This window comes from Panicum virgatum, chromosome 8K (assembly GCF_016808335.1).
Source record: "Panicum virgatum strain AP13 chromosome 8K, P.virgatum_v5, whole genome shotgun sequence".
NCBI classification, from domain to species: domain Eukaryota; kingdom Viridiplantae; phylum Streptophyta; class Magnoliopsida; order Poales; family Poaceae; genus Panicum; species Panicum virgatum.
In genome coordinates this window covers 40,960,752-41,031,909 of record NC_053143.1, presented here as the reverse complement: position 1 = coordinate 41,031,909, position 71,158 = coordinate 40,960,752, and the positions used below count along the sequence as shown (strand labels likewise).

At 44.4% G+C, this 71,158-nt stretch overlaps 6 protein-coding genes, 1 long non-coding RNA gene and 1 pseudogene across 7 annotated transcripts; 4 read left to right on the top strand and 4 right to left on the bottom strand.

Moving 5' to 3' along the window:
• Positions 1–10,223: 10,223 nt before the first annotated feature.
• LOC120644688 (long chain acyl-CoA synthetase 2-like) lies at positions 10,224–15,176 on the top strand. Its single transcript, XM_039921367.1, has 19 exons — positions 10,224–10,478; positions 10,634–10,697; positions 10,782–10,871; positions 10,979–11,035; positions 11,101–11,149; positions 11,434–11,510; positions 11,764–11,803; positions 11,891–11,985; positions 12,082–12,246; positions 12,468–12,578; positions 12,684–12,771; positions 12,861–12,927; positions 13,022–13,097; positions 13,207–13,324; positions 13,527–13,772; positions 13,862–14,001; positions 14,102–14,284; positions 14,402–14,521; positions 14,638–15,176. Exons 1-19 carry the CDS (start codon positions 10,330–10,332, stop codon positions 14,689–14,691), a joined length of 1,989 nt encoding a protein of 662 aa, XP_039777301.1. The 5' UTR covers positions 10,224–10,329; the 3' UTR covers positions 14,692–15,176.
• A 15,873-nt stretch (positions 15,177–31,049) lies between these two features.
• LOC120644687 (LRR receptor-like serine/threonine-protein kinase GSO1) lies at positions 31,050–33,679 on the top strand. The gene has a single exon (XM_039921366.1). It carries the CDS (start codon positions 31,087–31,089, stop codon positions 32,677–32,679), a length of 1,593 nt encoding a protein of 530 aa, XP_039777300.1. The 5' UTR covers positions 31,050–31,086; the 3' UTR covers positions 32,680–33,679.
• On the top strand, positions 31,105–33,679 carry LOC120644686 (receptor-like protein EIX2). The gene has a single exon (XM_039921365.1). It carries the CDS (start codon positions 32,779–32,781, stop codon positions 33,622–33,624), a length of 846 nt encoding a protein of 281 aa, XP_039777299.1. The 5' UTR covers positions 31,105–32,778; the 3' UTR covers positions 33,625–33,679.
• A 157-nt stretch (positions 33,680–33,836) lies between these two features.
• LOC120644685 (UDP-glycosyltransferase 72B1-like) lies at positions 33,837–35,469 on the bottom strand. The gene has a single exon (XM_039921363.1). It carries the CDS (start codon positions 35,421–35,423, stop codon positions 33,981–33,983), a length of 1,443 nt encoding a protein of 480 aa, XP_039777297.1. The 5' UTR covers positions 35,424–35,469; the 3' UTR covers positions 33,837–33,980.
• A 14,815-nt stretch (positions 35,470–50,284) lies between these two features.
• On the bottom strand, positions 50,285–51,246 carry LOC120645734 (annotated as a pseudogene).
• Positions 51,247–55,453: 4,207 nt separating this feature from the next.
• On the top strand, positions 55,454–58,139 carry LOC120645733 (receptor-like protein EIX2). The gene has a single exon (XM_039922485.1). The coding sequence runs from the start codon at positions 55,454–55,456 to the stop codon at positions 57,899–57,901; it is 2,448 nt and encodes an 815-aa protein (XP_039778419.1). The 3' UTR covers positions 57,902–58,139.
• Positions 58,140–61,984: 3,845 nt separating this feature from the next.
• LOC120644684 lies at positions 61,985–62,482 on the bottom strand. Its single transcript, XR_005663917.1, has 3 exons — positions 62,405–62,482; positions 62,277–62,336; positions 61,985–62,045 (listed from the first exon to the last, which is right to left on the bottom strand). It is a non-coding gene; the product is annotated as an uncharacterized LOC120644684 (long non-coding RNA).
• A 5,893-nt stretch (positions 62,483–68,375) lies between these two features.
• LOC120645732 (acanthoscurrin-2-like) lies at positions 68,376–68,834 on the bottom strand. The gene has a single exon (XM_039922484.1). The coding sequence runs from the start codon at positions 68,832–68,834 to the stop codon at positions 68,376–68,378; it is 459 nt and encodes a 152-aa protein (XP_039778418.1).
• Positions 68,835–71,158: the final 2,324 nt, after the last annotated feature.

Genomic DNA, 71,158 nt, shown 5'->3' with positions numbered 1-71,158 from the left:
GTGTTAACTTTTACTCTTGCTTTTCTGCGTTGGTTCTTTGCATGTTTAATTAACTTGTTTTGATTAGATCTTGTAGCTAGTCATTGCATGCTTAGTTTAAGATGTCTCTTTGGTAGTGATTAGTTCTTTTTAGTGAGACTCTTGTTCGGACTTTTGGACAAATTTTGCTCGCGCTTGTTTTGAGCTTTGCTATTTTTTGTTGAATCATTGCATGCTTAATGAATAAAACTCTTTTGTAAGTATTCTTGAAAAAGTTTTTCCAGCTCTTTGATAAATCATTGCTTCCGCTTTGTGTTTAGCTTTGCTCGAGTAATTTGCTTTGAGTTTGATTCTGCTTCGCGTCGAGCTTTGCGAATCGTTCCTAGGATGAACTTGTCACTAGTTGGCTTGTGCCACCTTGACGGTTAGAAGAGAAACGTGTCGAGATGAATTCGGGACATAGGCCTTATTCTTACCGAGAAGAATTTTTTTAAGGGCTTCCATTCACTCCTCCCTGCTCTACCATCCCAGTCCTTCATCTGTTCGTCAGTTTTGCAAGTAAACTGCTAAAACAATCGCTCTGATTTTTCTATGAAGAAATGGTGCAGGGTGCGTGTTGAAGCTGTTGTTCTAAAAAAACAGAAGGCAGCGTGCGGCTGTTTATTCTGAAGGTAGAGCGCGTCAGCTCCGGAATTGGATGGATCATGAACTTATCATGATGGATCATTGGATACCCATGTTCATGAAGTGCTGCTGAGGGGGCATCCTGAATGCTGTTCACTTCCGTTAACCTGAAACGCCGTAGATTTAGACTCACCCATCAGTTAATTTGTGAAAGGAATCACTGCTCGTGCCATAAGAGGGGAGGGGGTTAATTAGGCAACTTAAAACCTTAACCAATTGCTTCAACTAAATTGTACGAAACATAATAGAACATGCTATCTTGTTGTGCAACTATGGTTAATCCAATGTGAAACCCTCACCCCGAAATAAATTTTCCAACCTGGACCCAATTCTAGCAAGATATTACACTAAGAAAGTAAAAGGTACACAAATTACAAGTGTGAAATGTGAAAACGTAAAGGAGGAGATGAGGGAAAGCAAACTCTTGACACGATGATTTATCCTATGGTATTGGTAGGCACTAAATCACCACTAGTCCACGTTGTTGAATCACTCACATAAGAATATTGTTTTTTGGTCACCAAGTCTCTTCCAGTACACCCCTTGACTTGGTACAAAGGCTTGGCCACTAAGGTGCACATCAAGTGCCCCAGCTACCTTGATGTCGTCTCCGCTAAGAAGCTTCTTCACAATAGGAGGGGATCTCTGCACACGGTCATCGACGCCGCTCCACACAAATCCGGAGGGTTAAAGACTTGCCGGCGAGTGACCAAGACTCCAAGAGATCGGCACACCGAGATTACAACTGTGGTTCACTCAAGAACCAAAAAATAAGGCAGCAGCACCTTGCTCTCTCACTTTTTCTTGCCCTAATGTAGGACTAATCACTCACTAAGCATGTGCTAAAACCTTTGGATATGATCACTTAGCACTATGGTGGCTTGAATGTTTTTTTCAATGTGTATGAGCTTTCTCTAGACTTCAGCAAATTCAAATGGACGAGTGAAGGGGGTATTTATAGCCCAACAACTCCAAAGAGTCATTGCTCCAACGGTAAGAAAAAATACAATAGTGTCCGATGAACTGGCACTCTGTTTAGGTGGATGTCAGCCCATCCGGGCCCCCCTAAGCTTGCATGCTAACGGTTGGCTCCTTTCTGCCCAAAGTCTGCTTTTACTTGCAATCATTGCACCGATGCTTTGTCTGACGCTTCATCCGACGCCCGTCAATTTATCGGATGTTCTATGCAAATAGTCAAAGCAATTTGGAATTGCACCGATGCAGTCTTCCATCGTGTCGGATCATCCGGTGCTACTGGGCTTTTCTTCACTTATTCAATGAAGCAGCAGAGAGAACAAAGGGGAAGGAGCATACCGACTTAGTCAGGTTTTTTCGACGATCTGTGGCAACAGGCAGATAGCGTCGATGGCTTCCAAATTTGAGGTGGCGAGGTTTGATGGCACCGGAAACTTCGGGTTGTGGCACACGAGAGTGAAGGACCTGTTGGCTCAGCAGGGTATCTCAAGGGCCCTCAACGAGAAGAAGCCGACGAAGGTGGATGATGATAAGTGGGAGGAGATGTAGGTGCAAGCATGTGCTACTATAAGGCCGTGTCTCACAGATCAGATCATGTACCATGTCATGGATGAAATATCGCCGAAGAAAATTGGGGACAAGTTGGAAGAGCAGTTTATGTCCAAGACATTGACCCGGAAGCTGTACTTGAAGTACAAATTATATGGGCTGAAGATGCAGGAGGGGTCAGATCTTGCAGAGCATATTAATGTCTTCAATCAATTAATTGCTGATCTTGGGAAGGTCGACGTGAAGATTGATGAGGAAGACAGGGCTATTATTCTTCTGTGTTCGTTGCCGGGGTCTTATGAGCATTTAGTTACTACACTTACATATGGCAAGGAGGATGTTAAAGGTGGATGAAATTGTTACTACTTTACTCGGTCATGAGCAAAGGAGAAAGAATAATTTATCTAAAGATTCCTCTGGAGGTGCTTTTGTAGTCAGGGGTGATGATAGTGGTGAAGATAAGAAGGGCAACAGGAAGAAGAAGGGGCCGCAGTGCTATAAGTACAAGGGATGGGGACATAAAAAGGCTGAGTGTCCGGAACTGAAGAAGGGTGGAGAAACCGCAAGTGTGATGATTGCCAAGAAGCAGGATGACTCGGATAGCGATGGTGATGTTCTCACAGTATCGAGTGAAAAGTCTTGTGAAGCGTGGTTGTTGGATTCAACTAGCTCGTTTCATGCAACACCAAAGAAGGAGTGGTTCTCGTCATACATTGAGGAGGATGGTGGTCTTGCTCACTTGGGAGATGATTCGGGTTATCGTATCATAGGAGTGGGCGATATCAAATTCAAAATGTGTGATGGACGTGAGATGCTACTTAAGGGTGTGAAGCATGTGCCGTGGCTACGGAGGAATCTAGTTTCGCTTGGATTATTGCATGATGAAGGATGGCTGTATCAGGCAGTGCTTGATGAGAAGACCTTGAGAGTCATGCAGAAGGCAAGACAGTCATGGTTGGTGAGAAGTCAAGTGCACACCAATACAAGCTGATGGGAGGCGTTGTTGAAGGTGGAGTTATGGATGGCAATGCAACAGTGGCGGTGTTCTGTCTGAAGGTCGACAAGGCGGCGGGATCGGCCTCGTCGGGCTGTTCCATATGAGCAGCAAATGGAGACGACTCGAGTCCAGTACACGGATATTCGAGCATGGATGGCTTCAAGGTGGCGTGCATATTCGCCAAGGTGGATTTTGTTAGATATGTGTTGAATATGTGTACAGTTTGGTTACAATTGGACTTGAGCTGTAATTTGGTAGGTTAGGGATAGAGTTCGGGTTGCACTTTGTATCCCTAGGGCCCATAAATATGAGGGCACTACTGTGTAACCGTGAGACGACTTTGGCGGCTGGCGTGGGCGGCGGCGTGGCCGCGGTGGTGCCCGGATGCAGGTGTAGCTGTTGTTTATGGGGAGGAGCGCCCGTAGTCATGCCCCGAGGATGTAGGCACATCGCCGAACCTCGTTAAAAAATATCGTGCCTCGGTGTCGTTCTCGTTTGTGTGATCTTATGATTTGGTTCAGCGTTCTTGGGTTATCGCTTCCGTGCTATTATTCTAACAAATTTGATAACGAGCGAGTGAGCTCGCGAGCTTAACGATCCGCACACACCTACAGGCTTCCAACCCCACCCCTCAGCGGATCGGCTCAATTCCCTAGATCTGCCGCCTCGAAGGCATACACGCCGGCGTGCCCCCAGTCCTCCCGCTGCCTTCTCTCCCTACCAACTCACGTGGCTGTGCAGACTCGCTGGCGCACTGCCGTTCCCCCAGCTGCCCCGCTGCACAATGAAATCGGCTGATCCCGGCCTCCCCCCACCGCCCGACCTCTCTTGTACCTCCAGCCCTACGTTTGTTCATGTTCTTTTAAATTTATTTAAGAAGTAAATAATATTACTCTATTATTATAGACGTCGTGCCTGTCGATAGCGAGATGTGCCTAATGACTTCGTCATCTCAAGATCTGTCGGCCCATAGGAAAACCTATATTCTACATCGAGAGGGCTCTCATTTTAGTGTACCGTGAGAGCCCCTGATCTGGAAAGTGGACAAGGAAGAAGCGTTCGGTCAGAAGACAAAGGAGGAAAAAAAGAGCGAAGTAACAAAAGATTGAAGAAAGTAATAATACCGGCGACGATGAATTCTGGCGGGAGGTTGGTAGAACGGTCGGCGGCAGGGTCACCACCGGCTACGGGTGGCGGTGAGACTGGTAGGGATGAAGGAGGAATTTGGGTTAGGGGTTAGGGTTTCTGGGTTTGGGGGATCCTATGGCCGGAGGGTTTAGAGGGATGGTCGGCGGCGGCGGCAAGTCCGGCGATGGTGGTGGGTTGTGGGTGGAGAGGCCGGCGGCGATGGCGCCGTCGGTTGGGTGATGGGGAGGCCTGTTGGACGGTGCCGCCGCCGGCGGCATTTGGTGGAGGAAGAGGGATAGGGGAGGGATAGGAGATGGCAGTCCTCACCGGCACTGGGGGCGACACTAGTGAGGCGGGGGTTGGCGGCGGGGCGGGGGCGCTGATGCAGATTTGGCTGGAGGGGAGGGAGGAGGGGAAGGGGAAGGGATGGGGGAGAGGCGAGGCCGACGAGGGGGAGAACGGCACGGAGGGGGGCACAGGGCGGAGCAAGGGGGAAGGGGGGAAGAAGGCAAATGTTTTTTTATTTCTATCTGACGGGTACGGTGGATAAGGTTGGAGGGGGGCTCTCACCCAATGCATGTCGGGAGAGGGCTTTCCATGTAGAAGCCTCAAAAAAATATTGGTAAGGCTGCCCTGGCCAGGTCATGAATATTCTCACTTGCACAAATAACAAATTAACAATGATGTTTGTTAATTTCTTTGGTACAAAACATAGATAATCTAATCGTAATAAACACCAAAGTGTATTGTACAATATCTATTGAACCGCTGTCATGGCAACAATGTAGTAGCCCCGCTGCAACCAAGATCAACAAAGATTTCCAGATAGGCCTCTCTGCCTTGGCAACACTAGGGCCCAACCAAATAAAGGTTGCAGAAGGCCTGCAGGCCGCACCACCCTCAGAAGGCGGTTTTTATATTTTTATATTTTTTATTTTCATTTTTTACAAAAATATATTTTTGTTTTCGAAATTTACAAGAATATACCCCGGCCGCCCAGCTGCCGGGCGGCCGGCACCTGGTCGCCCCGCTGCCGGGCGGCAGGGGCTTATCTATAAAAATTTTCATAAAAAAATTGCGTTCCGGTCCCTGAAGGACCGGTCGCCCGGCAGCTGGGCGGCCGGTCCAGTCTAGCTGGTTCTTCAATATTTTCAGAGGACGGAAAGAGCTCGTGTTTCATTTGCCTGCTGGTCTGATCGTGACAGGTTCACTGCTCTCTCTCTCCACCGAGCAAATCAGCACTTGCTCTCCTTTTTCCACGCCAAGCACAGCAGAGCAATCAATTAGCAGCATCTCTCTCTCTTCTCTCTCATGCATGCACACTCACGCACTGGCAAAAGCTCTCTCTTCTCTATCACTCATGCACACTCATGCATGCACACTCATGCACACTCATGCACACTCTCTCTTCTCTCCCGTCCAGGAAGAGCTCGTGTTTCATCTACCTGCTGGTCTGATCGTGACAGTGAGGAACAGAGGTGGCAGCGGCTTGAGAGGAGGCACATGGCGTGAGGAGCAGGAGCCCAGGCTGCTGGCGGTGGTGTGGTTGGGGAAAAAGAAATAACTGGGGGCATTAAAGAGGAGCTCTGGCTGCTGCTTGTGCTATGTGCCAGTGCGTGAGTGTGCATGCATGCATGAGAGAGAAGAGAGAGAGAGAGCTGCTGCTGCTAATTGATTGCTCTGTTGTGCTTGGCGTGGAAAAAGGAGAGCAGGTGCTGATTTGCTCGGTGGAGAGAGAGCAGTGAGCCTGTCACAATCAGACCAGCAGGCAGATGAAACACGAGATCTTCCCGTCCTCTGAAAATATTGAAGAACCAGCTACCATGGACCGGCCGCCCGGCTGCCGGGCGACCGGTCCTTCAGGGACTAGAACGCAATTTTTTTACGAAAATTTTTACAGATAAGTCCCTGCCGCCCGGCAGCGGGGCGACCAGGTGCCAGCCGCCCGGCAGCTGGGCGGCCGGGGTATATTTCTGTAAATTTCGAAAATGAAAATATATTTTTTGTAAAAAACGAAAATGAAAAATATAAAAATATAAAAACCGCCCCTCAGAAGGCCTGAGGGCCCAACCCAGTGTTTTTGTTTTGTGATCAGAAGGCCTGCGCCCGTGTGATTTTCACTTCAATTAGAAAGACCTTTGGGGGTTTGCCACGCAGGGTATGTATTTCATGTCGTTGTATTGTAGTTGATACAGACTTTAGTTCATGCATAGAGTAGTAATTATTGTATGTAGCCAAATGTACAATTCTTTCAAGCTATGTAAGACAAATCTGTCGCTTCGTTATTTTCGCATAGGTGTCATGGTATACAGCCCATTGTAGGATTTGGTACATATTTTGGGCACTCTATTGTCGTGATGCTATTATTTAAGTAATATATTATTTTGGTTATCAATGTAACTGTGACATTTTTTTGCTATATTTATGGTGGTGAAAGAAGGGGTAACATTATTTATTGGGGAGGGCGGAGCATAATTAGTCGGACGCTTAATGTGATTGTGAAATGAGGAGATTTTGACTTTCAATCATGAAATTTGGCAATTAACTGATGTGGTGGTATTTCGTTTAAGAAAGTAGGGGTTATATTAAAATACAGCGCGTTATTGTGGCAGTGTCATGAAAAGCCATAGAAGACGATGTTATGTTTTTAGCAAAATAGGATTTTGTGTTGCTGTGGTTGAAAGTAGTGTTAGTATTAGAAACGACCTATTGCTATAGGGTTCGTACGTTTTTTCTTACAAAAATAAGGTCTCAGATTGTCGTGAGGTGGAGCATGGATTGATTTTATGGGAAAATGAGGTTCCTTTTGTGAAAAAATAGAAAAGACAGACTGCAAATTATTTTGTGAGGAAAAGAGGTTTTATTTTATAATTGACGAAGAGAAGAGTTGGTCCATGGGCTCATTTCGTGGAAAGCCGAGGTTTCTTTTGTGAAATAACCAAAGACGGACTGCGGGTTAATTTCAACATAATCTAAGGGGAGTTTTGCAAAAAAAAACTAAGAGGGCTTCTCGCTGTGGGTTGATTTAAGTGAAGCTCAAGGAGTTTTATGAAACAATTGCGGACTTCCCTAGACTGCAGGTTAATTTTCAATAAATAGAAGTCTTTTGCAAAAACCCAGGGTTCGCACGACTAAGCCATCCGCCCGGCTGATCCGACGGTCGGGAACGGCCCGCGAGGTGGCCATGTTAGCTGGCCGTCTTTTGGCGGGTGAATCATATTAAAGAGATTTAAGTGAAGCTTGATGGGTTTTGTGAAATAATTGCGGACTTTCCTAGACTTTGATTTGATTTTCAATAAATGCAAGGACCTTTTTGTAAAAAGCTCTGGATAGTATTAAAGAGATTCTGCTTTCTGCGGCCTCCTTTTTTTTCCTGTTTACTACGCCGAATAATAATTTGCATACAGTCTCGTGACACGCTCATGTTTCCTCCAACGGTTTCTCAATCGCGGGCATAAATGCCGCCCAAAGCTGTTGGTGAGATGCATCCTAATTTGGAGAACAATGTTGCTGTCTGTCCCTCCAAGCTGCATGCCAGATGGTCCTAAATCCTAATGTTGCTCTGGCAAGTTTTCTTTCCCAGCCCTGTGTCTGTCTGTGCCCCAAGTAGATGCCGATTCATATGCATTTTGGGTTGCAGAGATTTCGAGCAGAATATGTAGTATAGGTTTATGCGTATAGATCATGCATTCATGCATGTGAACACTTGCAACTGAACCTAAATAAGAGCAAGATTTGCAGGACACTATCATGCCACCTAAAACAATTTTGTTTACATGTAAAAGGAGCGGCAAGTTTAGTTTCAGTATCCTACACTTCACCACTGCCAAATCGAATACCACGAACCTATCTAAATCTTAAAGCCACTGTAAGCCACGCCATTAGCTCATTCACGAAGATTAAATTCAGGTGCAGCGCTCCGACTCCATTTCACTTTCTTAAAACCAGCACCAAGCACCGTCCCACAAAACCCTTGTCCCACATGGCCATTCTTGGCTTCTCAGCAGCGCTCAAGAGGCAGCGCCGCCTCCAAGGGAACGTCTGAATGAATCAATAGTCTAAGAAGAAATTAATCCCACCCCAACTACAGTGAAACCCAAGGCGACGCAACAGAAACATTTCGTAGTTGTGCTTGTTTTTTTGTTTTAAGATTACACAGTACAACTCAGATACACACACATTATTTTGCTGCTATGGAATCCTCTTCATATTGAAATGTGAATCATTAAGCACCCTTAAAAGGTGGCTAGTCAGTGGTGGAGCCTGACCAAAGAATAGGACAAATTAATAAAAAAGTAAAATAACTATATTTGATCATATTTATTAACTATATTTGACACTAATTGATTTTTGCATGCACATGCACTTTTTAAATAGGGTAGGATGACTTGTTTTTTGGAATAAATTTTGAATCCTAAAGTGACTTATTTTTTGGACCAGAGGGAGTACTAAGCAATGAACAGTATCAAAATTACTATTCAACTAATTGGAAATTTTGCATGGCAAGGAGGGACTACGTGACCCTCTATGTTCACCACGACGCTCGGCCCGTGGGCTGGGTGATATGATTATGTGAACACTAGGCAATGCACTGCAAGGTTGGTTTGTAATTTCCCTCCTCTTTTCTCAACTTATTTTATGCATTTATAATTTTCTAGTGTTGCCGTGAGTGTAGCTAGTCTAGTGTTTTTCAAATATGTAGATTTCCTATCCCAAAAATAGTACACGAGGAGAAAAAAAAAAGGACAACACGACATGCATAAGGAGCAAGAAAAAAAAAGCGAGAGATGTATTGGAGCAAGGTGAACAACAGGCCTCTGGCATGTCAACACGGCCCAACCAAAGGATGCAGAAGGCCTGAGGGCCCAACCTATTGTTTTTTTATCAGAAGGCCCGTGGGCCTTGTGATTTTGACTTCATTTCTGCTGCTACCTTTTGTTCTTCCGTTTCTAGAGCAAGTATTATAGAAGACGAGAAGCCGACGCAGGTCAATCCGGTGGAGAGAGAAAATAAAAGAGAGAAAAAAGCGGGCATTTGCTGGAACGCCAGCAGAAGTCGGCAAAATGCGCTGTGCTGGTAGTTGTCCCCACTATTCCTTGATTCTAATTGGTTCGGTAAGATGAAGAGCAGTAAAAGATGGCGGGGTTCACCATTACCACTCCTACTTTTTGCATATTGATCAGACAACTCCCACTCGGCAGCCGGCGTTTCTATTAACCATGCTCTTTCGATGGCATTCAGCGACGTGGCACGCTCCTGTTTCCTGCAACGGTTTTTCAGTCCCGGGCATCAATGCCGCCCAAAGCTGTTGGTGAGATGCATCCTAATTTGGGGGGCCTGCATTTCCCGCCTTCAATTGCCGCCATTTCTCGTCGGTCTAACCGCCAACGCTCACTCTTCCCCTGCTCCGTTCTGGAGAACAATGTTGCTGTCTGTCCCTCCCAGCTGCATGCCAGATGGTCCTAAATCCTAATGTTGATCTGGCAAGTTTTCTTTCCCAGCTCTCTGTCTGTCTGTCTGCACCCCAAGTAGATGCAGATTCATATGCATTTTGGGTTGCAGAGATTTCCAGCAGAACATGTATATATAGGTTTATGCGTACAGATCATGCATTCATGAATGGGAACACTTGCAACTGAACCTAAATAAGAGCAAGAATTGCAGGACACTGTCAGTCATGCCACCTAAAAACAATTCTGTTTACATGTAAAAAGAGCAGCAAGTTTAGTTTCAGTATTGGGCTTTTGGCTCATCAGGTTTTAACTAGATGCAATCAGGTTAACTAGGACACTGTCATGCCACCTACATGTACAAGACTTCTACAGTCGCGCCATGAAGTCAGCATTCAGCAGCTCCCTGCACCGGCATAGTAGTAACACGAGCTTTAAATTGCCCAACAACTTTCTCACCGCCATAACTGCCTTCCATCTCACCACCTGCAAGCTAAAAAATCCAGCGGAGCGGGAGCAGGAGATCCACATCGCATTGTTGCCCAGATCCCACCGGTGCAGAGGAGGATGGCGGAGATGTTCACCGTGAAGGTGGGGGAGGCGACGCCGGCCGCCGGCGGCAGGCCGGCGGCCGGGCCCGTCTACCGGAGCGTGTACGCCAAGGACGGCCTCATGGAGCTGCCGCCGGACGTCCAGTCCCCCTGGGACTTCTTCAGGTTTGGTTCCTGGCACTGTGTCCTCTGTGTCCACCATGAGCTCCCCAGCATTTTCACCAGATTCTACGGGAACTCTGGCTTGAGGCTTATCTTAGAGTGGTAAAGTCTTTTCAGATAATGTTGCTCAAAATTTCCTTTTTTTTTTGTTCTTGTAGTGGAGCAGTCAAGAAGTACCCCAAGAACAGGATGCTCGGCCAGCGTCAAGTCACAGATGGCAAGGTAAAATCATAGCCTCTGCTGCTTGTTTTATTTTGATTGCAATCTTCTGGTTTTGTTGTCAGTGACTAAACTCATTTTGATTAGGCCGGTGAGTATGTGTGGCAAACGTATGAGGAAGTGTACCAGAAGGTCATGAGGATTGGAACAGCAATCAGAAGCCTCGATGTGAACCCGGTGAGAGACAAATGCTGACCTGCCTGTGTCTATGTTGAGATTTTCTCTTCATCCTGAAAATGCATGCCTAGCTTGAAAACTAATTCATCAAGTCGATATGTTGACAGGGGGCTCACTGTGGCATATATGGTTCCAACTGTCCAGAATGGGTTATGGCCATGCAGGTGATCTCATTTTGTTTGTTTCTCCCAGAATTCTTCTTTAGAGTTTATTGACTTTTTTTTGCCAGGCATGCAACAGTCAAGGAATATGTTATGTCCCACTGTATGACACCCTCGGTATGTTCTCCATGGTTCATAGCACTCACCAAGATACAAATGGCTTATGACATAAATACCTGAATATATCTGAATGCACAGATATTCAGATTTATGCACATGGTTAAATGTGTTTGCAAAAAAGCTTAGAGTGCACAAAAATGTCTGGGAATAAAGCAATAACTCAGAACAGCTTGATTCTTTTGCCCTTTGTTTTGTGCTTACAGCTTGATTCTTTTGTCGTTTGGTTTGTACTTTATCAAATCCCGTTGTGTTACTGACGTCTAAGGTGTAACATAATGCAGGAGCAAATGCTGTTGAATTCATCATGGACCATGCTGAGATATCCATTGCTTTTGTCCAGGAGAGCAAGATCAAATCAGTAGGCCAAAACATTTGCCCCTTTCAAATGATATTACTACCTTCTTCACCGTACTGATTAACATGTTTGCGATATATGCAACATGCATTTTGAATCTAAATTCAATTACATGATTAGCTAACGCATACCATACAACAGAACCTGTCCTGAACTTGCTAAAATCAATGTAACTGATTTGAAATTAGTGTTGGAGATCAATGCTACACATCATTATCTGTTTACATCTGACAAGTCATTGAATTGCATTCTTCAGATACTAGCCGTAGTCCCTAAGTGCACAGCACACCTTAGAGGTTAGCTTGCTGAACATCAACACTTTAGTATGATTATCTGTAGTTTTATATCATTATATGATCATTAATGACTCGTTGCATCTTCAGCGATTGTTAGTTTTGGATATTTTACAACTGAGATGAAAAAGGAAGCTGAGAAATTTGGTGTATCTTGCTTTTCTTGGGAAGAATTTTCTTCAATGGTTAGTCTGATTTCTTATTACAACTCTTAACTGATACCTAAGGACTATTAGTTCGTTATGAATGTCATGACGTGTCAGAGTGCTTTGTTTGAATAGGAAAAACAAAACTACGAATATCCCAAGAAACAAAAGGATGATATTTGTACAATCATGTATACCAGTGGAACAACTGGAGATCCCAAAGGTGTGATAATCACAAACAGGGCTATCATTGCTGGTGTCATGACCACGGAACACCTACTCAAAGAGACAGATAAAGTGGTAAGCTCTAATAGTCCTTTATGTGTAAATATAATTCTTCAACTGTTGTTTTTGCATCAAAGCCTCAAAGGCATAATGTGATCAACATCTAGTCAAAGGCGTAATGTGATCAACAGCTAGTGTGAAATTTGTCATGGTTTCTTTATCTGTGATTTCTTCAAAAACATATTTGCAAGGAGTTTGCCAAATTGAAAGTAATATTGACCTGATAATATATGCAGATCACTGAAGAGGATTCGTATTTCTCCTACCTTCCATTAGCACACATATTTGATCAAGTAATTGAGAACTACTGTATCTCTAAAGGAGCTTCCATTGGATTCTGGCAAGGGGTACAAACTAAATTTTGCAGTGAAATAATTCTGTGGTTTTCTTCTAAATAAATAATTTTGCAGTGTCTGTTCTCATATACCATTGAGGTGTAATTTTTTAAACAGGACATTAGGTATCTGATGGAGGATGTGCAAGTGATGAAACCGACAATATTTTGTGGTGTTCCTCGTGTTTATGATCGTATATACACAGGTTTAAGACAAATCCAGAATAGCTTTATCGTTCTCAATTCCAACTGGATTTCGGCCATAATCATAATCTGTGGATCTCATTAATTGAAGGTATAAATCTGAAAATTCAGTCTGGAGGGATGTTGGCCAAACACCTTTTTCAGTATGCCTACAACTAGTGAGTAGCACCACAAGATTGAATATGCAAAGAAGCTTAATTCCATGCATGCTTACCTTTGAAATAAAATAAGAAAATGTTCATTTGCCATCAGCAAACTTGCCAATATGAGGAAAGGGCTGAAGCAGCATGAAGCATCACCATTTTTCGACAAGATAGTTTTCAGCAAAGTACGTACAGTCTTGAACTTTTTTATTTTTTCTTTCTGTTTTAAAAAAAATGCGGCCTGGGGGTGAACTGTTTAAAAAGCTCTAAACATTTATATTGTTTCTCGTACAGATAAAGGAGGGGCTTGGAGGACGTATCCGTCTCATGATAGCAGGGGCAGCACCTTTGCCAGGGCAAATCGAAGAGTTCATGCGGGTAACCAGCTGCAGCGTCTTTGTACAAGGATATGGTGAGAGCTTCAGTCTTCAGACAATATTTTTATCATTTAACATGACTCAGTTTAGTTTTTCTGGATGAAAATACACTACCAATCTTTCTTCATCTGTTTAAATCAGTATTGGGGTTTTTAAACCTTTTAACAGAACTCTAGTATATATACAAGTCTGGTCCTGAGAAACATGCAGTCTCACACCTGTCATATTGATATGCAGGGCTCACTGAGAGTTGTGCGGGATGCTTCACATCAATCGCCAATGTTTTCTCAATGATTGGAACAGTTGGCCCTCCTGTAACGACGATCGAAGCGCGACTAGAGTCTGTCCCTGAAATGGGCTATGATGCTCTGTCAGAAACGCCCCGGGGTGAGATCTGCTTGAGGGGTCATACCTTGTTCTCTGGGTACTACAAGCGCCCTAGCCTCACTGAAGAAGTGTTCTCAGATGGCTGGTTCCATACAGGTGAAACTCACTTCTTTCTAGCTAACTATATCATTGATTAGTGAAGATGATTAATTTGTTAGAAACTTGCCATCATCTTGTGTGTGCAGGTGATATTGGAGAGTGGCAACCCAATGGCGCGATGAAGATCATTGACAGGAAGAAGAACATCTTCAAGTTATCCCAGGGAGAGTATGTAGCAGTTGAGGTCGTGGAAAGTGCATACATGCAGTCCCCTCTTGTGGCTTCGGTATGCTGATTGATACTAACATAAACCTAAATCAAAGTACTTGAACATATAATTATGCTCAGATTTAACTGATCTATATGCTGGCTCCTCTGTGAACCAGGTTTGGGTATATGGGAACAGCTTTGAGTCATTTCTTGTTGCTGTGGTTGTCCCTGAGAGGCAAGCTCTTGAGGAATGGGTAGCAACCAACAAGAAGGCTGGTGATTTTGCAGAGCTGTGTAATGATCCAAAAGCAAGGGGTTACATTCAGGATGAGCTGAACAAAACTGGCAAGAAACTCGGGGTAAGACAATACTACTCGATATAGCGAGTGATCATTTGTGGCCATTTATTTTCACGGTTCTTGTATAATTATTCAGAAAAACAATAAGTAAAAACTACAATCATTTCATGCATCCAGTTGAGAGGCTTTGAGATGCTGAAGGCAGTTCACCTGGAGCCGGTACCATTCAGCATAGAGAAGGATCTGATCACTCCAACTTTTAAGCTTAAGAGACCCCAGCTGCTCAAATATTACAAGGTTTGAGGAAATAATCTAAATTTGCACAAAAGTTATACATTATTTTGGTGATCTCTTTAAAAAATATGAAAATTTTCATAGTTTTATTATTCATGTAAAGAACGAATTCTTTGCAGAAATGCATTGATCAGATGTACAAGGATGCCAAGGACGGGAGAACTGCACTGTGACAGTATTTATTACCAACAGTGGCAATATATACTACCAACAGTGGCAATGGCCCTGGCGGTACATTGTGATTTCTTCAGAAGTGTGTACATTCTAATAATCAGGATTTTTGAGTTGAAGGCATCTGGGCTCGGTCTTATGCCAAGATGCAAGGGGTCATGAAGCTGGTGATAGGTCATATGGATAAATTTACATCATTCCCTCGAGACCTTTTTTTAAGAAAAAGGGCAAGTCTCCGGCCTCTGTCAGTTGAAAGGAACCAGTTTGGCGTTGTATGGAATTTGAAATATTATTAATAACATGAGGTGCCTTTCATGTAAATTCAGTTAACATATATAGAATGAGAAATACCTGTAAGATCTGTCAGGAAAGTGGTTAGCCTCCAGGCATCCACGGTTGCACGTTTATATAGCAAGGAAAAGCCCATAGCGTGGCATTGTACAAGATAGAGTTTGTTACAAATAAAACTTGAGTTACAAGATGTAAACTACTCGAACTTTTATCTCTAGATTTTTTTTAGATTATGGAAAAAATTCCGGCCTTAATCATTCACAAGCGAATGACTATAGCCAACAGAGTTACAAGAATTCTTAGACTCTAAATCTCAAATGAGGAAATTCACAAATACAAGAAAGAAGGCTATAAACAAAGACAGAAAACTAGAAGACTAAGCTTCAAATAAATTTCTTCTTCATTCCCGCTTCAATCTTACAATGTATTCACACGGCGACATCAATCCATCACAGCTTTCGTCTGCTTAGAAATTTGATATCCGGATTATCTGTTGCTCGCTGAATCCTTCATAGATCTTCGCCTAGTGCATAGGTGCGAGGAGATATTGACATTGCTTCCAAAGAGGTAGTGGCATAAAGAAACGTCACCAATATCAACACCAGCGTCATGCTGGACAAGATCTTCCTCAAACAATTTCGTAATTTAACCGCCTCGGTTAAGTTTTGTTAACCGAGATTGTTTTTTTAAAGTGATCGCCTCGGTTAAACAATTAACTGAGACAGTTGTACGGCCGGTAGCCGGCCTCGGTTAACCGAGGCGGGCCAGAACCCGCCCATCTCCGAGCCCATTTTTAAGTGCCTCGCAAAATAAAATTCCGTAGTAGTATTAATTGCGGATAGCAAAATTGTTTGTTCCCCTATTTTGTTTATAACTGGGCAATCTCTTATCTCGGGTGATGTCACAGTAATATCATAAATCCGATCAGCTAAGAGTAGATGGCCCATGGAAACATCCACATCCAATTATATGGAGAAATTAAACACTCCTGCACACACAACAGGCTAGGTGCACTCCGATTGAAAAGACTCTAAAACATGCACTAGAGCATGCTACTGGAAAACACACTTTTAATGTCGGTTGGGAACTCTCAATAGTATCAGATTAAGTGAAAATCAGCCATTGCATTATAGTGAGAGCATCTCCAACAGTGACTAAAAAACAAAGTCCCAAAAACTTAGTTTTGGGAGCTGGCTAAAAACTTTTGCAAGTTATAAATACGCTCCCTCCTCCATCAGTTCCTAAAATTAAGATCCAAAACGCTGCCACCTCACCACCTATGGGTCCAAGCTGCAGGGAGCAATGAGGGCAGAGGACGGAGGGATTGAAGTTGTCGTCTCTGCTTGTCTGACGATGTGACTTCGGAACCGCGGAGCGATTGGGCATTGAGATAGGCCACTGTTGGAGCTATATTTTTTCGTTTATTTCCAAAACAAGAATTTTCTTTTTTAGAAGGAAAATATATTGACATTAACGCATTACACCGGTCCTTTCACAAACAAGACCCAAAAAAAGAAAATTACAAAGAAGTCCAAAGCTCCTGTTCATCTTCCTCGAAGCCTTCAGAGATCAGTTCGTCACCACCGCCGAAGCCGCTTTCCAATCGTCGTCGGGCACCAGAGCCAATCTCCACAAGGTGGAGGCCGCAGAGGAGGGCTTACTTCTAGGCGAATCAGCCGAGTACACTGCCTCCCAGGCGCATCGGCCAACTCCCGTACCCACGACGTATCCTTCGATTCCACCGCCGGCAACCCGAGCAAAGTTCAGATTTTCACCAAAGATCATCTTTCTCGAGATTAACAGAGTCAACAACATTATCACCTGAAGAAGACGACGATGCGCCGGCCCTCGACTCCTAGACAGGTCTCCCCAGCCTCTCCGTTGACGTCGGAGTAGATCGCCATCGGAGAACGGAAGAGGCTGGGAGAAATTATTCCGCTGCGCCGCCGTCGCTTCCGCATCGCCGGCGTCGCCAGAAAAAGCAAGCCGCAGAGGAGCCACACTCCTCCGGCAAAACCTAACTCCACCGCCGAATATCGACGGTGAGCAAATCCTAGATCTAGGTGGACTCGACTAAGATCCTACGAAGACAAACGATCTATTGAAAAAACGGACTCCTGCTCCTCGTCACCGCCAGCAGCGAGACCGGAGGCGAGGGAACGGGAGCCGCAAAAGGTTGCGGTGGCGGCGTCGCCCCCTCGGCTCCTTTGTTTCGCGAGAGGAAAGAATAAAGGCCTCCAAAACAAGAATTTTCGGGATGTATTTTTGGGTACTGAGATGCTCTGGGGCGCCCCAAGAGGCACGTGGAGTGATGGGTCAAAAAGCGACGCATCAGTACTAATGACATGTGTCATTTACTCCCTCCTTCCCCGTTTATAAGGCATGATGGAACATGACACGGTCTTCTAAACAACACTTTGACCATTTATTTATCATATATTATATCACTTTTGATTATAAACTTATAATCATTGTAAAATATATTTGATTATGAATCCAATCATATGAAATTTGCATTATAAAAATAAAAATTTAATAGTCAAATTATTGGTCAAAGATGACAAGGTTTGAATCTTGATATACGTGTATGCCTTATAAAGTAAACAGGGAAGGAGGGAGTAGCAGTTAACACAAGTCACGGAATCTGAACACTAGTTTTGACAAGTCAGCGGTGATAGATTTCTTCGTCGTCTTTCTGTTGGCTGCATCCTCTTTACACGCCTTGATTCAAATAAAATCGCCTTGACTCAAATAAAATCAAGTCTCGCTACAGGACCTATGACTATAGACGTATGCTTCAGCAGTCCAGCGGACCAAGACTCACAGCACGACCGACCAGATCCAGGACCGAAAGTTTAGTCCCGTCGCATCATATATATTTGAACACCGTACTATATATATATTAGGAGTAGGCACTGGTATAGAAACACTAATTTGTCTTGGTTGGTAAATCCTTGTTGTCCCAGTTTCCCAACCGAGAACGTCAGGTCGGGACAAAAGAGAGGTCCTTTTTCTCGGGTCTGGCAACCGGGACAAAATGTCCTTTTTTTTCCTGTTTTTCTTTTCTCAATTCTTTTTCTATTTCAATTATACTTTTGCATTTTAATTAAACTTATATATTGAAATTCAGTGTGTATGATCTCCACTAATATATATATAGTTACTTATATATATATATGTATATATGTATACACATATCTATACATGTGAATTCCTTTACATATGAAAATGTCTAGGACCAATATTATATATATACATATATATTATTGGAGTGCTTATATATATAATAAATACATACTCATAAATAGAAATTTAATACATACACACACATATATATTTACATAGGTATATTCGTTCTTAATTACATATATACGCGTATATTATCATATTTGCTGCGATTGTCAATATTAGATAGTCCATCATAGTAGAATTCGCCTTTTGGATCGAGATCTTGCTCAACAATAAATCCGGACAATTGTTCTTGAATCGCCATAATCTTTTCATCCGGTATGAGTTTATCGCGCATCTCCCCGACCTATGGAAAAATGGGATAATTAATTTCGACTAATTAAAATACGAGTTCAAATATTAACAAGTTTTTTACTTACTTACTTCTCTCAATCGGTCCAGGCCCTTGGAGGACTTACCAGACCATGGATGTTCTCGCATGCATAGTATGCGCATAAATTAGTGTCTTGTTTCTGCCTCATACACTTTAAGAGAGAAGAAATTATCAGGTATTTACATGAATATATAATAAAACTAATGAATCGTGCAACGAATCATCCAAGTGCGTACCGCAAAATCTGTCTTGATCTTCAATTCCTTGTCAAATTTGCCTGAATGATTTTTAGCGAATTGTTTCCAAATCCTGTGCATGATTAGAACAATTATAGTCAAATAACAAAGTGATTCAAATTATCGGTCATCGACGGAGTAGTGGTAGAATTACTTTTTCATCATGTTAAAAAGATTTTCGTATTGTTCTGGATTTCTCCTCAATGAGTCCATAACCACGAGTAGGCACTTCTCGGGAATTATGATAATTAGGACCAAGTGTTCACTGCAAGATTATATGGAGGCAGTTCTTGGTAGTTAAGGTTTAAACAATTCGATTACAGAATATAAAGAGTTAGACGGAAGGAATCACTCACGCAAAGTTGTAAGGAAACAATATCATTTGCTTGTTGTGATGAACGCTTATGTACTTGAACAAGTTTTGGAATAGCTCATCGGAAGTGTCGCGTAGAATCCTCCAATTTACAAGTAATTGGGTCGATGAAGCCGAGGTGAGAGTATCCCTTTCTCCTGCAAGTTTGTATCTCCATTCTACATGATATCGAATAAATCAAGGGATCAGTATGTTGAGATCATGCAAAACAATACGTAAGGAGAGTAAAATACTTACAGAACCCACAAGCCGACCATAGAGATGTCGAGGTCCTCCTGATGGAATAGTTGGTAAATTTCTTCCTAGTTTATCCATATAATGGCCTCCCCCAGTAAGAAATCGTCATCTTTAATCTTTGCGCCCTGCATGAAGATGCAATCGGCCATCGCACGCATGTAGTGCTGGTGCAGCTTATACATTTACGTTGGAAGCACGAACACTACTTCGGGGGGTACAAGAAATTTGCCCAGCTCATACGTCCATTTGACGACCACATCGGCCTTTGGAATATCTTCTCCCCCTGCAATTTGAGCCACCGTCAGGTTTGATTCTTTCAAAAATGTAACAAAGTCTTGTTGTTGCGTCGTCTGTCACACTACGAGAGGCTCTATTGATTGTTTCTTTTGGGCTCCGAGCTGTGGAACGTCAGACGACGATGACTTTGATTGTCTCTTCTTTTTCTCAGTAGTTTTGATAATTGTGCGTTCGTAGTCTGAAGGGGGGTCTCTCGGAATGAATTTTCTCTTATTTGCTTCGCACATTCCCTTAAAAAATTCAAATCTATCGGATTTATCACTTTCTCGGGCTCCGGCTTCGGCTTCGGCTTGAAGTGCTCTTTAACTCTTTCTTGAGTTATCCGATCACATTCTTCAAGGCTCATGTCCCAGGGTTTAATAGGAGCCTCCTTGGTTTTCTTCTCCTTTTCCTTCTTCTTTGGAGGCTTCTTAGCCAGTGCAGCTATCTTCTTTACCGGCAGCTGTTTCTGCTTCTTTGCCGGTGGCGGAGGGGGTGACCATGGAGGCGACGGTGACGCTTGAGTGTTCATCGGCGCATGAGATGATGGTGATGGAGAATGTGCCGGTGAACCTTGCCGAGACAGTGCTGCCCTTGGGGAGTTTTGCAAAGATGCCGGCCTTGGAGAGGCATGCTGAGATGCCGGTCTTGGTGTTTTATCATCCGACTTTAGGACAATGTAGTGCTTATCCCATAGGATGTAGCCATGAATGGCTTCTGCTAGTGTCCTCTCCCCATCGCCTCTAGGAATATCAAGCTCGAGCGTCTCCCAACCCTGGCACACCTGCTCCACGCTAACTCTTGTGTATCCTGGCGGAATTTGCTGCCCGTGGTACACGTCGCCTGGTTGGGTTGGCATGGCGGTACCGTACGCAACAGTGACATTAAGTTCTTAACGACAGCGACATCTGTGGAAGCGCAACTGCTTTTTCGCTGAGACAGATGATCGGCTGCGACATTAGGCTCTGGAGGCACCATTTGTGCTTACTGTTGCTGGCTCATTGCTATGGCCACTTGGCGTTGAACCTCTTCCTCCAGTCTTTGATCGTGTGACATGAGCCGTTCCTCTAGCCTTCGCAAGTGCTCCCGCTCATCATTCTTTCTTCTTTGCCGGCTTCTATATGATTCAATGTAATCCCTGAACCCATACTTCCACGGAACCACGCCTTTGCCTCTTGTGCGGCCCGGATGCTCTGGATTCCCAAGGGCGTAAGTCAGCTCGTCCCTCTCTCTATCCGACTAGAATGTTCCCTCGGCCGCTGCTTGTATGGCCTCCTGTAGTCTCTGGGCTGCTCGCTGGATGTTTGGCCCATAGATGCAGTCACCAGTCAATGAGTCCAAGCTTCCCCCGTGACCATAAAATCAGGTCATTGACCTTTCAGGCCAGTTCATGGTCGCAGGTTGGATGCCTCTATCAAGTAGATCCTGCTCCATCTTCTCTCATTTGGGTATTGCAAGCTTGTAGCCTCCTTGGACTAGAGTGTGATGGTACACTTTCTTCGAGGCCTTGTCTTTGGCCTTCTGCACCTTCGGAAGCCCAAGCTCTGAAGACTTGTATTCCACAAATGCATCCCAGTGACCCCTGAGCTTTTCGAGCTCGCCGGTAAATACGGGTGTGGTCCCGGTCTTGATATATTTCTTCGTCAAATTTTTCTTGAATGATTGCAGCTGTTCGGCCATCTTACTCAGGGTCCAGCGCTTGCATATCTCTTCGGATTCAGCTGAAACCATGAAGTTTTTCTTAAGCTCCCGCCAGCACCATTCTTTTTCTCTTTCGGGTACCGCATCCCGTTCCTCATTTGGATTGGAAGCTTTCCAGAGCCTGAAGCTGATCGGGATGTGGTCCCTGACAATACATCCGGATTGTCTTATGAATTTTTTGGCGGCAGCTTCTGGAGCGATCGGTTCGCCATATGGACCAACTTCCGTTATAATGAACCACCCTTCTAGTTTTTTTGTTGGGCCTCGCTTCGTCTTTTTCTGCTGCGACAATGATCCAGACGGCTATAAAAAAACATTCATAGTATTCATATAGATTCAGATGAAAATATGATTGTCACTACAAATAAGTATAGTTGTGATACGTACATTAGCACTTTGTTCAGCAGCAGCGTCATCCTGAATAGATGGTGGCTCAATTCCATCACCGGACATATTCAAATATATGTCGGTATTGCTGCCATCATCAGCTTGTTTAGGGACATCTCCTTGACATTCGCCAATCATATTCAACAGGAACTGTTCGTCTTCCGCGTCTGTGTGTCGCGGGTCCATCGTAACTAAAATATGAATACAAATAAAACCCTTAAAAAAATTCTCTAAATAATCCACATATTTAGATCGGTAACGATTCGGTCGGTATCGGAAACGATCGGAAACTATCGGAAATGATTCGGTCAGTATCGGTAACGATCGAAAACTATCGGAAACAATTCGGTCGGTATCGGTAATGATTGGAAACTATCGGAAACGATTCGGTCAGGATCGGTAACGATCGGAAACTATTAGAAACGATTGTGTGTTAGCGCGAGTTTGCGAGCTCGAGAAGTAATATAAATGACATAATTAAATAATAAATACATGATAAATTAAAGGCTTCGAATGATATAATTAAATAATAAATACATGATAAATTAAAGGCTTCGAATGACATAATTAAATAATAAATACATGAAAAATTAAAGTCTTTGAATGGCATAATTAAATAATGAATATATGATAATTAAAGTCTTTGAATGACATAATTAAATAATCAATACATCATAAAAGAAATTCTCTCTAATTCTCTATTTCCTTCTCTATTTCTCTATAAATTCTCTCTAATTCTCACTATATCTCTATAAATAAAGAAAACACTATATCCATAATTGCATTCTAATAATGTCTATATAAATCAATTCTACTTAATATATAATAGATAAAACACTATATCCATAATATAATTCTAAAAATATCTATATGCATAATTGAATTCTAGTTAATATAAAACAGAATTACATAAACGTAAAATTTGAAAAGAAAAAAGAAAATGCCGGCGGCCACACTCACACAGGGCGGGGAAACCTAGGGCGGCGGCCCTGGACGACGAGGCGGGGAGCTGGCGGCGCGGTGGCGCGCGGCGGAGACGGTGGCGGCACGACGGCGTGCAGTGGAGGCCGCTGGGGGCGGCGAAGACGAGGGTGGGCGCGGAGTGGAGGCCGGGGCGGCGAAGACGAGGTGGCATGGGGCCGAGGACGGCGGCACACCGGTGAGCGGCCTGGCAGGGTCGTCGTCCAAGGCGGCGGAGCTCGGGCGGCGCTCGGGGACGGCGGCGGAGCAGGAGGCGCGATCGGAGGCGACGGCGGCGCGGCGCAGATCAGGAATGCCCAAGTGTTGGAGGAAGGCGGAGGTTAAGGGACATATATAGGGGGCCCCCCTTTTGTCCCGGGTGAAGGCATGACCCGGGACAAAAGGCCCTTTGCCACCCTTTTGTCCCGGTTGGTGCTTCCAACCGGGACAAAAGGCCCCTGTCCCCCCCCCCCCCCCGCTGGCCCGGTTAGCCGTTGGACCCGGGACAAAAGCCACCTATTGTCCCGGGCCCAAAGGTTGCCGGGACAAATGGCCTGGAACAAAGGCCTGTTCTGTAGTAGTGAGGGAAGTTACCCCCCCTCGCATCGCCCTCCAGGTGACTCGGGGGCGACACCGCACAACCGCCGGCACCGCTCCGTCGTCGCCTCCGGCGGCAGCCGGCCGGGCGGCGGCGGCGGCCTGCGTCTGGGCCGAAGCCAGCGCTGCCCGCCTCTTTCCTCCTCTCCTCTATTCTCCCCAGCCTCCAAACCTAGATGCCCTTGTTCCTCGACACCGATGGTCTCTGCCGGTTGCCTGGGGCCAGATCCGGCCATCCCCTCGCCGGATCTGGGCGCCCCCTTGCTGGATCCGGGCGTGGTGCCCCCCCGCTCGGCCAACGCCGGGGGCTGCCCCTCCCGGCGCCCCTGCTAGCCTCCGGCGCCTACGGGCCTCTCGTCACGGTGGCTGCCGCCCTCGCCGCGGTGGCTTGGGTGCCCGTCGTGCCGCTCTTGCGTTCGTGGACGCGCAGGCCCGGGTGGGGCGCGCTTCCATCGTGGGCGCTTCGGCCACCACCAGGGGGGCGGGGGGCTGGCATGGGCTGCCTTGCCGCCACGATGCCATCGGCCAGTGGGGTGCCTGGCCTGCCTTGCCCCGAGCCATCGCCAGCCAGTGCCTACCCCGGGCCGCCCGTCGTGTTTGGTGCCGCCCTTGCCGGGTTGCGTTGTGGCGGCGCTCTTTGGCTCTGCGACGACGTGCTGGTGGTTCCCTCGGCTATGGAGAGAGTACTGGGTGCAGGCGAAAGCCTTGGGTCCGCTTGCAGGCTAGTGATGGCGATGCCCTCGGGCGCCGTATACCTTCTTGAAGACATCACTCTCTCTCCCCCTCCTCTCTTCTCTCCGGTGTGCTTTTTCCGGGTGAAAACCTTGACCACGATGGTCAGACGACGACGGCGCATTTGGCATCGCTCCCTCCCTTGAGGCGTTGTCCTGGAAGCTCTACTGGTCGTCGATGGTTCGTGGTCGTCGGCTGTTCTTCGGGAGCTCTTGCTTCGGAACCTGCCTTCACTTCATTTCATCCACCTCGTCTGGGTTGCATCAGTTGTTGTTTGGCGGATGCTTTGCCGCTGTTTCTCTGTTTGTTCTGGCAGATGCTTTGCCACCGTTGTTGCATTGGGGCGGATGTTTAATGTAGCGCAACGTAATCAAATTATGGACTAATTATTTAATAAATTCATCTCGTGAATTAGCCTCTATTTATACAATTGGTTTTGTAATTATCCTATATTGAATACTCTTAATTGGTTTTCAAACATCCGACGTGATGGGAATAGTTTTACAACTACAGTTCGAATGATCTAATTAAAGGGTCGGGTAGACTAGTGTGAATAGCCAACTAGAGATGCAATGCGATTTTTTCTCTGAGTAACTGGATTGCTGGACCTAAAACACACTGATTATAACTATATAGGTATTTCCATTTATTCTTCTTTTATGAAACAAATGAATTACTCTTTTGACCTCTAGCACTACTCATTAGGGTTGCCATGACTTAGGAGTAGGGATGTAAATGGTACGGATATTTTCCGACCGTATTCAAATTCGATCCGGTCTGAAAGGGTTTTTATCCGTCCGTATCCGATTCCGAGTATCCAATATCCATAACTGATCCGTATTCGAATGCTCAAAAGTTATATTTTTATGATGTCGATATCTATTACAATCTTATCCGGCAAAAACTAACATTATTCGTATCCGACTCAGTATTCGAACACGTACACATATGAAAATAAATACGATATCAATAATATCTGACCGTATCCGATCCGTTTACATCCCTACTTAGGAGTAGGTCGCTATCGCCTGTAATGGAGTTGGAGAGTCACTCACTCTAACTGAATGATAGACACTATATTTTGAAGGTGTGTTTGATGAATTTGCCGCTGGATTCAAAATGTCATGACACGTTTCATCTCAATATATGCATCTTTGAAAGCGATCGGGTGCTCTAGCCTAAGAGGGGAAGGGGGTGAATTAGGCATTATTAAAAGCATAACCTTTGGCTCCAACTAGTTTGCACAGAACTTAAACTAGATTAAGCTACCTACATGTGCAACTACAGTTCACCTTAGTGTAAAAACCCTCATCCCAAAAGAGTTTTACAACATATAGCCAATCCTAGCAAGATACTACACTAAGTAAAGGCACACAAGTTGAAATATGAATTGCGGAAGCTTAAAGAGAGGGATGAGAGGGAGCGAACTCTCGACACAAGGATTTATCCCGTGGTTCGGATTGCCACAAAGGCGCCCCTACGTCCACGGTGTTGAAGCACTCGCGAAGAATATCACTTCCCGGCAATCAAGTCTCTTCCGTGAATACAATCACAGTCACCTTGGTCCCAATCTTCACTAAGGGAGATTGCCCACGAAGGAGGGGTCTCTGTCCCCCGCACAAAGTTGTAGACGCCGCTCCACACCAAGCCGGAGGGTCGTAGACTTGCCGGCGAGCCACCAAAGCTCCAAGGATGGCTGGCGCACCAAGATACAATTTTGGTTCACTTTAGAAAAACAGCACAAGGATCTAATTCTTGCTTGATAACTCACTCAAGAGCTAACCTAGCACCAACACTGCTTGTGCTAAGGACTAAGGATTTGATCTCTATGCTCTTGGATGGCTTGGAGGTATTCTTGGATGTGTGTGTGTGATATCTTGGAACTCCAGCAAACTCAAAATGGCCGGGGGAGCACATATATATAGGCCACCAAGTCTTGTAGCCGTTGCACCAACGGTCAGCAGAAAACAGCAAACCACCGGTTGTACCGATGCCTCTGCATGGGGTGGCGTCGGTTCATCCGGTCACTCTCAGACCAGAAGTAGCCGTTGAGCTTTTGATGCAAAGTCTGCGCCACCATCGGTTTAACCGATGATTGGGTGTCAGTTAAACCAGTCACTCACAGCATCTGAACTAGACGTTGGACTTCTCTCTTCTGCTAACTTCATTACACTGGTGCTATGCTCTGATGCACCATCGGTTCAACCGGTGCTGAAGGCTTGCCTCTTTTGCGCTTGACATCGTCTCTGGAACATAATACATTGAATGCACCGATGCCTCTTATTACACCGTCGATTCATCCGATGCCTAAAGGCTGACTTGGTTTGATTCCATTCGGCGCTCAGATTTGCACCGATGCCAGGGCGTCGGATCTTCCGACTACCATCGGATGCACCGATGCTTAGGGCATCGGTTCTTCCAGTGCTACTGATTTCAGTAGAACTCGTCTAATTCGGCGTTTTTTTAGTTCTTTCTTCGTGTTTTGCTTTGTATGACCTTTTTACTTCATCCCTAGGATCTAGAAATATTCACTCAACAAAACCATTAGTCTCATTGATTGCGTTGTCATACGATCACCAAAATCACTCGAAATGACATAAATGGTGCCATGTTCGTTACAATCTCCCCCTTTTTGGTGATTGATGACAACACAATCAAAGAAAGCATAAAATTTGCAAGAATTGACAAATTTAACCACTTACACTCGCTTGGATGCTTACCACCATCTAATGATGGGTTGGCCTCCCCTAAAACCATGATTTCACATTTGTTCCTCCTCCTATTTGCTACTCCTCTCTCATATGTTGACTTGATCCACTCGGCATTTCTCCCCCTTTGGAATATATTTTTCCTTCTTGGGAACATCTCTCCCCCTTTGTTGGGAACATGCCTTGCTTTGATCCACATCTCTCCCCCTTTGGAATCAAATCACCTAAAAAATCTTGCACCTAAAAGGTCTTGCAAAATAATATGGCTCATGAGAAGATTAGTAGTCTAGGGAGTTTGTTTCATGACTCATGATCCAGCGGTATGATATCAATGAAGATACCAATTGAAAATTTACTACGGTGGATCACAAAATCACAAAACTAGCATGACATGAGCTAAGCTTTCCATAAGTATGTGCACACAAAGATAATGTAAAAATCAAGTGCACAACTAGATATTATAACTAGAAAGCTTAAATCATATCATGCACGGAGGTAGCCCTAGAAATAATAAGAAAAAGACAATTATACTAATTGAATGAGAACCTTGCATACCTCCGGGGGTTTTTGTTTACCTTGCATGTACCAATCGAAAGTGACTTGCAACAATTGAAGTCTTTAAAAAAAGAGCACTTGGTACATCAAGGTTAAGCAAATGTATGAGTTCATAGCCTATGAATTTAGATATGAGCATTTAAGTTCAATAGAGCATGGCTCAATATGCATGAAAGCACAATTTATCTAATCACTCTTATAGAGTTGTTTGTTCACATTAATCGTGAATAACATTCTCTTAGAGTGTTAACTCCATCGTGAGACTACAAAAGATAAACTTGCAAATATGTTAGTCTCAAAATCACAAACCATAGGATGAGCTCCCCTAAATGTGTGCATTTAGTGTTTGAATCACCAAGCAAATGTATGCACATTGATTTTGACACAATTGGGAAGTTTACCCTATAGGTTGTGTTCATGGTACACATATGAAGTACATACCTCATGAAGTCCGTGTACCATGAAGAGTAACCTTGTGTAGCTTTCTACACACTTTTCAAACCATGTAGGTTGCTCATGGGTTAGAATCATGACACAAGCAACCCACCATATATAACACTAGGAGATGCAAAATATGCAAACATCCTAGTAAGAGCAATGGAGCTACATGATACTTGAATTGAAATATAGCTACCATTACATTATGGGGGACTTGGGCAACAAATGTCTAAGTTGTGAACTTAGCTTGTTTTGGCTTGAACCTTCACTTCAACTTGTAAGCTAAGCCTCCAAATCCCCCGAAGTCATTCTTGGGCTTCAAGTCTCCTTTGGAACCCACACCATTTGAGGCCCCTTTATGTTGGTGATGATGTCCTTGGGCACCCAAATGGAGTGATTCCAACTCCTTTCCTTCTTCCCAACCTTGTGAGCAATCACCTTGCCATTGGTCTTCTTTTTTATCACATAAGAGGTGCTATTGTTTTTGTTCCTCCGGTTGGGCTTGGTGTAGATGAGAGAACTCTTGATTATGAGTTTCTTCTTGTTCTTCTCATCCGGAAGCTTCTTCCTTGGTTGAGGACACTTGTTGGACTTGTGGCCTTCTTTGTGGCACTTTGAGCAAGTCACGGTGGACCCCTTCTCAAGCTTCTTCACCATGTCTTCACGGTTATCTTGAGAAGGTTGGACATTGCTCTCTATGTCTTTAATCTTCAATCTATACAAGTCCTTCATGAGTCTTTCCACTTCTTGCTTGAGCTCATCATTCTCCTTGGCAATGAGATCATCACATGATTCTACAATAACATTCTCATAGCATTTCTCATTACAAGGGTTAGAGCAAGATTCATCAATTAAATCAATGCAAGAAGTTGAAGCATCTACCCTAGAGATAGGAATTGCACAATGGATATTTTTCTTCATTCCCAAAGAGTCATTAGTATCATTAATGCTCTCAAATTTTAATTTGAGCTCTTCATGCTCCTTGTTAAGCAATTTGAATTTGCACATCAAATCCTCAAAATTTATAGTAAGAGAAGCATTTAGATCATTGAGAGCATTAAGATTTTTAATTTCTTTTGATTGCTTCTTAATGATTTTTTGGTGCTTATGAACAAGGTCAAGAAGTTCATCAATTGAAGGAGAGTTGGAGTCATCATCACTTACATTGCTATCCATACCTTTGGCTGGCATGTGTTGGATGATGATGAAGCTCCCTCATTGGTGCGGGTGGTGGTGCTCTTGATGGACTCATCACTTGAGCTTGAGCTTGGTTTTACTCCATCATCCACCCATTCTCCAAGAAAAACACGAGGTTCATCTTTGGGCTTTTTCTCCTTCTTTTACTTCTACTTTTTCTTGAGCTTTCTCTCAACCTTTCGGGAAAAATTAGATGGTGAAATATTTAACCCTTCCCCATAGAATTGTGAAGCCATTTCTAAGGGATTCATCCCTTCCCCAAAGAGCTAATTCACTAGGCGGTGAAGCCTACCGATCTAATGAGCCGGTAAACACAAATTTGCCATTGGAATTGGCTTTCTTTGTGAGAGAAGTGAGTTCCCAGCTCTGATACCAATTGAAAGCGATCGGGTGCTCTAGCCTAAGAGGGGGAAGGAGTGAATTAGGCACTATTAAAACCTTAACCTGTGGCTCCAACTAGTTTGCACAAAACTTAAACTAGATCAAACTATCTAGATGTGCAACTACGGTTCACCTTAGTGTAAAAACTCTCATCCCAAAAGAGTTTTGAAACCTATAGCCAATCATAGCAAGATACTACACTAAGAAGGTAAAGACACACAAGTTGCAATATGAAATGCGGAAGCTTAAAGAGAGGAATGAGAGGGAGCGAACTCTCGACACGAGGATTTATTATGTAATTCGGATTGCCACAAAGACGCCCCTATGTCCACGTTGATGAAGCACTCAAGAAGAGTATCACTTTCCGGCAATCAAGTCTCTTCTGTAAACACAATCACGATCACCTTGATACCGATTTTCACTAAGGGAGATTGCCCACGAAGGAGGGGTCTCCGTCCCCCGCACAAAGTTGTAGACGCCGCTCCACACCAAGCCGGAGGGTCGTAGACTTGCCGGCGAGCCACCAAAGCTCCAAGGATGGCCGGCGCACCAAGATACAATTTTGGTTCACTTTAGAACCACAGCACAAGGATCTAAACCTTACTTGATCACTCACTCAAAAGCTAACCTAGCACTAACACTCACAAACCTTGTGCTAAGGACTAAGGATTTGATCTCTATGCTCTTGGATGGCTTGGAGGTGTTCTTAGATGTGTGTGTGATATCTTAGAACTCCAGCAAACTCAAAATGGCCGGGGGAGCACATATTTATAGGCCACCAAGTCTTGTAGCCGTTGCACCAACGGTCAACAGAAAACAGCAAACCACCGGTTGAACCGATGCCTTTGCATGGGGTGGCGTCGGTTCATCCGGTCACTTTCAGATAAGAATTAGCCGTTGAGCTTTTGACGCACAGTCTGTGCCACCATCGGTTTAACCGATGACTGGGTGTCGGTTAAACCGGTCACTCACAGCGTCTGAACTAGCCGTTGGACTTCTCTCTTCTGCTGACGTCATTACACCGGTGCTATGCTCCGATGCACCATCGGTTCAACCGGTGCTGATGGCTTGGCTCTTTTGCGCTTGACATCGTCTCTGGAACATAGTACATTGAATGCACCGATACCTCTTATTACATCGTCGATTCATCCGGTGCCTAAGGGCTGACCTTGTTTGATTCCATTCGGCGCTCATATTTGCACCGATGCCAGGGCGTCGGATCTTCCGACTACCATCGGATGCACCGATGCTTAGGGCATCGGTTCTTCCGGTGCTACTGATTTCAGTAGAACTCGTCCAATTCGGAGTTTCTTTGAGTTCTTTCTTCGTGTTTTGCTTTGTATGACCTTTTTACTTCATCACTGGGATCCAAAAATGTTCACTCAATAAAACAATTAGTCCCATTGATTGCAATTATCATACGATCACCAAAATCACTCGAAATGGCATAAATGGTGCCATGTTCATTACAATCTTGCCGTGTTGGTAATGTCAACAGTGCATTGATCCCTTTCTTCTAGAACTGACGTGAAATTCACTTCCTCCGATCCAACGTATACGCTGGGGTTGGCAAGTTTGACTCGTGGCATCCACACATACATGTATCACAAATGTTGTGCTGTAAGCTGACATAGACAGCACTACTAGAAAGCAATGCAAGCATATATACTAGAATATCTTGCTGCTACCCATTTACAATTTCATTATAGGGTGACAACCTACCGTCTTGCTCTCGATCGTTAACGGATCCCAGCTCGATACCACCAATGAATCGCTCATCAGCTGCAAGGTTCCTGTTGCTCATCGCCGCCACCTGCAGCTCCTTCCTCATCGCCCATTCTCGGAAGCAGCCTGTGCTGGCCAGTGACCACAATGCTAGTGAGGCGTGCGTTCCTCATGAGAGGAACGCGTTGCTGGCCTTCAAGCATGGCATCACCAACGACAGCACAAACCTCCTCGCCTCATGGAGAGCAGGACAAGATTGCTGCCGGTGGACAGGCATCACCTGTGACAGCCAAACCGGCCACGTCGTGAAGCTGGATCTCAACGGGGCCTACTCCTTTTACCCACCTCTGGTCGGCCAGATAAGTTCGTCCTTGCTTTCTCTGGAATATTTGGAGTACCTCGACCTCAGCTCAAACAGCCTGGAGGGAACTAATGGCAGTGTGCCAGAGTTCTTGGGTTATATGAACAACTTGAGACATCTTGATCTCTCCTACATTCCTTTCTCTGGTAGATTTCCAACCCTGCTCAGCAACCTGACCAACTTGGAATATCTTGACCTCTCCACATCATTTTTGGGTACTGTGCCTCTTTATCTCGGCAACCTTTCGAAATTGCGCTATCTTGATCTTAGTTGGATGCAAAATGTGCAAGCAACAGATATCTCATGGATAAGTCATATGCATACGTTGGAGTATATCGACATGAGCAATATAACTCTCAGCACAATAACTGATTTGCCTGTTGTGGCGAATATGATTCCAACTCTGAAGCACATCATTCTAATAAACTGTTTACTTCCAAGTGCAAACCAGTCGATCACACATCCAAATCTTACCAAACTTGAGGATCTAGACCTCTCAGGGAACTACTTTGGTCATCCAATTGCCTCATGCTGGTTTTGGAATTTAAAAGGCCTCAAGTCACTCCGCCTAGACGAAACCTATCTTTATGGTCCCTTCCCTGATGCACTAGGAGAAATGGTGTCGCTCCAACACTTAGATTTTTCCTATAATGGAAAAGCAGCCACAATGACAGTGGACTTGAAAAATCTATGTGAACTCGAAAGCTTATACCTTGACAAGAGTCTATCTTCCGGTAATATAACAGAGTTTGTAGAGAAGTTACCACAGTGTGCCTCTAGCAAATTGTCTGCCTTGAGTTCACCAAGCAATAATATGACTGGAGTATTTCCAAATACTATGGAGCACCTAACCAGCTTAATTACCCTTATCCTCACTAACAACAGTATTAGTGGAGCTATACCCCCAGGGATTCGAAACTGTACTAGTTTGGAGTACTTACATTTCAGTTCCAATCGACTCAGTGGCCAGATACCATTACTGCCCAGAAGCATCAGGATACTGGATGTCCCCACGAACTTCTTGTCAGGGCATTTACCGCTGGAATTTGGATTTCCAAATCTTAAAAATCTAATCATATCTTTCAACTACATTACTGGTCAAGTTCCGCCATCTGTTTGTGAGTCACCAAACATGGCATTCCTAGATTTATCAAACAATCTTTTTGAGGGAGAACTGCCTCACTGTTCTCATATGCCAAACTTACGTTTCCTTCTCGTAAGTAATAATAGCTTTTCAGGAAAGTTCCCCTCATGGCTCCAACACTTCTCATAACTGGTTTTCCTTGATCTTTCATGGAACAAGTTTTACGGATCACTACCAAGGTGGATCGGAGACTTGGTGAGCCTACGCATTCTACACCTAAGTCATAACATGTTTGATGGAGATATTCCGGACAACATCACATATCTTACCCGACTTCAGTACTTGAATTTAGCAGCCAACAATATATCAGGTTTAGTTCCTCCATCTCTGTCAAACTTAGTTGGAATGACTCTAAAACATCGATCCAGCCCTAATGATGATTCATATTCATTTGACGAGTCGCAAGATATATTCTCCCTGGTGACCAAGCATGAAGTGCTCAAGTACGGCGCGCACGGGCTAGTTGATGTGATCGGAATTGACTTGTCGCTGAACCGCTTAACCGGTGGAATTCCAAATGAAATAACTTCTCTAAGTATACTGTCAAATTTAAACTTATCATGGAATCATTTGAGTGGAAACATTCCAGATAATATTGGATCTATGAAATTGATGGAATCACTAGACCTATCGAGGAACAACTTTTCAGGTGAAATCCCACCAAGCTTGTCAGATTTGACATATTTAAGTTACCTGGATCTGTCGTATAACAATCTCAGCGGAATGATCCCATCAGGTCGTCAACTTGACACCCTTTATACCGAAAACCCTTCCATGTACAGCGGAAACAATGATCTTTGTGGTCCCCCTCTCCTAAGGAACTGCTCAGAGAAAAGAGCATCAGAGCATGGCAATCAACAAGAAACTAAAAAGGATCCTGATTTTGTGATCTTTTACTATGGACTGGAGTCAGGGTTTGTGGTTGCCTTTTGGGTCGTTTTCTGTGCTCTACTATTCAAGAAGGCCTGGAGGGTTGCCTATTTCAGTTTCGTTGACTTGCTGTATGACAAATTAAATATGTTTGTGGTTGTCATTTGTTGTATATATATAGCTAGGAGGAAGACCAAGAATTAAGGGCGCACATCTGCATAGCAACATCCCGGTAAATAAAGTTAAAGAATTATCATTAGCCTGGGCGGATTCATTTTAAAAACTTTGTTGGAGTTATTATGAATAATGGTAAATATTAGCTATTGCGACGCAAATAAATCAGTGGTTTCGTTGCCATTTCCCGTTACGCTAATAACTCTAATTTGGGACAGAGGGAGTAGTTGCCCATGTGAGCGTTATTGGCGACGTGCACATTTCATATAGATATGGTTAAGTTCCAAATTTTCATGACCCAGCACACACCGAAAACACAGCACATGAATAGCTATAACTCACGACTCGGAACCAAACGACTGTGTATGTCGCGGACCAACTACGTACTACTTCTCCCCTGCCCAGTTCTCCACCATCTTGTCTAGTGCGGTGGTCGCCGCACCGCCACCGCGGATACCTTCCGCCGCCGCCTTCCTAAGCTCCGCCACCTTCGCCCACACCGCCGCTCCCTTCCCTTCCCCCACCATCACCTCCCTCACCGCCGCCGCGATCGCCTCCTTGTCCTTCGCCTCCGGCAACCGCACCGCCGCCCCCACCCCTTGCGCCAGCATCACCGCGTTCAGCCGCTGCTCGGCGTACAGCGGCCACGCCACCATCGGCACGCCGTGCACGAGGCTCTCGAGCGTCGAGTTCCACCCGCAGTGCGTCAGGAACCCTCCGGTGGACCCGTGGGCTAGCACCTCCGTCTGCGGGGCCCACGAGGGCACCACTAACCCCACGCTCCTCGTCCTCTCCACGAACCCCTCGGGGAGGTAGGGGAAGGGGTCCTTCTTGCTCTCGGCGTCGTAGTAGTTGCCGCTCAGCGAGCCCTCGTCGCTGGGGCTCCGCACCACCCAGAGGAAGCGCTGCCCGCTGAGCTCCAGACCGAGCGCGAGCTCGCGCATCTGCTCCGCCGGCAGGGCACCGCCGGAGCCGAACGAGACGAAGATGACCGACTTGGCTGGCTGCCGGTCGAGCCACTCCAGGCATGCTGCGCGAGGCGCTGTGTCGCCGGCGCCGCTGTCCGCTGGTAGGATCAGCGGGCCGATAGGGTGCACCGACGGCCGGCCGAGCTTGGGTTGCTGAAGCACCATGGCGACCTCCGGCTCGACCGCCTCGAAGGAATTGACGAGGATGGCGTCGGCGTCGAGGAAGAGCCCGGCGAGGCGGACCATCTGGCCGTAGGCGGGGCTCAACCTGTCCTGGAGCGGCGAGATGACGTCGGGCCCCGGGATGGGCACGCACCCCGGCAGCCGCAGCGGCTCGTCCAGGTCGCGGAACTCGCCAGGGATGGAGGCGGCCAGCTCGGGGAGGTGGAGGAAGAGCGTGAGCGCGTGGAGGCTGCCGGGGAAGAAGAGCCACCTCCGCCCCACCCCGGCGGCCCGGGCCGCGACGAAGGCGTCCACACCGAAGAGGTCGGTGACGAACGCCACCAGCGGCGCGGCGGCCCGGCCCCGGAGCTCCGCGAGCGCGGCGGCGAGCGCCGGGACGGAGCGCGCGCACTCCTCGGACATGAGCGCCTCGTTGGGGGTGCCGGGCGGAAGGTCGGAGAGGTCGACGGGCGGCAGCGCGCGGGCGTCGACGGCCGGCGGCAGGGATGCGAGGAACGCGCGCTGCGTGGGCGACGCCGTGGACGCGAAGGTGAAGAGCGTCGCCGTGGCGCCGTGCCGCGCGGCGAGGCGCTTGGCCAGCTCGGCCAGCGGGATCAGGTGGCCCATCCCCGGCGTCGCCAGCAGCGCCACGTGCGCCGCCGGGCCCTTCGTCTTCGTCGTGCTCGTGGTGTCTTCCATTGGGGTCGATTGATAGCTGCCTGAAGACAGGATGGAGCTTGGATCAGGTAGGCAGTGATCAGCAGTGTCTGCTGGAGATTATATTTATAGTAAGTGGAGTTGTTGGCATTGGAACTTGGAAGCATGAAAGGAGGGGGGCTGCTATCTCCTCCATGAAAGGAGCAGGGGACCTACGGCGGCTGCTGCCGAAGCTTCTATAGTGAGTAGTGACATCATGGGTGACCAGCACACATCACATACACTGATCTTTTTATACACACTAGTTTGTCAAGATCCTGAACCACCATGCCAAGATTCACATCGTAGCAATAGTTGTCGTTGAAAGTTTAATTTCTTTTTCCCAATTCAGTTTCGCTGCATGCGTTCATCATGTGCTCCCTCCAACAAGGATAACAAGCTTACGTTTCTGGAATATTTAGAGATTGTTATTATTGCCAAACACATTATTTGATATTGGCGAGAACACATACCTGATGAGCACATTTCTATCATCTTATTATTTGGCCAACAAATGGGGGTGCGGTTGCATATCACTTAAGGCGATGCATCTCCCACCATCGCCTGAAGAACCGGTTGTATATGTGGTGGGCCGCATTTCAGCCCAATAAATATGACTGTTTGCACGTAAAGAGGGAAAACACATGTGTATGCATGCAGATAAGAAAAAACAATGACATCATCCACTTGCAAACATGTTTGAAATAAAAAAATCCATAAGTTTCAGAGGGAATATCCAAATTAAATTCTAATTGCAGCATCATATTTCTTGTGTCAAGATCTTCAAAACAAGACCACACTTGACTATATTTGAAGAATTTTATTTTTTTAAATATTTTTTTGATAAAACTAGAATGGATGGACTACAGCGAACAAATACAATATCTCTTTGCGAACAAAATATTAAACCCGACGAAAAAATAATAGTACACCACGGAACATCACGAACAAAAAAATTGGTGTTGCATGTGTCAGCTAAATAACAGAGAGATTCTGTGCATGCATATAAAAAAGACAACAAAGATGACATCATCTATATGCATGTAAATTCAAACTAATAAAAATTAGTAGTGTTAAACTATACATCTAAATCAATTTTGGATTGCACCATTATATTTCTTGTCATAAATTTGAATTGTGCCATTATCTTTTGATGACAAGATTTCATAAATAAATAATTAATTTCGGGTTCTGAGAACGAATATTTATTTTTACAAACAAAAAATTAAATATAGCGAACACATAATAATGTAATAGAACAAAATATTATACATAGCGAATATTTAATTGTATAGGATATATATGAAAAATGAATATCACGAACAAGTGAGTTAACATCACGGAACAATTTAATCTACAAAGTGAACAAATTAGTCAATATCACAAAACAATTTAATCTCCTAAACGAATAATTTATTTTTATTAGCAGAAGAAGTCAACATAAAATAATTCAACGAAGAAAACTGAAAACAAAAGGGGAAAAAGAAGAAAGAAAAAAATATGTTAAAAAGAGAAAATAACAAAATACAAAAAATAAAAGGAAAATATGGAAGGAAAAAAGAATGAAAAAAATAAAGAACATGTGTGCTACCCACCTTTAGACTTTTCTAAAGAGTCAATTATGAATTTGTGTAGATACAAGAAACGAAGAAGAATAAAATGGGTTATAAAATAGAGAACACATCTACTTAGAAATAGAAGAAAAATAAGTAAGCAAATCAAAGGAAAAGGAAAATAAATAGAAAAATATTAAATAAGACTAAAAAGATTTGTACAATTGATAAAAAAGAAATTGCGTGACGGAAGGGGAAAATGGATGGGAAAACCAAACTATTACTGGATGAAAAAAAGTGCAGAAAAAATAAAATGAGAAACAGCAAGGCTACAGATTTCCTTCTTGCATGTAACGTGTGATGGCATTCCAGCTTCATATGTACGTAGCACATCAACTATCAGCATGTAGCAGAGAGACCTCCCAGTTTCATGTGTTTGTAGCACATCAACTAGTAGCATGTAGTAGAGAAACGTGGAGCTCTAGCTTTGGCTTATAGCACCTTGGGCCACGAGAAAGAAAAGAGAAAAATGCACGGTAACCGGCGCAATATATAGTAATGGGCCGAATTTGTCAAACAATGCATGCGCAAATCCCTTCAGGCGATGGCTTATCATTTTGTAGCACGCGTGATATATAGCCTCCGCGAACAAATGGAGCCTCCACGTTCGCTCTCAAGGCCTATAAATTCCCACATTAATTGAAGAAAATAAGAGAAATTAAAATTACCCATCACTGCCATTATGATAAAAATCGACCCAAAATACCCCTGTGTCTAACTAAATATAGCCCACCACGCCATTATAAAGAAATTAATCTATTATTTAACATAGTAATGAGACTCCAAACAACTAGCATTGGGTAAGCTAGAAGATTCTTAAAAATTACGATCATAATTTTTAATTTATTTTTTCTACAAGCATAAATATTAATAAAAAATTCCGGACAAGCTTCAGAAAAATATTTGCACACCATAGCACCACGCTGGAAAAAGTAGAAAAGTTGTCGCCTCACAATGTACTGAGATATCTTACTATTTGGCCAAAAAACGAAGCCTCCATGTTCGATCTTAAGGCCTAAAAATTCTCACGTTAATCAGAGAAAATAAGAGAAATTTTGAAATTACCCACCACTACCATTACGATAAAAATCGACCCAAAATGCCACTGTGTTTGACTAAATATAGCCCACCATGCCATTATAAAAAAACTAATCCAATATGTAACATAGTAATGAGACTCCAAACAACTAGTATCGGGTAAGCTAGGAGATTCTTAAAAATTATTATCTTAATTTTTAATTCATTTTTTCTATAGGCATAAAAATTAATAAAAAAAATTCCGGACAAGCTTCAGAAAAATATTTGCACACCACAACATCACACTGGAAAAAGTAGAAAAGTTGTACATCACTGTTTACTGAGAAATACTATCATTTTAGTTGAATAATTGTAATATTATTTTTAGCATACAATCGAAACATGCACAGTCAAAGTTAATATGTGTTCTATCTACTAACGTTTCGGTCAAAAGTCATGTTGAAACTAATAAATGGCGCTGAAAAAACCAGAAACAACCTAATGTCAACCATTGTTTATCTCACTGTCTTAGTCAAATTAGTTGCAACATATTTAAATTAATTAAATGAGTATCCAAGGCTAATAGAGGAACAAAATAGATGCACTAAATTCATAGTCCATTGGAAACGATAAGAGGATGAGAAAAAATAAGAAAAAAGGAAAAGAAAAATGAGAAAAAGGAAACGCCATAAGCCAGTGCGAATGCGGAGTGGACTACGCGGAGGAGTGGAGTGTAGAGTGTGGAGGAACTATTATTAGATTAGGGGCAACAACGAAGAAATGAATGATTGGGCGTGAATAGAATTCACACGCTCTATCGATTCTACGAATTAAGCTGGGAATGAGAGAGTAAACCTCTCCTTTTTGTCTCTCCCCTTGAGGAACCAAGATAGTAGCAAACAAGAAGCAGCAGTAGCAGGTGAGTACTAGGAAGACGCCAAGAAGATGCCGCAAATCATTGACTTAGAATCCAAATTAAATAAATAAAAACATTACGCTACAACATTAACTATGACACATAAACCTAAAAAATGCTCAAAAAATTTCTTATGTCAAAAATAATACTTCCTCCAAATGAATAATAATCCGTTTGCCATTGACATGATTATCAAAACACAACTTTGAGTACTATTAAAAAGTTTACACTTTAGTTAAATTAAATATTTTTAATCAACGTATACAACAACAAACTTAGAACTATCTCAAAATGATATCCAATTCAAACCTAAAAGGAGTATGAAAATAAATCAAATTATTGATCCTCAAAATAACTTTAATAGATCTTAATTTTCATCAATAAAAAATTGCTTTATGAAAACCGATTAAAAAAATGTAACCTTAAATATACTTACACCTAGACGTACAAATAATAAATATAAATAATTTAAAATATAATATTAGAAATGGTAACATCTAACCGCGCAAATACGTGGGTGGCCTTCCTAGTTTCATTAAGAAGAAGAAAAATACAGCGACGTGGCTTATCAAAAAAAAACGAAGGAATCACCAGAACCTGTCAAACGACCCAGAAGACACTAATAACAACCTACGATACATGTCACCAAAGATTGCACGACTGCAAAATTGAACTGCGAAAGGCCAACAAGATAGAGTGTGAAGAGTTATGCAAGCAACGCTTCCAGGGAGAACGCGGTGACACCGTACGACCACCGTTGTCTATCTGGGAAGAACAAATCGAGTTTTTGCTGGGGAAACCAAAGGGAATTGGGCCACTACAACAACGCATTACGCATTACAAGGTGAGCTAAGGCCGTGGCCGCAGCCATTATTGTCGGCACCGGCAGAAGCCAGGCATAGCTTTTGTCATCGATGACCTATACCACTGATATAGAATAACAAATAGTAGATCAGAAGACGTTGCCAGCATCCCTCGGACGTTGTCCGACCGTCGGCTCGATCTAGGGAAGGCACCCAGCCAAGCATCAGATAACCAAGCAAACCCATCGGCGAATGGTCGGACTCTTGACCCTTACTGCTCGACCCCTGCCTGTCGGTGTTTCGTTCTCCGTCTAGTTCTCTCTCCTTCCTCTTCCTCTTGTTCTCTCTCCTTTTCTTCTCTGGATCTGACTCCCTGGTTCGTCGGGACCGAGGTGAGGTGCGGTGCGGCAGCTCGGCTGCCGAGGCACGGTGCAGTGGCCCAGCGGCGGGGAGGTGCACGAGCTTCCCTATCAGAGGCGAGCGGCGGCCTTCCATGGAGCGAACCTCCGCGCGCGGCGCGGCAGCCCGCACCTCAGTTCTCTATGTTCGAGCGCTGGTTGCTTACAACAGGACGCTTGCAAGCGAGTGAAAGTGTGTGTGAATCTCAGAGCGTGTGTCTCATAGAACGTGTGTCTACATAGTGAAGACTCAGCTCCGCTTACATGTCTGTGGGCTGGGCTAGAATCGGGAGGAAGAGGTGCCTCACCCCGGAGTTGACATCCCCAGGAGTTCGGGAGTTCTAAATGTGTCCTAGTCTAGAATCTTTTTTGGCTGGTTGCGCTCCAGTACATCAATACTAAAGATTGGGTTATTGCAAAACCCCGCATCACCGTTGATTCGTTTCTAACCGGCAGTGATTGTCCATCACTGCTGGTTCCTTTTCAAACCGGCGGTGATAGGTACGGCGGGCAGGTTGAGTTGACATTTTCACTCTTCCGGTACTTCTATCCCTCTGTCTCAATCCTTATCTCCTCCCGCTGCGCCTCATCTCTCTCTCTCTCCCCCGTTGCGCCTCTCCTCCATCTACCCCAACGCCTCCCCATCTCCCCGCCGACACCTCCCTCGCTCTCTCACGCCGCCTCCCCTTCTCCCCATCTCCCCTGTCGACGCCTCTCTCCCTCTCCCTTACTGCCCTTCCTCCTTTCCATCTCCCCAGCCGCGCCGAATACTGTCGGCCCCACGCATCCTCCACCCCAGGCGACCCGTGCGGTCTTGACGGCATCTCCGCCGCTGCCCTCTCCCATAATCTATCTCTTGCAAGAGCGGCGTCGGGCCGCGTGCGGCGGCGGCGCCAAGCAACGGCTCGGATCAGCGCACGTGGCTGAGGCACGAGGCACTGCGAAGTGCGGCTCAGGGCCGGGGAGCGGAGTAGCGGCATCATGAAGCTGGGCGCGGGCCCAGCGCGGAGCCGCGGTGTGCGGCGGTGGCAGCACCGAGCAATGGCGCGGAGCGGGGACTGGGTCGCGAGGCGGAGCAGGTTGCCGACGGCGCCCAACAACCATTTTTTTTGTTTTCCAAAATGGGCATCACCGCCGGTTCTGAATCCAGCGATGATAACCCGACTTATCATCGCCATCGACTTAAATCCAATGGGGATGAAAACAGGCGGTGACGAGCCTTAGCAATCGGCGGTGATGTAGTGTCGTGCAGTCAAGATATATAGACATGCCTATACATCGGACAAATGCTTGGCATCAATTAAATAATGTGAGCGAGTGTGGTATCGATCGCCAATCAATCAGGCTATCTAGTGTTTTTGATTTTCTACTTGATTCGTATTTGCACATGTCGATTCTCAAATGGGTACAGAGTTCCACACTTTCATGCACTACTACAGAATAGGCCTTTGTTCCAGGCCATTTGTCCCGGTTAACTTTGGACCCGGGATAAAAGGTGGCTTTTGTCCCGGGTCCAACGGCTAGCCGGGCCAACGTGGGGGACATGGGCTTTTTGTCCTGGGTGGAGCCACCAACCCAGACAAAAGGCCCCCCATTTGTCCCGGTTGGTGGCTCCACCCGGGATAAAAGGGCCCAACGCTTTTATCCCGGGTGGTAACACCAACCGGGACAAAAGGTGACCCTTTTGTCCCGGTTGGTGTTACCACCCGGGATAAAAGACTCCTTTTATCCCGGTTGGTGTTACCAACCCGGACAAAAGACCCCTCCACGTGATAGTTCAAAAGGAAGTTATTCTATACAGAGTCACGTGTACTACTTAGGTGAGTTGGTAAGGAAACCATGCGCTAGGTAAGAGGTCTTGGGATCGAATCCCGTGGTGTGCGAAATTTTTTTTAACGTCAAACACCTTTTGTCCCGGTTCTGCCACCCGGGACAAAAGACTCGAGGCTTTTGTCCCGGAAGCCTTGTCCCGGTTCCAAAACCGGGACAAAAAGGGGGTTGGCAACCGGGACAACAAGCCATTTGTGTAGCAGTGATGATTATTGCATAGACTATATGAAATCCTTGTGTTCTGCCCGTTGATCCCTGGTAAGGAGTAAGAAAAAAACAAATAATTCATAAACTACTGCCATAGGTCCACTGCGGATTCTCGAACGTACTGCTCACTTCATCTTGGTCGTGGAGAGTGGAGATTGTGGAGACGCTAGGGAACGAGGAGGGGGCAGTAGGGGCAGTAGGGGAACGCTAGTGGAGATTGTGGAGACGCAAGAGATATCCTCTGATGTTGGTTAGAAAGGAATTAGGTGCTAGTAGGCCTAGAGGGAGAAGGGAGTGAACTAGGCAACTAACCTAGGGCTCCAACTTAAAAAACTATAATAAAAATTAAATTTCACAAAATATAAATTATAATATGCTATCTAAATGTACAACAACACAACTTTTCTAATGTGAAACCCTCATCTCAAAATAGTTTTGCACTTTAGGGAACGAGGGACAGTAGGGGGAGGCAAAGAGATATTGATCATCTGATGTTGGTCCCGGCCGCAGCTCCTGGCCTCCTCAATCCTCATGCTTGTCAGCCGCTGCCGCAAAATGGTTCCATGCCTCATGAGTCACATGCGCAAGAAGTAACAGCTACAATAGTACTGATATTCCTAGAGTGCGCCTTACGAGTGAATCAAGTGGTGGCACCAAGCTAGCATGCATGTTGTAAAATCTAAAACTTTTAGATAAGTTACGTCAAACCGGCTTTTAGAGTGTCAAAATAATCCATTTGTAATATAAAATAAATACCAAGCACACATCTTTTTCATATAAATTATTATTCAATTAAATATTTCACATTTAAAGTCATATATACAAGTAAATCACATCTACTCTATATACTCATTTACATCAACTAATACAAGTAATTCACATCTACATATGCAAACTTTAAGTACCACATTTGAGCTCAAATGGTGTATAAATAGAAAAATTCCAATATTTTCCCAATCTAAAAAACATCACATTCCTCTATTTTTAAACCATAAAATGAGCTACAAAAGCAATGAAAGATGAGATGAACAAGATCCAAACCTTTAGACTTGTTGGATGGTTGGGGAATCAAGAGCCTTCAAAAATTCATGGAGCAAATGGGCAAGAACTTACCCTACTCGAGCCAAGAAAGCAAGAACAACTGAGCTGAATGGCTCGGGCAAAAGGGAGGAGAAGGGGGATAAGGGGGTAAGGGACTTTGGTCCCGGTTGGTAGTTCCAACCGGGACCAAAGGCCATCCTTTTGTCCCGGTTGGTGTCTCCAATCGGGACTAGTTGGAGCCACCATCCGAGACAAAAGAAAGGCCATTGGTATCGGTTGGAGCCACCAATCGGGACCAAACGACCCTGTACACCCCACGTGCCTATCTAGCCGTTGGACCCGGGACTAAAGCCCTCTTTGGTCCCGAATCCAACAGCAGCCGGGACAAATGTCCTAAACCAAAGGCTTGTTTTGTAGTAGTGTGTGCGCCCCTGCACACATGATCAAATTTAGCAGTTTTGCCGCAAAATATGTTTTCTCAATGCAAATCAATACGGTATTTTCAGTCTCGGCACAACTCACAACCTAGCTACATGGGTGGGACTACGCTCACCGCTCATATCGAGGTTGATTGGGTTGTAAAGGAGGTGTGTAACACCTGTTAAACATATTATTATTTGGTTGATTGTAATATGAAAATTATTGTATTATTTCCTTCAAACATGATATAATTTCAATCAGAATAGTGCTATATTATAGTAAATCTATAAATTAATAACACTATCAGGTAAAGGTTTTATATTAGGACTGGATTATTGTGGACATGCATGTTTTAAGTTTAGCAATCAGATAATTACTCAATTGGCTAAAAATAATTAGTATATTAAAATGTGATTTGGTAAGGTGAATAAAGCAAAGGATAATAATAACTGTGGCAAGTTAATAAAAACTTTTATGGGAACCAATTAATTAAGCCACGCAAGCACGGTTGGAAGCCTCATCACTACTGATTTTTATAAAAAGAACTGACTTTGATATACCTCACTATGATTTTGGTTCTTTTCCTAAAAACCAACAGCTATGCCATAGTTGTGTGCTGGCAGTTCCAAAGCAACTGCTAGTAGTAAACCAACAGCTGTGCCATAGATCCTATGAATCGACAGTGCGCTGGCAGTTCCAAAGCAACTGCTAGTAGTGATCAGGCACTAGGGACACGGTTTATCTATAGCAGTGGCTGGGACAATCTTCTCTGGACATGCTAGAGATGCTAGCTAGTTCAAAATAACTTTCTGCAACGTTCATCATATCCTAGATCAAATACATACGTGTTAGTTCAACATACACACGCTAGCTCACATACAAGTTTAAGTTCATAGTTTCAGTTATGCATGGCATGTAAACAAATGGGCATTAAGCTGCCTTTTCTGCAAACAAAGAGAGCAGAATCTACTGATACTTAGGCCAGTCTCGGTGGGGGTTTTATGGGCACAGTTCTAGGTAACTGTGCCAGATAGGTTTCATGGTGATAAAGCTCTCCTCACATCCCATGAAAGCCCATCCTTCTCTCTTCTTGCTATATATGTTAGCAAAATTGATGATATTTAATGTAATGAAACCCCATTGAGACTGGCCTTAGCTTAGAGGTGACAACCGACAACATCGTTAATCTCAACAAGGGATTTTAATTGATGGCAAACAAAATGCATGTAATTTTACTCTCGACCAGGGGGATATGCTAATGTTTATAATTTATTATGGAACTAAATGCATGAATTGTTATCAAACAACAACATTCTTAATCTCGGCATGCGAATATGCTGATGTTTCTTAATTCGGGGAGAACAAATTCTCCCATGCATTGTTATCATCGATATCGTTCATCTCAATACGGGAGCTATATGTTGATGTTTCTTAATAATTAACGTTGAACGAAAGATTTGCATTGGTATCATCAACATGAGGCAATGCAAGCTATACAAATGTGAGTGTATGTGCGCTTACATATGTATATATATACATCCATATGTAGAACAAGATATCATCGTCCCAGGAACAGGTGCTCTTAGGCCTAGCTACAAAGTAGCTCTTTCTTCTTCTCAGCAAGTTGGCATATGTATTCTTCATTAGTTACTTGCATACATTTCCCATTAACATCTTGTTGAACTGATTACTTGTTCGGTTAGTACATAATGATATCGATTACGGCATCTTCTTAGGCTTGGACAATGCATGGTATCCATCACAGTATCAAGTTAATGCTAGAGATTATGGCATGATTCTAAAAGCGAAACAGCATCATGTTTCTTCTGATTATATATCTCTTTGTTTCTCAATTATTGATGCCAACATTAATTGCTACTTAACAGTTTCAAAAGGGAGGAGAGAACAGTACGTGATCGAGATAGAGATGCCTGGTCCGGTGCCGCAATCGTGGCCGGATCTGATCGGCATGGAGTTGAACACGGCAGTTCAGATCATCTCCAGGGAGAGGCCAGACGTCAGGATTGCTCGAGTACTCCCTCGAGGCGTGGCCCCCATCCTCACCCCCACGAGACCAAGTGCGTGTGATCATCTACAACGACGTTGGCCCCTTGCCTGATACATGGATGGTCGTCCCCCCTGCGCCGTACATTGGCTAGCCTGCTGCCTTACATGGCTAGCTAGCTACATCTTTTATGCTCCACACATTAAATAATAAAGGCTAGAAACAGTTGATGAATAAGTAAAGCGAGCAAGTGTGATATCGATCACCATGCATTCATCAAGGTATGTAGTGTATCTAGACATGCCTGCATGGTTTACTCATATATGTAAGCTGTGATGAATTTACATTTCAATGAGTGTACTATTTAATTATGGAATAAAGAATATTGTGGCGGTATCCTTTTTACTAACCATGATCCAGTCCCATGTTCATAAGGATAGCCTATTTGTAAAAATCTAAGAGGAAATGGTCCATTTCTCATATGGATCAAGAATAAAGAGAGAGAGCCCCAAAGGAGCAAGGGGGGCAGCGACCATTCATTTTCACATGATCATGTCCTCTCGCGCTTCCCCTATCTCAGTCTCTCAGATATCTCTTCTCTTCTCATGGTCTTCAAGAGCTTGGGCTGTCCCGTGAAGGACAGGGGGGGTCTATTTTTGTTTTTCAAAACACCAAAGTCTATCTGCGCCAACACCAGTGCCTTCCGTGGAGATAGGACGGAGGTCAGCATGGTGAGGTGGTGCCCCGGCCTTCACCAACATCGTTGGGCACTTGGACGTTATGCCAACAACCGTGCGGGCTGTAGCTGGCACTGTGCTGCCATCGGGATCTATCCGACGACGGGAGGCGGCCTAGAAATAATACCACTCCCTTCTATACCTCTTAAATGTTGAATCTTCCTTATTTGATCTTATTTTTAACTTCTATCACTTCCTGTATGAACAGTGATTTGTGTTATTTCACCCCTCTTTTCTTGATTAAAATGACCTCCAAATCACATCCAAATTTATGAATCCATTTTGCAAAAAAAAAATCATATGTAGCGTTTACAATCGTAAAACTAAGATTCACCAAATTAGATGACTTTTAAAGACTATCTAATTTTTTATGGTGAATTTACGATCTCAGGCATTTACAATCTTAAAAAATATTAGGCATTTACGATCTTAAAACTAAAATTCACAAATTGATAAAACATGCCTAATATTTCTAAGATGATATGTATTAATTTATAAAATTATTTTGTACTAACTGCTACTTACTTACAGAATTTAGAAGTTTTATTATAAAATTATTTTTTGGAAGAAAGTTTAGATTTGTTTTTGTTAACGAACTCATCTTAGAAATATTAGGCATATTTTATCAATATTTGGCAATAGTTTTGTGCCATAAAAATTTAGATAGTCTTTAAAAGTAGCCTAATTTTATGAAATTAGTTTTAAGATCGTAAAGGCTACATATGTTTTCTTTTTTTGCAAAATGGATCCATCTCCATCAGTTGTATCAGTGTAAAATTTTTTATGAATTTTGAAGTTGATTTGAAGGTCGTTTTAGTCAAGAAAAGAGGTGTGAAAAACCACACGTTACTATTCATACGAATTAACTGACATAGTCAGACAAAGAAGGGATAGAAGTTAAAATAAATGGGGCCAAATAAGGAAGATTCAAATTTTAAGGGCCATAGAAGGGAGTGGTATTATTTCTAGGGCCATGGAAGGAATTTTCCCGTATTTAGCATTAGAGCAGCTTAAACCATGCCCAAGCAGGCGTGCCGAGGTCAACTACACCATCATGCAACTAACAGGTTCCATGGATATATAACTCCATTGCACGCAGTCGCAGCATATCACACAGGGAGCCATGGTGCCACCACCCTTCATCAATGGTTGTGATAGCACCCACTGAACGCACGCTTCTGCCACCATTTGCATAGGCAAACTCTCCGGTTCCACCGAGACTGCCCATTCACCATCTACGCCAGGACCATTGCAAAATCTCAAACCACCTTGAGGCTGGACCCCTTGAACCTAATTACCGCAGCCAAAATCACAAAAACTATCTAAGCACGCCTACTAAATGTCCAGTCATTAGCAACGATCACACCAAACAACATATAAGAAGACCAGCTAGATTCGCAATAACTTTGGGTTATCCTCAAAAAAAAAAACTTTGGGTTACCATCTAGAGATCCTTCCAGGCGCTGGTTCATCATGTATAAGCGGAAGAGATGCCCTTTTCCCCCCTGATCAATGTCTTGGCAACCAGAAAATAGGAAGGATTTGTAGCCGCCATAGAAACTGGATGCATACAAAGGTTAAGCTGAGCAAGCTTGGATTGTGGTGTCTTTTGGGTTTGGAAATGATTGGAGTGGAGGTAGAACTTTTAGGTTACCATAATGCATTGCTACCATCGACATAGTAAATCTGGACTAAACTGGGATTATGCTGATGTTCCTTAATTAACGATGAACACAATGCATGCATTGTTATCATCGACACACTAGTTAATCTCCGCAAGGGGGGCATGCTGATGTTCCTTAAATAATGTCGAACAAAGCGCATGCATTTCTATCGACGACATCGTTAATCTCGACAAGGGGGCTATATATATATTTTTTTAGAGCAGGGGGCTATATACGTTGATGTTTCTTAAAGGCATGCGTCATTACAATCGACATGAGGCAAGCAATGAAAATGTGAGTGCACGCTTATAAGAGTAAATAACCTCGGTACCATTAGAATTTACGTGGATCCTTTGAGTGCCATCAAAATTCCTCACTTCCCATGACTGCTACTATTTAAAATTTGCATTCCCTTCTATGCCATTTCCGTCGAATCACCGTTAGAACATGATTAAGTTACAATAGAAATAACAAATTTCCCCCTCCTAGTGCCTCCTGCTACACAGTGCGTGGTTCTCCAATGGCAAAAGATCAACATCATCAGCACGTCGTAGTTCGCATTCATCTGAACTGCAGAGAGCAGTGCTTGCATTGTATATGGGGCTGCTTGTATATATGTGGTTCTCTGACTTTTACAGCATAAAACAATTATAATATAGTTTATGTTGATAGGAATTTTGGTGCTGCAGTAGGGTAAAGCTCCGGTGTAGATTTGCCCAGCTGTGTGTGCTCTACTCCTCGTAGTTGATCCGAATTTCTATCCCTGATTGAGTCATTTTCCCTCAATACTACTGAAAACTATAGCACTTCACTCATTGCCATCCAAATTCTTCGATTCCCTTCACTGCCAGTTTGAAAATTGGTCCTCCGTTAACACTCCCGTCAATGTCTGTTAAGTGGCTTCTCACTGACTAGTGGGGCCTACTATCTGGACATCACTTTCCACTATTTCATGTGGCTTATTTGACCTCTTTTAATCACAAGATGGCTCCACAGCTGTCTTTCCTTGTCTCCTGCTGATTCACTCAAGCGGAGGGTGAGCGTGGGTGGGGCTCGGCGTGGAGGATTGGAGCAAGTGGTCACAAGCCACGCGGCTGATCGCAGCTTTGGCCGTGCCAGCCCACGGGCGGGGGTGACGGCCCAAGTCCGGGCACAGTTGACGGGCCGTGTCAGCTAGCCTGGGCACGGTGGGGAGCGGGCCAGGCCAAAATTGTTGTGCTTTGGGCGGGCCAACAGGCCGTGGGGCTGCATGGACAACTATGGGAGAGGCTTAGGAAGCTAGCCTCGCCGCGTGCCTACGCTAGAGTTGTGCACAGGGCGGGCCAGCAAGCACTAGAGGAGGGGAGTCCTGGAAAACGCGTCGTGCCGGGCTTACACTACTCGGAACAGGAGGGGCGCGCAGCTTGGGGATGGGCAGAGCCAGAGGGGGAGTTGGGGATGGCCGCCGCCCACGCGTACCCGAACCCGAGTTTAGGGAAATCCCAGAGCACTGCTTGATTGTGTCAAGCACATCACGAGATTAGTAAACAGGACAGCACTCTAGTTCCTTTTTATAGCAAATGCTCGATTTATAGTCCCAGATCCATTGTTAGTTCGTCCAGTGAGAGTTCCTAATTAATTCTGAGATCATTAAATTTTCTAATCCCTTAAGCCTTTCTTCCATTCAAATAATCAGGATATGGGCTGAGATCTGTTCTCTATTCTATTATTCAATCTGGATGAAACCTGTCTGTCCATTCTATAATGGAATATTCTTTTTGGACCAGATATCCCTCCATCTCATTTCTGGCCCAATCCAGACTGCAGACAAGCTGCTCTCCCAATTTTTTTCATTTGAGATTGTTAGATTGCCCAAATATTCAATATGAGATTTGAAACCTATCAAATGACTCTGAAAGAAATAAAATTTATTGTACTCGAGGAGATCTAAAACTCTATAATTGACAAACTTTTCATTTAAGATAGTTTAGAGTATCAAAGTGTATGCTACAGTATTAGTATATATATATTAAGATAAAAAATCATGTCCATTGTCTAATCACAAATTTTTGTGTTAATGAGACGGTAAGAAGTCTTCGTGAGCCATGCATGCATGTGCAAGGAAGTACATGTACATCTGATCATCATTTAAAGTGTGCAAGTAACAGAAACAACAAGGAGTTGAAAAGTACTGAAATCAAGGATTCAGAAAACCAGACTGTACGCTTCAGACTTCAGAGCTTGCTACAGTCGGTTGGCACGAACGACAGCTGCCCTACGGTGATGTCAAACAGCATCTGAATGTTCTGCTGCTGGAAGTTCCCCAGCACGGAAACCGACGACACCGTCCCGACGATGTCGAGGCAGAACGCCGCCGCCTCCCGATTGAAGGACATGTAGTTGTCCCTGCGCAGCCTCATGTCCGCGCCGCCGGCGAAGTGCAGCACCATGTCCGGCATCTCCGGGAGCCGCGCCGCGCCGGGCGGCGCCGGGAAGCAAGGGCCGTCCAGGCTGGAGGCGTTCGCCACCGGCTGGGCGCCGCCTAGCGCGCCGGCCACGCCGCCGACGACCGCCCTGAAGGCGCTCTCGACGAGGACGGTGAAGATGGTGCCGGAGTCCACGATCATCCCGCCGGAGCCGTCGGCACGCAGGTCGAAGGTGCCGTTGGGGATCGGCAGCCGCGTGGCGCCGAGCGAGATGCCCTCCAGGGAGACGAAGTACCACGAGGGGAACCGGGGGTTCTGCACGAGCGGCGTCGACTGCGCGGCGGCGGCGGCTCCGGGGGCGAGCTCGGCGACGGAGCCGAACAGGGCCGGGCTGGCCAGGCTGGTGTTGAAGAAGTCGGTGAGGCAGTAGGAGAACTTGCCGACGCCGAGCTGCGCCACCAGCGACAGGCTGCCGCGGCCGAGGCCGACGGTGCCGGTGGAGTTGTACGAGAGGCCGCCGTTGTCGACGCCGCAGCCGAAGGCGATGCCGCCGACTCGCCGAAGGTGAGCGTCTCGGCGCCCATGACGCCAGCGGAGTAGGCGCCGTCGCCGTAGAGGTACCGGCAGGGCGCAGCGGCGGCGGCGGAGCTGTTCCGGCGCCACACGGGGAGGCCCCAAATACTTAGACACAGTTCGTGGCCACTTTTAGCACAAGCATCAATTAAATAAATCAAACAATTCTGAACGCCAGCTCTATTTGACCGAGTCATGGAGCCACACGAGGTTCAAGGTTCATAAAAAAATATAATCATTAGAATTACCTCCCTCACCCCTCCTCTCTCCCTCTCCCCTCTCTGGATCTCGTAGACAGGAAATGAGGGTGCGAGAGAAGGGGCTCAACTTTTATATTTGGGGTGCCGGGCGGGCGGGCTGCCTGCCGCCCCTCCACCGGGCGGCAGGTGCCTGCCGCCCAGCAGGGGGGCGGCAGGCTCCTGCCAGGGGCCCCCACGCAAAAAAAAATTATATTTACTTACATGTAGGTCTCTGCCGCCCCCCTGCCGGGCGGTAGGCCCCCCGCCGCCCTCCTGTCTGGTGACATGGGTATAGAACGGTAAAATATGAAACCGAAAATATATTTCTGTAAAAATGTTTTTAAAAAATATAAAACTAAAAAAGCCGGGGAAATCTGGGGAGGAGTGGGCCAAGGGCAGAATGGGCCTTGAGCCGGTCTACTTGTATTTGGGCTTGTGCCAAGTTTATAATGGGCTTTGAACGGCTCGTGACTCGTGACCAGCCCTGTTAATCTGTTATTGTGGGCCTGGGCGATGACTCAATGTACTATGCAATCAATATTTGCAGCACTGCGGGTTTTGGATGATCGTGCTTGTTCTCGATCATGACTATTCAACGGAGATTCATAATTTGCTCAAAGATTCATAAAGGTGCAGCATGTTTGAAACACAACGTTCGCCTCTGCTGACGGTACAGTGTAAATATAGCTCCGCGCCTCCGCAACCACTCGTCGTCCTCAGCCAGGAGCAACTCTAGCAGACTCTATAAACAGCTCGTATCATAAACTTAGAGGGTCAAATAAAAAATGCACTCCATCTGCTAGCTCTTTATTTTAAGAAGGACTCCAAATATCATCCTCCACTCTCCATTTCTAGGGGCTCTCTAGGGAGCCCTCCATTATAAATTAGAATTGAGGATTAATGTTGGAGTTGAAGAAAATTTAGAAGACCCTGTAAGATAGAGGCAGCTCCTATTAGCCTTTAGAGGGTCTAATTTAGGGGCTATTGTTAGAGATGCTCTAAAACCGCATATGCATGCATCGCGTCGGTGCTCCAACCGTGGCAAGCTTTATATATGATTCACGAACCAATTCCTGGCGTGGCTACATCACGTGTAATTTCTTGCCGTCGGATCATCCGGGCGGACAATTAGATCATGTGTTTTCTGGTCATTTAAAAAAACTCTTAAAATTTAGAGAAATTAACCTGCGGTCCATCCTCCTCTCTCAGGAATTTTTATAAAAAAACCTAAATTTTTATTAAAATCAATTCGCAGTCCAACAGATCAGCTTTAAGAAAATTTGCAAATAGAACCTTAAGTTTTCATAAAATCAACCCGCCGCCTAGTAGTCATATTTTAATTAAATCATACCACAAGGCATTTCATCCGTTACTTCTACATGAGCAACATTATACGTATAATTTGAACACCAAAATGTGTTGGAATCAAAAGTTTCTCAATATAGAATTGGATCAAGAATTAAAAAACTACAACTTCATTAAAGAGTGAATTTTAAAATTTAAAATGTTTTCGCAATTCATTTGCACAAACACTTGCATACTACCCATTGTATATACAATTTGGACACCAAAAAGTCTTCAAATAAAAAATGGTCAATACACAAGTTGCCTAGAATTTTTCGAAATCCACAACTTCCCTATATAGCAAAGTTTTTTTAAATTCAAAATATTTTGATAATTCGTTCAACATAAAATCTTAATTTGCTAAAAATATAATACGCACCACCGTTGTTCTATAGTTTCTGATGCTACCTCCAAAATAATGCATCATATTTTAATATAACCACACCTTTCTTAAAATAATACACTATTAATTGCAATATGATTTCACAAATACGTTAAGTATCCGACTAATTATGCTACGCCCTCTCTAATAAACTATTTTACCAGTTCTTTCACCACAATTATTTTCGTAATTCGTTCAACATAACATCTTATAATATAATATTACACTACCGTTTTTCTATGGCTTCTAATGTGACCTCCACAATAACGCGGTATATTTTAGTATATCCACAACTTTTTTAAAAAAACATCACGTCTATTAATTACCTCATGATTTCGCAACTACATTAAGTATCCGGCTAATTGTGCTCCGCACCACCGCCCTCCCTAATAAATTACTTCACCCCTTTTCACCACAATAAATACAACTACAAATATCATACCTCTATTTCGATACCCAAAATTATATACTACTTAACTAAGATCATGAAGACAATAGAATGCCCAAAATATACCAAGTTTAATACCAGGCTGCGGACCATGACATCTATGTGAACATAACGAAGCGATGTATTTATCTTAACTATGTTGCTTAAAATTTTTTACATTTGTCTATACATAACAACTACTACATGTATGAACTAAAATCCAATTCAACTAACATACTCAGACATGGTATACAGGCCCACACGGCAAAGCCGCGGGCCTTTCTAGTCATCCAGGATGTTGCAGTCGAGAGAAGTCATCAGGCCATCGTCCGGCTTACGTAAGAGCTGATGTGCTCTTTTGCTATTGGTGCTGTCCAGCTCAATGCCAGAAACCAATCATCATGTTTGCACCATATAATTTTAAGAATGATTTAAATTTGACTATATATGTGGTTCGAAAGATGACACCCAACAGTTGCTATAGATTAGAACTTGAAGAATTGCGTGGGTGATTTTGTTGGGTTTCTTGTCGGATTCTCTGGCTATGATTTGTGCTAGCGCATATCCTAGCTATACTCGTGTAAAAATTCTCGATAGTTATGCTTCAATTTATTTTCTATTAACATTGTAATTTATGGGTATTAAAGCAATGGATGATGCATGCTTCTTTTAGTGGCCAATTATCTAAAAATAAATAGATAAAATAGTGTCCCAAAGTGTGTATACATTTTATTGTATATCTATGATACACTATGAGGTGTTTTTTAATACAGAATGGACCCACCCATCAGTTGCATCTAGTTTAATATCGGAATCACAACTGGTCCTGTCGTGGTACAACCCATTGCGACTAACTGTGTCAAGTTGCAACTAGACCCGAACAAGTTCGATCCAACTGGGTCGTGTCGATCTGTGATTTTAAAAAAATACTACATAGTACATATATTCTCTACTAACCAAAGTGGTGCCATCATTTATTTAATGTATTCTCATTGATTACGTACTATAACAGCTTTATTCTTTTTCCGGTAGAAATATCAACGTGCTTTGAGCCTACCAACCTTTTGCAGTTCAAGCAAGTTGAGTTGCAGTCTCAGCACCAACCAAAAGGCAAGAGCCAGGAAAATGCATTTTCCCGACGAGTCAAAAACGCAAGAGCCAGGAATCGAGTTCTTGACACACTTGTGCAGACTTGACACCTAGACCTAGGAATAATGGACCTCACCCCTTTCCAAACTTGATGCACGGGATAACCGTGGAGGGGCGAAGCTAAGTTATAGCTCGCAGGCGCCGATGCACCCATAGAAAAAATGCAAAAAATAGTGATAGATTTTCTATTTTTTCACCATATATATGCGTGCACTTCCCACAACTCAACTCAATGCACCCACAAGCACACTTCCTTCGATTTGCTGTAGCTTCGCCACTGGTGGACGACGACAAGAAGGATGACTTGAGCGTAGGACCTGTTACTGTGACATGCGTTGAAGGACATGCCTGGTAGGACTCCTATATGTTTTATTACATAATACAATAAAAATATAGAATATTCCATCAATTTATCTTTATTAATTGCTAGGGTTTGGGGTCCTAAATCAAAGTTTAATTTGTGAACTTTGACTTTTCAAATCCTATGGGTCCACTATTTCCTGTATGTTTTCAAATCCTATGGGTCCGCTTTTTTTAGAGGCTACACCAGGAGCACCACGATATCGATCTTCTGCTAAGGTTCAATGGAGAGCCCCCACCCTGCCCCTGCTCCACACTCATCCAAAAAAAAAATCTATCCAGATGGCGTCTAGAAAAAATGCAAGTCCTCCAAACGTATCAGTTGGGGCAGGCAAATGCCGACTGTTTTGACTGACGGCTTCCATACGTATCCTGTTAGCAATTTCACATGAATTTATTCCTGACGAGTGCTGTCCCTGTCAGCTATAACCATTTTAAGGCAACGGACCAGCGGGCTAGCTGCACACACCAAACTCATAACGGATCACCTCTCGAGGGCCACAATGCATCGCTTGGCTGCCTGCTGGATTCTTCTTCACATTGCCGCCTCCTGCAGCTTCTTCCTCATCGCGCATGCTCGGAAGCAGCCTGCGCTAGGCAGTGACCTCAATGTTACTGCGAGGTGCTTACCGCACGAGAGGGAAGCGTTGCTGGCCTTCAAGAATGGCATCACCAACGACAGCACAAACCTCCTCGCCTCATGGCGACCAGCCCAAGATTGCTGCCGGTGGACAGGCATCGCCTGTAGCAGCCAAACTGGCCATGTCCTCAAGCTTGATCTCAACGGGGCCTACTCCTTCTACCCACCTTTGTATGGCCAGATAAGTCCCTCCCTGCTTTCTCTGGATCACCTGGAGTACCTCGACCTCGGCTCAAACTTCCTGGAGGGGCCCAATGGTAGTGTCCCGGAGTTCTTGGGATCTATGAAGAACCTGAGGCATCTAGATCTCTCCTACATTCCTTTCTCTGGCACAGTGCCACTCCTGCTCAGCAACCTTTCCAAGTTAGAATACCTCGACCTATCTTTCACGTCCTTTTTTGGTAGAATGCCTCCTCAGCTTGGGAACCTTTCAAAACTGCAATATCTTGACCTCAGTTGGATGTGGAATGATACATATTCAACTGATATCTCATGGCTAAGTCATTTGAATATGCTGGAGTACATTGACATGAGCAATGTAACTCTCAGCACAATAGTTAATTGGCCTTCTGTGGTGAACATGGTTCCAACTCTGAAGCACATCAAACTTATGAATTGCTCACTTCCAAGTGCGAATCGGTCGATTTCACACCTAAATCTTACCGAACTTGAGGAGCTTGATCTCACATGGAACTACTTTGGGCATCCAATCGCATCATGCTGGTTTTGGAATGTAACAACAATTAAGTTACTGTACCTAGATCATACCAATCTTTATGGTCCCTTCCCTGATGACCTCGGAGAAATGGTGTCGCTCCAACACCTAGACTTTTCATACAACAGAAATGCTGCCACATTGACGGTCGACTTGAAAAATCTATGTGAATTGGAAAGCTTATACCTTGACAATAGTCTGTCATCTGGGAACATAACAGAGTTAGTACAGAAGTTACCACAGTGTTCTTCGAGAAAATTTTATGCCTTGAGTTCAGTAAGCAATAACATGACCGGAATTTTTCCCAATACTATTGACCACTTAACCAGTTTAACTACCATTATCCTTACTAACAACAGTATTAGTGGAGCAATACCTCCAGGGATTCGGAACTGCACTAATTTAGAGTACGTCCATTTCAGTTCAAACCAACTCAGTGGCCAAATACCGTTGCTGCCAAGAAGCCTCAGGGTATTTGAGGTCTCCATGAACTTCTTGTCAGGGCATTTGCCGTTGGAATTTGGAGCTCCAAATTTTGAAACTCTAATTATATCCTTCAATTACATTACTGGTCAAGTTCCTCGATCTATTTGTGAGTCCCAAAACATGGCATTTTTGGATTTATCAAACAATATTTTTGAGGGAGAACTACCTTACTGTTCTCGCATGCCAAGTTTACGTTTCCTGCTCGCAAGTAATAATAACTTTTCTGGAAAGTTCCCCCCGTGGCTCCAGGGCTTCTCATCACTGGTTTTCCTAGATCTTTCATGGAACAAGTTTTATGGATCATTACCAAGCTGGATAGGAGATTTGGCGAACTTACGTATTCTGTACCTTAGTCGTAACATGTTCTATGGAGATATTCCAGCATCCATCACGGATCTTAGAGCGCTTCAATACTTGGATTTAGCAGCAAACAATATGTCTGGATCAATTCCTCGATCTTTGTCAAATTTAGTAGGAATGACTCTAAAACATCCATCTGGATCTAGCGATGATTTATACTCAACATTGTCGTTCGATGAATCGCAAGATTTATTTGCCCTGGTGATGAAGCATCAAGTGCTCAAGTATGGATCGCACGGAATAGTCTCTGTTGTGGGCATTGATTTGTCGCTGAATCAATTAACTGGGGAAATTCCAGATGAAATTACTTCTCTTAGTATGGCATTGAATTTAAATTTGTCATGGAATCACTTGAGCGGAAAAATTCCGGAGAATATTGGATCTATGAAATCAGTGGAATCACTTGACCTCTCAAGGAATAACCTTTCCGGTGAAATCCCACGAAGCTTTTCAGATTTGACATACATAAGTTACCTGGACCTGTCATATAACAATCTTACAGGGATGGTCCCATCAGGTCGTCAACTTGACACCCTTTACACAGAAAACCCTTCTATGTACTACGGAAACAACGATCTATGTGGCCCTCCTCTTCAAAGAAATTGCTCAGTGAATAATGCACCAGGGCATAGAAATCAACAAGAAAGCAAAACAGATTCTGATTCAGCGTTCTTTTACTACGGACTTGGGTCAGGATTAGCCGTTGGCCTTTGGGTTGTCCTCTTTGCTCTACTATTCAAGAAAACATGAAGAATTGCGTACATTTGCCATGTTGATAGGTTGTGCAACAAAGCATATGAGGAGAGAGGTACTGGTAATTTGGATGGGGGTTTTTGCTTTGATGGGGGGTTTTTAGGCTTCTAAGCAGAGTTAGTATGTTTTTACTATAGCATCTGCTGGATAATGCAGCAGTTTCGATGCATACTGCTACTATTTGATGCTATGAGAGTGATTTGATTCAGCTGCATCCTCTGTTGTTACATAACAATCATCATCAGAATATTCTAATTTGAGAAGTAGGTTGTTCCTACATTCTTTGATGATATATGTTTTTTTCCTCCATACATAGTTCTCTATTTGTAATAATGGCCGGATATTTCATACTGTGATGTAGAGGCCAGAATATTGAAATATTCCTTTATCTACAAAATATATTTGTGTGGGACCGAAACAAATGACCAGAGAGGGGTAAATGAGAGCCTTTAAAAATTCTCCAAAAAATAACTCCGATCCATTGCCCAAAACACCTCCCCTAATCGCCAAGATGGGAGTCAACTGGTGACACGCTCACTCTAAGAACAATTAGGAATTCTCACGACAAAGCAAATTCTCAGAGCAATGCGGAAGCCATACAAAATGTAATGCTCGAAACAATTTGCAAACAATATCAAGCTAATCACTACTCATCCATCATTAAACTATTTGAATCATATTTTCAAACGCGTGCTCGGGGCGGGGTCACTCGCGTGGCCCCGAGCGGAGGCATCACACAATGGGGGGATGGAGGATAGGTTGTACTAGGTCTTACTCTATTTGTAGAGAGTGTTGCGTGAGGCATGAGTGGATGTGTGTGATGTGTCTACATATGAGTTCAGATACTATAATTTATTCTCTAGCATAGAGCCCCCCAACAAAAAAGAAGAGGGGGGGCACTAATCCTTCTTGAGTCGTTGGCCCACAACTTCTCCTATGATTGGAACAAACTGTTCCGATGGAGAAAAAAAAGTTTCATTGAAACAAAAATTAAAAATATTCAGTTGGATCCGATCTTACTCTTAGAAATGAAAAATTGTTCCGTTGGAACATAATGAAAAAATAATTCATTGAAACTTCTAGAAGAAAAAAGGAAAAATAGAAAAACTAGGCCATAAAACCACTAGTGGGCTGCGTGCGTGGGCATTGTGCAACTGGTCCGCACCCACCCACGCGCGTGAACCTAAGTATCAGCTTTAAAAAAATTTGCAAATAGAACCTTAAGTTTTCACAAAATCACCCCGCCTCCTGATCCTCTCTCAGGATATTTTAAGAAAAAACCCTCGAATTTTAATTAAATTAGATTACAACCCATTTCATCTGTTACTTCATCACGAGCAATATTATACATACAATTCGAACACCAAAATGTGTTGGAATAAAAAATTGCGCAATATAAAATTTGATCAAGAATTTAAAAATACAACTTCATTATAGAGTGGATTTTAAAATTCAAAATATTTCCGCAATTCATTTGCACAAAAACTTGCATGCAACCCGTTGTACCTACAATTTGGACACGAAAAGTCTTCAAATAAAAAAAATAATCAATACAAAAGTTGCCTAGATTTTTTTTCAAAATCTACAAATTCCCTTTATAGCAAAGTTTATTAAATTCAAAGCGTTTTTTATAGTTCATTCAATATAACATCTTAATTTACTAAAAATATAATACATACCACCGTTCGTTCTTCTATGGCTTCTCATACTACCTCAACAATTACACGTCATATTTTAATATAACCATCACTTCCTTATAAAAATCAATATATTATTAATTGTAATATGATTTCGCAAATACATTAAGTATCTATGCTCCGTCCTCTCTAATAAACTATTTTACCCCTTCTTTCACCACAATTATTTTTGTAATTCGTTCAACATAATGTCTTATTTTGTTCAAAATATAATATTATACTACCATTTTTCTATGGCTTCTCATGCGACCTCCACAATAATATGGTATATTTTAATATATATACACAACTTTCTTAAAAACATCACGTCTATTAATTACCTCATGATTTCGCAACTACATTAAGTATACAGCTGATTGTGCTCCGCGTCACCACCCTCCCTAATAAATTATTTCACCCCTTTTTTCACCACAATAAATACAGCTACAATGTCATACCTCCATTTTGATACCCAAAATTATATACTACTTAAATAATAGCGTCAAGATAATAGAATGCAGACCATGACATCTATGCGAACATAACAAAGTGATGCATCGCATCAACTAACATACTACGACACGGGATATGGGCCCCACGCGGCAAAGCCGCGGGACTTTCTAATCCAAGGATGCTGCAGTCAAGAGAAGTCATCAGTCATCAGGCCATTGGTGCTGACCAGTTCAATGCCAGAAACCAATCATCATATTTGGACCATACAAGTTCAAGAATGATTTAAATTTGACTATATATATTTGTGCAAATTTTTTAAATAAAATGAGTTGTCAAATTTGAGGTTAAAAAAATTCAAATGAATTATATTTAGAACGAAGGAAGTACTGTATAATCCAGTATATATGTGCATGTGCACCACGCTCTAAGATATATATTAGTTCTTGCATACAACGCACGCTGTATGATATAATCCTGCCAACATGATGGACGGGAAGCGAAATAGCCCGTAGCCTAGTGGTTACAAGAGCCTAGGTAGCACCTGAGGTCCTGAGTTCGACTCCCCATGGGAGCGAATATTCTGAGATTTAACAGTGTTGTGCATTCAGTGGTAGGCGACGCGTCGACAGCGAGGCGCCTGTGGTGACTTCGTCAATCTCGAGAATTTGGGTGAGTATGTGTTGTGAGTGTCGGAGTTGTACTGTGTGATCTAAAAAAATACGATGGACCGGATTTGGGTGAGTGTGTGTGCGTTGTGAGTGTCGGAATTGTACTGTGTGATCTAAAAAAACACGATGGACCGGAATATTACAGCATGTCTGCTGTGTTCTAATCAACGGGACTTTTTAATCGATATTTCAATGGAAAAATTAGTCTTGTACCATCAAAAGATCACCACACCCGTAAAATACCAATGAAAGATGACCACTCCGTGAAATACCACCGAAGTTGCTGTAACACCCCGGTGTTAATATTGTGCTTAATTAGCTAATCATGGGCCTAAGCTTGGCATTAGCACTAATTAAGTTGCATAGTGTACTTCACTTTTAGCTGAGTTCAATCCCGTTTTTCTCCCAGATTCGAGTTTCAAATCAACTTTTGTCCAACATCAAAGTTTGTAGATCTTTTCATCCTCTACAACTTCTATTTTGGCCAAATTTCAAATTTCTATATGAAATTTTGAGTTTTAAGTTTTAACCGGTCAAAATCGTGTAAAAAATATTCAAACTCGTTTCACTGTTTTCCCCTGTGCTCGTACCGCCGCCCATGCCGGCGACCAAGCACAGCGCCGGCGATCACCACGCGTCGGCCGTCGCGGCGAACCTCACCCTCCATGCAAGCCATCCTTATCCTCTCGCGACGCCCAATGATTTTCCCCCTCCCCTCCTTCCTCGAGCTCGCGCTGAGCATAGAGCCGAGCTGAGCCGCCGCCGGCGTTCGCGCCGGCCATCCTCGCTGCCCCACCTCGATTCTTCACGCCCCAAGCCGGTCCACCTAGCCATCCACCTCCACCGCCCCTTCCAGAGCTTGGCCGAGCCCTACCCGGCTGAATCGGCCCCGCGCCATCGCGGCCGCCATTGCCGCTCCCACTATGTGAAAAGCCAAATTGGTAACGGGCATAAATTGCTATTGGTAACGGACATAGCGCCTGTTACCCTTTTGGCGTTACCAAGAACAGTCATTGGTAACGGGCAATAAGTCAATGCCCATTACCAGTAACATAATATCAGTAACAGTCATCAATTATGCCCGTTACCGATAACAGAATATAGGTAACGGGCATCAACATGCCCGTTACCAACAACAGTTATAGGTAACGGGCATTATGGTAATGCCCGTTACCTATGTGGAATTAAAAAATAAAAAAAGAAATCAAAATTTTTTCTATTCATTTATTACATCCACACAGTTACATTCATACACGCTTGTATGCACACATCATTATTCTTCTCAAGGAACTTCTCGCCATTGACCATGATAAGGGGAATGTATTGCAGCACCAATCTCTTGCACTGGCAACAAGATAATAATATGATTAAATGCATGCCATGCTTGCCTAATACATTAACTAAAGAAGCAGAAAACAGCTCCTAGTATTAAACTTTAGATTTATACACACAGTTCTAAGGATAAACATTTATGCAAATTTTTGTTCTTGCAGGGAACTAAATCTAAAATTTCTGCAATTTAAGCAAAAGTTTACACATCAGTGGATAGTAGGAAAAAGGTACCAAATTGCTTACCTGCTGGACATGACCTTCGATCTTATTGCACTCCTTGATGAGAATTTGAATTATCTCAAACTACAGACATAAAAAATGAAGTGTTAGGTCCAGAAAGGCTGAAATTATGAACGGCACAAAGCAATTACCTCCGCATCTGGATCTTTCAGTTTGGACATAACTTCATCAATCAGGTAGTGGCAAAACACACAAGTGCTGTCACTTCCTAATTACAAGAACAAACAGAAAATGTTATTACCATCTGTTCCAAGGAGAATGACTGAGAACAAGCATACTAGCAGACACAAGGCACTGGTCTAATAAGATGGGCTAAGCAAGCAGGAGTGATGGTCTAATCACAAAGCAGGAGTTATATTAGTTGCACTTCAGTATGCTGGGAGGTTAAAATCTATGTTGGCTAAAATAGTTTCATCAATATTGTTAACATGCATATTCCAAATGCAAACAAACTTTGATAGCCGGTTACTACCCCTGCTTGCTTACGGCCGCACAATAATGAAGGCTAGTCTTGTGTTATGGGCCAGGCCTAGCTGGCCCAGGCGCCCCAACCAGCGCCGCTGATCACGTACCAGCGGCGGCGGCGCACAAGTGGCTAGGAGGGCCACAATCTTATTTCCTTAGGGGTCAAGTTTATTTCCATAAGTTGAAATATTTGTAAGTTAAATATGGCACTCTTGATTGGAAAAGGGAGGCTGAGAATCAAATCTCAGTTGGCCTCACGGGGCCATCCCCATCTCACGACTCTCTCTCGTGCTCTCCACACCGCCGCTGCCACCCTTGCTGGTCGCCACAGCGCCCATCCGCCGGCGACTTCCTAGGCCTCGCCCTCCATCCTCACACCCCTACAACCTTCGTAGCCGCGGTAGGATCGCTGATCCTATCAACTTGGTAGAAGGCCACCCTTCGCCTGTAGCAGCTCCAGGACGCGGCGCTCGGTTCCCCCTGGCGCACGGCCGACGGCCTGCTTCTCCATGGCAAGCGCATTTTCGTGCCGGATCAGCACGACCTCCATCAGTGGGTGCTCTCCGTGGTCCATTCGGCGGGCCACAAGGGCATCCAGAAGAACCTGCAATGCCTTCGTGCCGACTTCTACGTCCCCCACGATAGGTGGTTGGTGCAGGAGTTCGTCCACGCCTGCCCGACGTGCCAGCGCAACAAGACGTCGATGCAGCGGCCAGCTGGGCTGCTACAGCCCCTTGAGGTTCCCTCCCAGGTGTGGGCGGACTTCTCAATGGACTTTGTTGAGGGCCTCCCAAAGGTCAACGGAAAGTCGGTCATCCTCACGGTGGTTGACCGCTTCTCCAAGTACGCCCACTTCATCGCCCTGAGCCACCCATACACGGCGTCGTCGGTCGCCCGCACCTTCTTCGACGGCATTGTTCGGCTCCACGGCTTCCCGACGTCCATCGTCAGCGATCGGGACCCAATCTTCACCAGCCACATGTGGCGCGACTTGTTCAAGATGGCCGGCGTCTAGCTTCGCTTCAGTAAAGCCTTCCACCCTCAGACAGACGGGCAGTCCGAGGTCGTCAACAAGGTGCTGGCCATGTACCTACGGCACGCCATGGGAGACCGCCCACGAGCCTGGGTTGACTGGCTTGTGTGGGCGGAATGCTGCTACAACACCTCCTACCTCACGGCGCTCCAGGCGACACCCTTTGAGGTCGTCTACGGGCGGCCGCCGCCGGCACTTCTTCCACATACCACCGGCGCGGCCACGACCGAGGCGGCAGACACGCTACTCCGCGATCGTGACACCTTCCTCGCCGACGTCCGAGAGCATCTCCTCCAGGCCCGTCAGCACGCCAAGCACTACTACGATGTCCACCACCGCGAGCTGGAGTTTGCGGTGGGCGATTGGGTTTGACTCCGCTTGCTCCACAGGTCGACCCACTCGCTGGAGCGCCGTCCCAAGGGCAAGCTAGGTCCTCTCTATACAGGTCCGTTCCAGGTGGTCGAGCGGATTGGACAGGTGGCCAATCGTTTGCAGCTTCCAGAGGGATCGCGTCTTCACGACGTCTTCCATGTGGGACTCCTGAAGCCCTTCCACGGCGACCCTCCGACGACTACCCCGCCATTACCGCCTATCCATCATGGACGGGTGGTCTTGACTCCTGCTCGGGTGCGGCGGGCACGCTTTCAGCGTGGCGCCTGGGAGATTCTCGTGGAGTGGTAGGGGCTTCCTCCAGACGATGCGACCTGGGAGCCACGGGAGTCCTTCGTCGGGCGCTACCCCGACTTCCAGCTCGAGGACGAGCTATTTCCCGAGGAGTGAAGAGATGTTATGGGTCAGGCCCAGCCGGCCCAGGCGCCCCAACCAGCGCCGCTGATCACGTACCAGCGGCGTCAGCACACAAGTGGCTAGGAGGGCCACAATCTTATTTCTTTTGGGGTCAAGTTTATTTCCATAACATTTGTAAGTTAAATATGGCACTCTTGATTGGAAAAGTGAGGCTGAGAATCAAATCTCAGTTGGCCTCACGGGACCATCCCCATCTCACAATTCTCTCTCCCTCTCTCTCTCTCGTGCTCACAACTACAGAACAGGCCTTTTGTCCCGGTTTCCCAACCGGGACCGCCAAGGCAGGACAAAAGGATCCCCCCTTTTGTCCCGGGTCAGGCAACTGGGACAAATAAGGACCTTTGGTCGCGGTTGGTAACACCAACCGGGACCAAAGGGTCTGCCAGCGCCGACGTGGCAGGCAACCCCTTTGGTCCCGGTTGGTGCCAACCGGGACCAAAGGCCCCTTTTTTTCCTATTTCTTTTGAGTTATTTCTATTCTATTTCAGATTGAATTTTGTATTGGAATTTAAGTGGAGTATGAACTGCAGTAATATAAATATAAATATATATTCATTTACTCATATAAAGTGCAACACAAAAGTCAATTACATACAAAGTGCAACACAAAAGTCAATTACATACAAAGTGCAACAAAAGTTTTACATAATTTTGTCATATTTACTCCTATTATCTATGTTTGACACGCCATCATAGTAGAATTCTCCTACCGGGTCCAGGACCTCATGAACAATAATTCGCACATGGCTTCTTGAATCGCCAGGATCCTTTCCTCTGGTATGAGTGTGTCTCGCATTTCAGAGAGCTGTGGAAAAGTGAGAATATTAATTACAACAATTTATAAAACGAGTTGCACGCAAGCTAAGTTTGATAAAGTTTTTACTTACTTCCTCCTGCCATGCGGTAAATGTCTTTTGAGGACTTATTAGGGTATGGATATTCTCTATGACATAATATGCGCATAAATTAGTTCCTTGCGCCTGCCTCCGACACTTCAAGAGAAATAAAAGAAGTAATTAGCTATCAATGTATTCATATATACTAAAAGATATGGAACATGCAAATAAAGTAGAATCCCACCCGTACCGGAAAGTTTGTCCTCCACTTTAGTTCGGCATTGAAATTATTGCCACTATGCTTTCGAACGAATTTCTTCCAAACCCTGAATACAAACCAAAACAAATAAATATAGTTGTTGTTGATTTCAAAGCAATGGTGATTGAGGTGGTATGACAAGAATAAATTACATGTTCAACATGTCGGTCATGTCTTTGTATTGGTTTGGATCTCTGCGCAATGAGTCCATAACAACCGCTAAGCTCTTGTCAGGACATATGTTAATTAATATCCAGTGATATCTGCAAGATTTCATGTAGGGTTAATAAAATTCAGTTATATAGAACTAAAATAGTTATATGGCAGAAAAGACTTACCCAAAGTTGTAGGAAAATGCAATGGTCGCCTTATAGTGTTGAACGCTTAAGTACTTGTACAAGTTTTTGAATGTTTCTGCAGGATTGCTCTGGAGAGACTTGTAATTCACAACCGTTGGGTCCACAAAGCCGATGTGATAATACCCTTTTTTGCGCCATGTTTGAATCTCCATCCTACGAGATTCAAAATGAAGTAAGGAATCTCCATCTTTAGTTATATATGTTAATGAACATGATTTAAAGAACACACTTGCAGAAGCCACAAAGTGACGATAGAGATGTCGAGGACGTCCTGATGGTATAGTTGGTACACTTCTTCCCAATCAATCCATATGATGGCCTCTCCGCGAAGGAAATCATCATCTCCAATCTTTGTGCCCTGCATGAAGTTGCAATCTCTCATCGCCTTCATGTACAAGTCATGTAGCCTTTGCATTTGCGTTGGAAGCAACTCCTCAACATCTGGGGGGACAAGGCTGGTGCCCTCCTTATATTTCCATCTCACCACTAGAGCTATTGGATACTCTTTCAGCGGATCCAAATCTTGATTCGAAGCTCCTGTTATCTGATCAATAGTGAGCTTTGTTTATTGCAAGAACCCCAGAAAGCCTTGATGTTCCTGGTTTAGAACAACTAGTGGTTTTATTAACTATTTCTGTTGGGCCCAGAGCTGTGGAACACCGGACGATGATGACCCTGATTTCCTCTTGTCATATGATTTCTTAATCGAGCGGTCATAGTCCAAAAGCGACGATGGCTCAATGAACTTTCTCCTATTTGATTCCTTCATTCCAATAAAAAATTTAATTTTGCAGGGTCCAGCGGTTTGTCCTGATTCTGTGGCTCCGTCTTTTTTTGCTTCTTTGGCGGTAGCGGAGGAGGTGAGCCAGGAGATGGCGGCTCGGCAGGAGTAGTTGACCGCTGCCTAGGAGATGAAGACGAAGGAGAGTGTTCTGGGGCAGGTCCCGGAGACGGTGGCGGAGGAGGTGAACGACAATCGGGTTGCGGCAATGCCGGCCTTGATCCCTGATCGGTAGGCTTGAGGATGATGTACCGCTTGTCCCATAGTATGTAACCATGAACGGCATCTGCTAGTGTTGTCTCCCCGTCACCTCCAGGAATATCAAGCTCGAGATTCTTCCAATCATTGCACACCTCCTCGACCCCAACTTTAGCGTATCCAGCCGAGATCTCCTACCCATGGTACACCTCGCCTGGTGTGCTTGGCATGGCAGAACCGTGCGCTACCGTGAACCTTAAGTTCTTACTGCAAGTTTGAAGCGCACAAGGTGTCCGCTGGGTGATCTCATCCACTGGATAGTGCTGCTCGGCCGTCGTATCAATAGCGGCAATTCCCGTATCGGCAGGGAGGCCCGTGGAGGCGCAGCTGCTTTTACATTGAGATAGGTCGGCCGCATCGACAATAGGTTCTGCAGGCGCCGCTTGCTGTTGCTGCTGCTGGCTCATTGCTAAGGCCACCTGGCGTTTGACCTCATCTGCCATTCTTTCATCTTGTGAGAGGAGCTATTCCTCTAGCCTTCGCAAGTGCAGGCGCTCCTCATTCTTCCTTCTATCCCGGCTTCTATATGTATCGATGTAATCTCTGAAGCCATATTTCTACGCAACCACTCCCTTGCCCCTTGTATGCCCCGGATGTTCTGGGTTCTGAAGGGCGTATGTTAGTTCGTCCTTTTCTCTATCGGGCTGGAATGTGCCTTGGCTAACTGCTTGTATGGCCTCTTGTAGTCTGCGGGCCACCCAAGCTCTGAAGACTTATATGCCACAAAGGCATTCCAGTGGTCCTTCTGTTTTGCAAGGTCTCCAGTAAACTCTGGCGTGGACCTCATGAACAATAATCCGCACATGGCTTCTTGAATCGCCAGGATCCTTTCCTCTGGTATGAGTGTGTCTCGCATTTCAGAGAGCTGTGGAAAAGTGAGAATATTAATTACAACAATTTATAAAACGAGTTGCACGCAAGCTAAGTTTGATAAAGTTTTTTACTTACTTCCTCCTGCCATGCGGTAAAGGTCTTTTGAGGACTTATTAGGGTATGGATATTCTCTATGACATAATATGCGCATAAATTAGTTCCTTGCGCCTGCCTCCGACACTTCAAGAGAAATAAAAGAAGTAATTAGCTATCAATGTATTCATATATACTAAAAGATATGGAACATGCAAATAAAGTAGAATCCCACCCGTACCGGAAAGTTTGTCCTCCACTTTAGTTCGGCATTGAAATTATTGCCACTATGCTTTCGAATGAATTTCTTCCAAACCCTGAATACAAACCAAAACGAATAAATATAGTTGTTGTTGATTTCAAAGCAATGGTGATTGAGGTGGTATGACAAGAATAAATTACATGTTCAACATGTCGGTCATGTCTTTGTATTGGTTTGGATCTCTGCCCCGGGAGAACGCACCGCTGCCGGTCGCGCCGCCGCCGCTAGATCCAGCCCCGAGCCCGCGGCCGCCACCATGGGAGGGCGCACCACCGCCGGATGCACCATCGCCGCTGGTTCCAGCCTTGATCCCGCGGCCGCCACCATGGGTGGGCGCACCGCCACCGGACGCGCCGTTGCTGCTTGTTCCGGCCTCGAGCCCGCTGCCGCCGCCGATGGATTCGGCCCCGAGCCCGCGGGAGGAGGCGTCCCTGCCTCTGCCACCGACGGCGCCATGGGAGGGGGCAGGAGGAGGGAGTAGGAGGTGGCGGAGGGCCGGATCCCGCGCCGCCATGCCCGTGGCTGCCACCATGGGAGGGCACGTGGGGGAGGGGACGCCACCATGGGAGGGCGCGGGGGGAGGGGGCGCCGCCATGGGATGGGGCGGAGGGCAGGCGGCGCTGCCAAGGGAGGGCGCGGGAGGGGGGGAGAGAGAGAGATATGAAGGAGAGAGCTAGGGTTTGATGGATTATATGGGCTCATATGGGCATTGCTTGGGCTTGATGGATTAACTGAGGCTGTTCTTTATAAGCTTTCCGTCTCCGAAAATAGAACTATTAACCGAGGCGGTTATTTTAATGGTGACCGCCTCGGTTAATCGATTTTACGAGGCGGTTTTCTTGACCATTTTGGTTAATAAAAAATGACCGCCTCGGTTAATCGCAGGCATTAACCGAGGCGGTTTTTTAATGTGTCCGCCACCGAGACTTTTTCAAAGCGCCTCGGTTAATCAGTTTTTGTAGTAGTGTACATGAAACATAATGTTAATGCTGCGGTGGAAATTTTCCATACTCGAGTCGCATATCAGAGTCATTTATATACATATTTTTTAATGTTACAAGCGTTGATTTCTGATGTTGCAACTGTTGTTTATCAATGTTGCGACAGACCGTCTGATCGGGCGTCCGAACGCTAGCAGTGTTGCAGATAATATGTTTTGTAGTAGTGCAAAACCGCCAATCCGTCATCATATCGTGTGTCATCATATCGCATTTTCATATGGATGGAAGAGAAGGAGCAAATAAAGTAAAGGAACGAACTATGAGAATCTCTGGTTGTATCATGCTAATCCAATGACTGAGCGTCAACTAATCCCGTCCACTGTTGCTTGTCCAGTCATGAGAACGACTTGACGGAACGACGGAAACGGAGGTGCTAGTTGGCTGGGCGACTAATCGTCCATTAAGTGTGTGTGGGCATCTGGGATCTGACGATCTAGACATGGAATTCTCAGCCACACGTTACACACGTGAACAGAAGGATCAAGTTTCTAACCCTAGCTTGTCTAAGCTCTAGTAGTCTAGTGTGTTCAATCGGACGTAGCGTGTTGACTGGGCTCTGCCGTCGGTTGGTCTCAACTTTACCGGCCACTTTGTTTCTTTAGACTGACTCAACTTTATGACTTAATAACATTTTTTCATATTTAAAAATTGTTGCTATATGAATTTGCTAACCATAATTACTTCCACTGTAGCATGCCAGATAGCCGATTGCATCTGGTCATATGATGCAGCCATGTATACAGCTCATGTGCAAAAAAAATTCAGCTGTTCGTGGCAGACATAGCAAAAGCATCTTAGGGGCTATTTGGATTCAAGTGCTGATATGTCCAAAGTACTAAGTTCAGCACTAGTCTATCCAAACAGGAGTACCAATAGAGTAGGCTAAACTTAAGCTAAGATTAAAAAACTTTAGCAAAAATATAAGTGCTACTAGGTGCTAAAGTTTAGCACTCAACTTTAGCCCATCCAAACAGGCCTTTACACTAGAAAGATTACCTTTCTTAGTTTCTTGCCTGTAATCCTCATCCGAGCCCTCAGAGAAATCTGAGTTGTTTGGACCTAGTCATGATCCCATTTAATACAAAATCATGCCCACCTTCGACATTTCAAACTCACCAACGATTACCTTTCTTGGTATGAGAATCAACAGCTGTCACCAGCATACATGCACTTGATTAGTTTACTAAAAGGATGGTTACCTCTCATGGTATGAGGATCATCAACAGCTGGTGCCAGCATATGCATGCACTTGATTAGTTTACCAGAAAGTATGATTTAGTGGATCTAAGGTTACAGGAGGGGCCCATGTTTATTTTATTTCTGTTTTGGGGGGGGGGGGGGGGGGGGTGGGGGGGGGGAGGCAAAGTGCCTCCTTATATATCTGTTGTCCTGGGATTGCTGCTTCATGTGGGCAAGTGTGGTGTGCTTTTTGGAGTTACCTAGCTCTTGTTGCTTAATTAATTGGAGTATCTTCCTCTGTGTATCTGCTTATCCTCGGAGTAAGGTACTTTTTGCATTACTCATCTCAGTTACAAGTTTAGTAACTGAGTACTTGGTCCTTCGAGATGGAACTATGCCAGCATGAGAGGGCTTAGCATGGTCTAAGGGAAGGGTGTTGCACTCATAGTTGTCTCAAAGTGTATTGTAAGTTTTATTTAATTTGCATAAATTCTACTAGAAGTAATGGAACTATATATGAATTCTGAAATTGTTATTATTCCTGAATTTGAATAATTGATACGTACTATTAATGTAGCTGCAATAGTTTGGGTTTTCTATACAGTATATTCTTAGTTTAAATAAAGATTCTTTTGTTACTTCTTCTCATAGGATTATTAGCTCGGGTGCTTATAGAGACACATCAAATTAAAGTATATAGTATAATTTACAAAACAAATAAATCAAGTAATCAGTTTAT

Excerpts from the sequence above, each read along its gene's own strand:
- LOC120644688 (XM_039921367.1), top strand. The coding sequence starts at position 10,330 with ATGGCGGAGATGTTCACCGTGAAGGTGGGGGAGGCGACGCCGGCCGCC. Across the intron at positions 10,872-10,978 it reads GAAGCCTCGATGTGAACCCG|GGGGCTCACTGTGGCATATA; the intron begins GTGAGAGACAAA and ends ATATGTTGACAG. Across the intron at positions 12,772-12,860 it reads TTATGATCGTATATACACAG|GTATAAATCTGAAAATTCAG; the intron begins GTTTAAGACAAA and ends CATTAATTGAAG.
- LOC120644687 (XM_039921366.1), top strand. The coding sequence starts at position 31,087 with ATGAATCGCTCATCAGCTGCAAGGTTCCTGTTGCTCATCGCCGCCACC.
- LOC120644686 (XM_039921365.1), top strand. The coding sequence starts at position 32,779 with ATGTTTGATGGAGATATTCCGGACAACATCACATATCTTACCCGACTT.
- LOC120644685 (XM_039921363.1), bottom strand. The coding sequence starts at position 35,423 with ATGGAAGACACCACGAGCACGACGAAGACGAAGGGCCCGGCGGCGCAC.
- LOC120645733 (XM_039922485.1), top strand. The coding sequence starts at position 55,454 with ATGCATCGCTTGGCTGCCTGCTGGATTCTTCTTCACATTGCCGCCTCC.
- LOC120645732 (XM_039922484.1), bottom strand. The coding sequence starts at position 68,834 with ATGGCGGCGCCCCCTCCCCCCGCGCCCTCCCATGGTGGCGTCCCCTCC.